The sequence below is a fragment of the Somniosus microcephalus genome, chromosome 6 (genome assembly GCF_052327205.1).
Source record: "Somniosus microcephalus isolate GS21.2 chromosome 6, FLI_Smic_1.0, whole genome shotgun sequence".
In the NCBI taxonomy this organism is placed as follows: domain Eukaryota; kingdom Metazoa; phylum Chordata; class Chondrichthyes; order Squaliformes; family Somniosidae; genus Somniosus; species Somniosus microcephalus.
In genome coordinates this window covers 12,485,544-12,555,208 of record NC_140992.1, presented here as the reverse complement: position 1 = coordinate 12,555,208, position 69,665 = coordinate 12,485,544, and the positions used below count along the sequence as shown (strand labels likewise).

At 46.1% G+C, this 69,665-nt stretch overlaps 1 protein-coding gene across 1 annotated transcript; it reads left to right on the top strand.

Annotated features, from left to right (window-relative positions):
• The first annotated feature begins 29,234 nt into the window (after positions 1 to 29,234).
• LOC147115463 (membrane-spanning 4-domains subfamily A member 8-like) lies at positions 29,235 to 55,515 on the top strand. The gene is made up of 7 exons (XM_085989741.1): positions 29,235 to 29,301; positions 40,735 to 40,944; positions 43,171 to 43,302; positions 44,332 to 44,388; positions 51,863 to 51,988; positions 52,084 to 52,203; positions 53,719 to 55,515. Exons 2-7 carry the CDS (start codon positions 40,750 to 40,752, stop codon positions 53,827 to 53,829), a joined length of 741 nt encoding a protein of 246 aa, XP_085845867.1. The 5' UTR covers positions 29,235 to 29,301; positions 40,735 to 40,749; the 3' UTR covers positions 53,830 to 55,515.
• The last annotated feature ends 14,150 nt before the right edge of the window (positions 55,516 to 69,665 follow it).

Here is a 69,665-nt window from a genome sequence, read left to right as displayed (position 1 = left end):
AACCCTGTAGGACAGCACTCGGAGCACTGTTCAGGTGTAAAACCGACCATGAGGATTGATTTCAATTGAAAGGAAAATTAGGTGGTTTCTATAATAAGCAGCAGTTCTATAATGAGACCATGGCAATAAGATTAGTGGGTCGAAGGACCGTTTTCTGTGTTGTAATTTCTATGTAATTCCATGTAATGAGTAGATGAGCCATATTGAGATTCCAGCTTCAACCCTACTCTGTGCCTAACAAAGCTGAGTGGGACGAGGCAGGTTCTCCTTAGAGCAGAGAAGGCTAAGAGGAGATTTGATAGAGGTGTTTAAAATCATGAAGGGTTTAGATAGGTGTGAGAACCCTGAGAAATCTCTATCTTTCAATTCTCTTAATAACTAACCTGAACTAAATCAATTGATTCTATTATTAATTGTAGTTTAAAGATTTAATTATCTTATTGCTGCTCTTATAATCATACTTGTAAACCCTGTTATAATATGTCCTGGGTAGACCCGGTTAGATTTTAAAATGGAACAGACCAAAGCGCTGGGCCTCAGTTGACCAAATTAAAAAGGCATTACTGGTGGAACAAGAGAGCAGACAGCTAGCCTGGGAATCAAGGTCATGTGTGGCTGCCACTCTGATGGAATGTTACGATATCTGCAGTGAATTACATACATAGGCATTTCATAGCGAAAAGCAAGGCTCCATATCTCTACAATGGAGACATGTTGCTTTTGTAATGTCATAAATACTCCAGATATGCATCCATGGGTAAAAATCAGACGATGTCAGGGTGTCATAAGATGAGGACCTGACAGGAGCAGGTGGGATTATTGGTGCATGGCATTCCTCTAATTGAACAGGGGGCTTCAGGTGTAAGTCAATGATTGGGTTAACTGGTCCCCATAGGCTTTGCTGGGAAGAAGAAGTATAAGAAGGTGTCTCTCGAAACATTTAGGTTGTAGAGGCATTCGGCAAGAAGCTTGGGAACATCCACCAGACGCGCCAAGGTGGGTTTTGGGTTGGGGAGGACCCACAAGTCACACCGGGTGGATGATTGAGCCTATACTCCAGGGCAAATGGGGGTGGACCCGTGGATATCGCGTCTTCTACCCAGGGCAAAAAGGGTGATATAAACCTTGTTTGCACCTTTTTAAACTACTGCTCAGGTGCTGTAATGTATCAAGTCTCACTTACACTTAATAAAATATAATTACTGTCACCAATATGGGTCAAGTCAAACCTTTTGGAACTTAGGAGTGAAAGGGTTAATTGACAAAGACCCAGAAACTCTACACTGGTTTGGAAACTTTTGAAGATGGTGATGGGGTTTTTGCAAGCTATTTGGCTGATCAAAAATACATCTAACAATTGTCAGAAAGCACAGGCACAAACCAATCATCAATGTTGAGTCCTTGCATTAGGAGATGGCGAAAAATGTAATACCGTTGGTAGAATAAACATCAACAATTAAGTTAAGGATGTTATGAAGATATCAATGGACTGGTCAGGTGGGAAAATAGCGGCAAATGGAATCCTATCCGGAGAAGTGTGAGGTAATGCATTTTTTGAGGGCTAACAAGGCAAAGGGATACCCAATAAATGGTAGGATATTGAGAAGTGCAGAAGGACAGAGGGACCTTGGATAACATATCCACAGATCCCTGAAGGTAGCAGGACAGGTAGATAAGGTTGTTAAGAAGGCATTCGGGATACTTTCCTTTATTAGCGAGCCATAGAATAGAAGAGCAGGGAGGTTATCTTAGAACTGTATAAAACACTGGTTAGGCCACAGCTAGAGTACTGTGTACAGTTCTGACCACCACATTACATGAAGGGTGTGATTGCTCTGGAGAGGGTACAGAGGACATTTATGAGTGTTTTTTTTTCTTTGGAACAGCGGGGGCTGAGGGGAGACTTAATTGAGATGCATAAAATTATGAGGGGCCTACATCGAGTGGATAGGAAAGAATATTTAGCAGAGAGATCAGTAACCAGGGGTCATAGATTTAAAGTATTTGGTAGAAGGATTAGAGAGGAGATGAGGAGAACTCATTTCACCCAGAGGGTGGTGGGGGTCTGGACCTCCCTGCCTGAAAGGGTGGTAGAGGCAGAAACACTCATCGCATTTAAAAAGTACTTGGATATGTGCTTGAAGTGCCGTAACCTACAGGGCTACAGAACAAGAGCTGGAAAGTGGGATTAGGCTGGATAGCACTTTATCAGCCGGCACAGACTTGATGGGCTGAATGGCCTCCTTCTGCGCCATAAATTTAAATGATACTATTATTCGATGATTCTATAATAAAAAGAGAACATTTATTCCCTTTTCCTATGTGTTGAATAATAGGCCGAGTACTCTAGATATTCATAAATTATCGGTTCAATTGTTTATCAGCACAAGCTCTGATTTAGTTCATTACAAATGATCGCCTGGAATTTCCTCCATGGCGCAATACAGAAATTAGACCCAAAAACCCACGCATCCAAGCATCCATTCTACCGATGTCAAGCTACGCTCAAATTTCCTGCAAATTTCTTTAGAATAAGCCCAAACATGAAATGGTTGTAAATGGGCATAAATCAGCATAAAGAATCAGGACCCAATGTAAGTGCCGAACTCACACCGTATATTCCCTCTTTAAATATGCAAATTAAAGGTTCAACTGATTCAACCACCGTTCATGTACATTAGGCACACATGATTAAGAAATTGCAATCGGGGAAGATTGTTTTTTATTTTTAATGTGACTTATATAGATGCCATAAAAATGCCTTAAAAGAAACAATGGCCCAGAAATTCGGGTCTCCACAGGAGAGTACGCATGGGGTACTCACCCGTAAGCCCAATGGAGGTGCCGGTTTCGTGCATGCACTGCGCATGCATGGGAAACCGGCACTTCCGTTCCCCTGAAAGAAGGTGAGGCAGCGCGTGCGCATCGGACTTACGTTTTTTTTGCAGGTTTTCCCGAGAGGGTAAGTCTCCAGAAGTTGGACATGTAAAAAGCAGTCACAAGGCTGCTTTTTACAAGGTAAGTGGTGAATTAATTAATATTAAAACATTTTTTCCACAGGTTTATTATTTTTAAATACTTTAAAGAAAGGAAAGTTTATTTTTAGCCCTGTTAGAAAATGTAATTAATTTTTTCAAAGATTTAAATTATTGTTTAAAATAGTTATTTCATGTAATTTATAGTTTATTTAAAAAATGTGATGTTCTTTTTATTTATTTGAAGATTAGTGATGTTTTGGGACTTAAAGTATTTATAGGTTTGACAGGTCTTCCTATCAAACTTATGAATGAAGAATTCCCTGCTACCATTGGCTCTCCATGGCCCACGTGATCCCAGGGGACGCTTCGAACTAACTGCGCCCCTGGGATATGCAAGCACTGCGCGCCGGTAGTTGGAGGAGGCCCAGGATCGCAATTCCATGGGGGTCCACAGCTCAACGGCCGGCGCGCTAGGTAAGTGCAGGTCGGGAGCTTGCACACGCAGGAAGTCTCCGACCCGAATTTCTGGGCCAATAAATTCACTGTCGGTCTCAGTGAGGATAAATTAAAAAATTGCAATAAAACACCAGAAAACTGACTTTGTTTCAAGCTGCGCCTGAAGATCTGGTGGCAATTCCAAGAGAGCCTCTGAGCAAGGGCAATTGAAGGAAACTCATATATAAGTCTCTGTATCTTGGAGCTGGGACCGTTTAACGGGCGGGATTGCATTTGAGTGCAAGATTCAATAAGGCTGTAAAAGATCCAGATTTGGGCGTACTATACTTACACCCATAGAAGCTCGGCACCATCCAGGACAAAGCAGCCTGCTTGATTGGCAACCCATCCACCACCTTAAACATTCACTCCCTCCACCACCGGCGCACCGTGTGCAGTGGTGCCAGCTACAAGATGCACTGCACCAACTCGCCAAGGCTTCTTCGGCAGCACTTCCCAAACCCTCGACCTCTTCCAGCTAGAAGGACAAGGGCAGCAGGTGAATGGGAACACCATCACCTCCAAGTTTCACCTCCAAGTCACACACCATCCTGACTTAGAAGTATATCGCCGATTCTTCATCGTCGCTGGTTAACGAAGGAATTAACACAATTATAAGGAAGGATATTAGCTCTGATGATGTGGAATCTGTATGGGTAGAACTGAGAAATACCAAGTGGCAGAAAACGTTAGTGGGAGTGGTATATAGACCTTCAAACAGTAAGGCGGAGGTTGGGGATGGCATTAAAAGGGAAATTAGAGAAGCGTGCAATAAGGGCACAGCAGTCATCATGGGTGACTTTAATCTACATATAGATTGGGCTAACCAAATTAGCAACAATACTGTGGAGGAGGAATTCCTGGAGTGTTTATGGGATAGTTTCCTGGACCAATATGTCGAGGAACCAACCAGAGATCAGGCCATCTTAGGCTGGGTATTATGTAATGAGAAAGGATTAATTAGCAATCTTGTTGTACGATGCCCCTTGGGTCGGAGCGATCATAATATGATCGAAATCTTCATTAAGATGGAGAATGAAGTAGTCGACTCAGAGACTAGGATCCTAAATTTAAATAAAGGAAACTATGATGGTCTGAGGCGTGAGTTTGGTAGGATTGATTGGGGAATGTCACTCAAAGGGTTGACGGTGGATAGGCAATGGCAAACATTCAAAGACCACATGGATGAACTATAGAATTTGTTCATCCCAGTTTAGCATAAAAATAAAACAAAAAAGGTGACTCAACCGTGGCTAACAAGGGAAATTAGGGTTAGCATAAGATCCAAGGAGAGGACATATAAATTGGCCAGAAAAAGCAGTAAACCTGAGGATTGGGAGCAGTTTAGGATTCAACAAAGGAGGACAAAGGGATTAATTAAGAAAGGGAAAATAGAATATGAGAGTAAGCTTTCAGGGAACATAAAAACTGACTGTAAAAGCTTTTATAGATATGTGAAGAGAAAAAGATTGGTGAAGTCAAGCGTAGGTCCCTTGCAGTCAGAATCAGGGGAATTTATAATGGGGAACAAAGAAATGGCAGACCAATTAAATATATATTTTGGTTCTGTCTTCACAAAGGAGGACACAAATAACCTCCCAGAGATGTCGGGAACATAGGGTCTGATGAAAGGGAGGAACTGAAAGAAATCAGTATTTGTAGGGAAATGGTGTTAGGGAAATTGATGGGATTGAAGGCCGATAAATCCCCAGGGCCTGATAATCTACATCCTAGGGTACTTAAGGAAGTGGCCCTAGAAATAGTAGATACATTGTTGATCATCTTCCAACATTCGATGGAATCTGGAACAGGACCCATGGATTGGAGGGTAGCTAATGTTACGCCACTATTCAAAAAAGGTGGTCGAGAGATAACGAGTAATTACAGACCGGTAAACCTGACATCGGTAGTGGGGAAATTGCTAGAGTCCATTATAAAAGATGTAATAGCAGAGCACTTGGAAAACAGTGACAGGATTGGACAAAGTCAACATGGAGTTACAAAAGGTAAATCGTGCTTGACTAATCCACTGGAATTTTTTGAGGATGTAACTGGTAAAATAGATAAGGGAGAACCAGTGGATGTGGTGCATTTGGACTTTCAGAAGGCTTTCGATAAGGTCGCGCATAAGAGATTAGCGTGTAAAGTTAAGGCACATGGGATTGGGGGCAAGGTATTGACTTGGATAGAGAACTGGTTGGCAGGCAGAAAGCAAAGAGTTGGAATAAATGGGTCTTTTTCCGAGTGGCAGGCAGTGACTAGTGGGGTACCGCAGGGATCGGTTCTTGGACCCCAGCTATTCACAATATATATTAATGATCTAGACAAGGGAACTAGATGTAATATCTCCAAATTTGCAGACGACACAAAGCTGGGTGGGTGTGTGTGCTGTGAGGAGGATGCCAAGAAACTCCAGGATGATTTGGACAGTTTGGGTGATTGGGCAGAAACATGGCAGATGCAATATAACGTGGACAAATGTGAGGTTATCCACTTTGGTGGCAAAAACAGGAAGGCAGATTATTATCTGAATGGCAATAGATTGGGAGAAGGGGAAGTGCAACCAAACCTGGGTGTCCTTGTGCACCAGTCGCTGAAGGTAAGCATGCAGTTGCAGCAGGCGGTTAAGAAGGCAAATGGTATTTTGGCCTTCGTAGCAGGAGGGTTTGAGTACAGGAACAAGGATGTCTTGCTGCAGTTATACAGGACCTTGGTGAGACCACATCTTGAGTATTGTGTGCAGTTTTGGTCGCCTTATCTGAGGAAGGATGTTCTTGCCATGGAAGGAGTTCAGCAAAAATTCACCAGGCTGATACCTGGGATGGCAGGAATGACGTATGAGGAGAGATTGGGTCGATTGGGCTTGTACTCGCTGCAGTTTAGAAGAGAGGGGATCTCATTGAAACTTATAAAATTCTGACAGGACTGGACAGACTAGATGCAGGAAGGATGTTCCCAATGGTCGGGGAGTCCAGAACCAGGGGTCACAGTCTAAGGATAAGGGGTAGGCCATTTAGGACAGAAATGAGGAGGAATTTCTTCACCCAGAGAGTGGTGAACCTGTGGAATTCTCTACCACAGAAGGCGGTAGAGGCCAATACATTAAATATATTCAAGAAGGAGTTGGATATATTTCTTAAGGCTAAAGGGATCAAGGGATATGGAGAGAAAGCAGGGACCGGGTACTGAACTTGGATCATCAACCATAATCGCATTGAATGGCGGAGCAGGCTCGAGGGGCCGAATGGCCTACTCCTGCTCCTTTCTTCTATGTTTCTATGTTTCTATCCTGGAACTCCCTCCCTAACAGCATTGTGGGACAGCAGCGGTTCAAGAAGGCGGCTTACCACCAACTTCTCAAGGGCAATTAGGAACGGGCAATAAATGTTGGCCTTGCTAGCGATGCCCACATCCCCCAAACGAATTTTAAAAATCTCACTTATGTCCGAAATTCTGACCAATAATTGCTTTGCGTATCAATTACGCATATCTCTGGGCACAAATATTGAGAAAATCCATGGCCTCCGGACTGTTTTGCAAATTAACATGTGTATAAGCCACACTTGCAGAAAGACGTGTGTTAGAAGAGCTGGTATTCCTGCTTTATTTTATTTTCCACCAACACTGGAGTTTTCGTGAAGATTCTGTCGACTCTCAATAGTTCAATTTCCATTTGGCACTCAACACTATTGAGTTAGTTCCCTCATTCTCAGCAATTGCTGTTGATTACTGCTGCTGATCGCGCATTTTTGTTTGTGTAATTTTCTATTTCCTCGTCTGGCAGAGCATTAAATTGGTTTTTTTGGGGGGCTTATTGATTATTTAGGAATTCAGCTTGCGCAGTTGCCAGGGAAATGCGGCGATATATAGGCCGAGAAATTCGAGTAGGCTGGAAACCTGCCGGTAGGAGCGCCCAGCCATGACTACCGGCTGCCTGCAGAGAGCACGCAGGCAGCGTGCAGTGCCGGTATTAGGGTGCTGCCTGCTCATTTACATCAGCGGTGCGGGGAATTTGTGGTGTAACACGCTCTTTCCGGCGCTAAGCTCAGCAGGAGGCTGAATGTCGCATCTGTGTCCCGCTTGCATTTAAGGAGAAAGAGGAAGAAACGGGTCAACCTGTAGCCCGTGTATGGTACAGTTGCCGTACATGTTACAACAATTTACCTGCCGCCCGTTTGCCAATCAATGTTACAGCATTGCATTCAGCTTTTGTGGAGAAAGCTCGGCCTAGAAATTCAGTCTGGACACTTTTGGGGCGCTAAAGTGGGGCGCTCGCTAAATTTAGCGCCCGCCGGAAAGTGTAGGCCACATCGCCGAAATTCAGTAGAGTTGGCCCTAAGTTTGGCCGAGCGCTGAAACTGGCGTTGAAATGCTGTGTTCCGGCGCTAAGCCGGCAATGCGGCCTAATAACGCCGAAGCCGGGCGCAGCGCAGGTGCGGTCATGTTTTGATTGACACCAGACACCCTGACGCCGGCCAGCTCTTAAAGGGGGAAGGGTCAACTTTGACTGCTGCCACGCCCTGCATACTGGAGCCCTGCAGCTAGGCCTCAGCACTACTGGTGTGCCAAAATCGCGCCTGGAGCAATGGAGAGGGCCCGTGAGCGAGCGCAGCGCTTCTCAGAGCATGCTCTGAGTGTGCTCATTCATGGTGTGGAGAAGAGAAGAGAGATCCTGTGCCCGGACAGTGGCAGGAAGGCTCCCAGGAGCCAGTACAGGAGAGCCTGGGGCAAAATCGCCCGCAGGGTGTCATCCACTTGTGATGTCCCCAGGAGTGCGGACCAATGCCGCAAGAAGTTCAACGACCTCACTCGGATGGTGAAGGTGAGTACCCTTTCCAGTGTCCCCCTCATCCTTGCATGTGCACCTCACATTATGGGCAAAGGGACCTCAAAGGCCTAATGGGCAGCCCTCCTCCCGCAGCAGTGGCACTTGCATGTTCATCAATAGCACTTTCTGCACTTAACACACTGGCCAAGCTATTCGACCATGGGAGGCAGTGCACCCAGCAACAGGGCACCACACTGGCCAAGCTATTCGACCATGGGAGGCAGTGCACCCAGCAACAGGGCACCGCACTGGCCAAGCTATTCCACCATGGGAGGCAGTGCACACAGCGACAGGGCACCACACTGTACTTAGAGGCCGTCCTTTCTCTTGCAGGCCAAGCTGGCGAGCAATGTAAGGAGCCAGGCTGTCACTGGTGGAGGCCGTCCCGAGTACCAGGCGCTCACTGATCTGGAGGAGAGCGTGGCACGACTCATGCGTGGCCGGGTGACTGGCCCTGTCGCGATCGGCGAGGTGGACCCTGTACTGGTACCCACTGGTAAGGACATGGCCGGTTGCACCTCTCTCGTTGCCCTCGCGCTTCAGATCTACATCCTTTCCCACTGACCGACAAATGCGCATAATGCACCACTCAGGCCTCCCTCGCTGACGGCCTGTCCTCACTCTAAAGCTACTCTTGTGCCTTCCTGCTTTCAGCTGGTGAGGAGGAGGTGGTCCCTGAAGCACAGAGAGCCAGGCCCTTGCAGGAGGAGGACGTCGAGGACCAGGAGGAAGGCGGCACATCGGGGGAACCCTCCTCCGCGCCAGGGGATGGCAATGGAGGGGAGACGTCTGGCCTGCAGGAGAGCCAGGGGGAGGTGTTGGAGGGGAGGGCCGAAGCTGGTCCCAGTAGGGTGGACGCACGCGGGAAGGCTCCGGCAGCACGCCAGCCTTCTCCCCAGATGGGGGAGGTGTTGGAGGGGAGGGCAGAACCTGGCCCAAGTGGGGTCGACGCACGCGGGAAGGGTCGGCCAGCTCGGCGGCCTTCTCCCCGGAGGGAGAGTCCGCCCTCCAGTCCGGACACGGTCCTCGCCCAGGAGGTGCGCGTCCTCGATGAGATGTCGGCGGCGTCTGAGCGGCGCCACCAAGAGTTCATGGGGGTGGTCGAACAGATGCCTCACGCCATTGAGTCCCTGGCTCAGAGTGTGGTGGCTTTCGGGGAATCACAGGCCAGGGGGTTCGAACAACTCACGGCAGCGCACGACAGGGGTGTCCAGCAACTGGCTGCAGTGCACGACAGGGGTGTGCAGCAACTCGCGGCAGTGCAGGACGCGGGTGTGCAGCAACTGGCGGCAGCGCAGGACGCGGGTGTGCAGCAACTGGCGGCAGCGCAGGACGCGGGTGTGCAGCAACTGGCGGCAGCGCAGGACGCGGGTGTGCAGCAACTGGCGGCAGCGCAGGATGTGACTCGCAAGATGAGTGGTGCCGTCCACACACTGGCAGAGCTGATGCGGGCACATACCAGGGCACTTCGGGCACTCACTTCTGCCACACTCGCTGTGGCACGGAGGCATCACCATGGCACCCGCCGCCCTGCTGCAGCACAGCGGTCTGGCCTCCCCCACATTGCTGCGCTTGCTACACTGCCAGCCCGGCCGAGTGCCAGTGTCTCTGGCGAGCAGCGCGCACCTGCCATCAGCCAGCTTGCCCCTAATGGTGCTGCCGACACTGCCACTCCCCCAGCCAAGGTGTGACGAGCTGCTGCTAAGACTGATGCTGCCCAGCCACAGCTGCAGCAGTCAGCAGCCGGCCCCTCCCGGGCCAGGCCTCGTCTAGGCCGACCCCCAAGGGCATCCGCCGACACGCTTTGTGGCCCTCATGAGCCTTCCCCCAGCCTCGCCACACCCGCAGGGCCCAGGTTGAGGCGGAGCAGCAGGTCGGCCAGGGGCCGGAGAAGTCTGTCTAAGGACTCGCCCTCTCGGAACACCCATTAGAGTGTGGTGAGAGCGGTTTCTTTTATATTGGGGGGCTTGTGTTGTGGGGGGCATTATTTTGTTAAGGCCGAGGATCAAGGCATTTTTTGTTTTCATGGGGGTGTCTCTGTTGTGGGGGGGGCGCTTATTTTTGTAAGGCCGCTGTTGAAGGCCTCTTGGATGGGCAAGTTTTGTTAGTCCTCCCCAGGTTTTGGGAGTGACAGATGTTTTTGACTGTTTTTTGGGGGTCTTCTCTGTTTCTCTGTTTCATGTGGGAAGGGCCCTGAGTTTGTGAAATAAAGCTTTTGATTTATTCAGCATGTCCAGGTGTCATGTTTGAAGTGGTTGTTGCATTAACCGGCTGAGGGCTTGCGGAGCGGCTGCCTCAGGTGCGTTCATTGCCAGAGGCCATTCCCTGACAGGGGGCCTAGAAGTGTCGATCAATAAGCCCCCGGCGGACGGCCCTTGGCCCTTGTCGCTCCCTCCTGGGCTGGTCCTCCTCCTCCTCCTCCTCCTCCTCCTCCTGCTCTTCCTCCTGAGGTGGTGGTGCAATGCCAGGTGGCAGTGCCTGAGTCCTGCGGATAGCCAGGTTGTGCAGCATGCAGCACACGACGACGAACTGGGAGACTCTATCCGGCGAATACTGAAGAGATCCTCCGGAACGATCCAGGCAGCGGAACCGTTGCTTGAGGACGCCTATCGTTTGCTCGATGATGTTCCTTGTGGCTTGATGGCTTTCGTTATATGCCTCCTCCACTGGGGTCCTGGGCACGCGGAGCGGGGTCATGAGCCATGTACACAAAGGGTAGCCCTTGTCCCCGATAAGCCATCCCCTTGGTGGAGGCTGTGCCTCGAACATGTCAGCCACAGTAGTCTGGTGCAGGATAAATGCATCGTGGCTGCTTCCTGGGAAGCGGGCATTAACAGCTAGGATGCGCTGCCTGTGGTCACACACCAGCTGAACATTTAGGGAATGGTAGCCCTTCCGGTTGCGGTAATCCTCGGCATTGTGGATAGGTGCCCGCATAGCCACATGCGTGCAGTCAATGGCGCCCTGCACCATGGGGAAGCCCGCGATCCTGCCAAATCCGACTGCACGCTGCTCCTGCCTCTGTCGGGTCATGGGGAAGGAGATGAATTGGTGTCTCCTCGTGTAAAGTGCATCGGTGACCTGCCGGATGCAGCGGTGCGCGGCGAACTGGGAGATGTTCGCTATGTCCGCAGCAGCGGCTTGGAAGGAGCCGCTTGCATAAAAGTTCAGAGCCACCATGACCTTCACTTCCACCGAGAGAGACGTCCTGCACATCAGCCGTGGACGCAGATCTGTGTGAAGCAGCTGGCAGATCTCTGCAACCACCTCCCTTCTGAAGCGCAGCCTCTTCACACAATGCGCCGCAGTCATGGTGAGATAGGACACCTGCTGCCGGTATTGCCTGAGTGGGTAAGGCCTACGTTGCCGACGCCTGATGGCCCCTCTGCGTCTAGGCATGGCTGGCCCTCTCTCACAGCGTCTGCGAGCCCTTTGCACATAATGCTGCAACTGAGGGTTGGCCCCTCATACAGCCCCCATAATAAAGTTGAGAACAGATAAATCACAATGAATCAAATGTCAAAGCACTGGCCAGAAGCCAAAAATACCTCTCCTATGTTGTCCCAAATCTGTAACCTCTGTCCCTTGGTCTCTGTCCAGAAATCCAAAGCAGTAAAGTCATTGCAGCAAAATGGCTGGGCTTTATAGGTCAGTGTAAGTGCCCTTTAATTTGCGCTCCCCGAGGCCCACAGGGCCTCTTTTGCGTTCCACCTCACAGTTCTTAGCAGCGCCACGCCCACATTGGGCGGGCACCACTGAATTTCCGGTTTGGGGCGCACAAACAGCGTTGCGCGACGATATGACGTCATAAGCTGCGCGCGCACCTGAGCGGGCGCAAACACTTTGCGCCGGCGCTAAATGTCAACTGAATTTGGGCGTCGGCGCAGATCGGTCTGCGTTCAGGCGCTAAGTGTCTAGCGCCGGAAATATAGCCCTTTTATGGCGTTAGCGGCTGGCGCAACCCACTGAATTTCTAGGCCCTCTTGTTTACAAGTACTGCAAAGTGGCACAAGAAAAACTTTATCTGTGGAAGTAATCTTTTAAACCAGCTCAGGCTCGCAAAATTTCTACGGATGGAAAAAGGGTTCGGCAACTTGTTTATGCATTTGAGGGGAGTTTGTCGACTGTGCTGGAGAAGTCTGTGGTTTGATCGCACATCGGATTTTAGAGGATTGTTGGAGAAGTGGGGAGGGTGTGGGTGTAAAGCACGTTAAATTCGTTATCATGTTTGTACTGAAGTCTGCACCGCTCATTGCACTGAAGAAGGCATGGAGTATTCAGTGTTATTTAAAGAGAAACTGTTCCCTGCGAACACCATAGCTGCAATGGAACAATGTTTACTTTATTGACATTGAGCCTAGATGGTCCATTTAATGCTTTCAAGGACTCTCCCTATCACTTTACCCACACGTCTTATTCAAAATGAATAGAGACATTTTAAATGCTTGTTTAAATTTTCATGAAGCAGGAAGAAAAAGATATAGCACAGGAATGACTAAACCCAGCAATTTGTACATAGATACATAGAAGATAGGAGCAGCAGTAGGCCATTCGGCCCCTCGAGCCTGCTCCGCCATTCAATGCAATCATGGCTGATCATCCAATTTCATTACCCGGTCCCTGCTTTCTCCCCATACCCCTGGATCCCTTTAGCCTTAAGAAATATATCCAACTCCTTCTTGAATATATTTAATGAATGAATTGGCTTCTACTGCCTTCTGTGGTAGAGAATTCCACAGGTTCACCACTCTCTGGGTGAAGAAATTCCTCATCTCTGTCCTAAATGGCTTAGCCCTTATCCTTAGACTGTGACCCCTGGTTCTGGACTCCCCGACCATCAGGAACATCCTTCCTGCATCTAGTCTGTCCAGCCCTGTCAGAATTTTATAATACTGTCATAATTTCATTGCTATTCTGAGGTCACTATGGTCACTGGCTTATGAGGATCTGACAACTGAGGGCTTTGTACTATTCCATGGTGAGGAGAGCATACTCATATCTGATAATGTAAAGAATTTGAATTCACACTTCAGATTTCAGAGATTGAAGCACTGGTGATGCCTGATCCAAACCTCAAGCTTACTCTTATAGTCACTCAGAAGTAATCGCTTGCAATATTTTACATCTTCCCACTTGTTACACATTCAGTGTTTCAATCTCATGCAGGACAGTTTCAAATAAGCAAACCACCAAAAAATAAATTAAACTTTACCGATAAATCTCAAGGGTTAGCTATCAAGACCTCGGCTTACGATTAATATAATCACTACATTAGCTAAGTGGAGACAATTCTATCTTTACTTTCTGGCTGTCTTACATTTGTCACTTGAAGCGTCCTCAGGAAATTGCCGTTTACCATGGTGAAGAGCTCTCAAGGCTGCAAGGTGCGCTTTGGAGGGGGCGGTAAGAGGAGCAACGAGCTCCAAAATGGATGAGCGGGTGTCAACTCAGCGTTGCAAGCTGATTGAGGCCGCTCTCTGACTCAACACAATAATTTCTGCGAGCACGGGCAACAGCAGCGCTGCCGACCTGCCGAACAGGTCACCGCGGGACGCACCAGCAGGGGACGGATGAGAGGCGACCGTCATTTTAGGCCCAAAATGAACCTTAACGCCCAGTGCAAACACTTAGGGCTAGATTTTCAGTTGCTTGCGCCAGCAGTTAGCGCCTTAAGAGAAGTGATTTTCGGGCGCTATGCATGTAGCGCCCGGGCGCAGCGCAGTTTGCGCCCCGCCCCAAATTAAGTTGCCCGTTAGCGCCGGCGCAATGTTTAGCGGCCGCCCGGATGCGCGCGCAGAAAATGATGTCACATCCTCGTGCAACGCCCTTTGGCCGCCCCGAATCCAAACTTCAGTCGGACCGCCCCATTGTGCGGCTGGCGTCCAGAGCGTTCGTAAAATGGAACGCAACACACCCTGGGGAGCGCAAATTAAAGGGCGCTCCTCCTGCACTATAACAGGCACTCTGCATGTGTTGTGTGGAAGGCTCCAGTTTGTTGTTGTGAACGGTGTATTTATGTTTCCGTCCTCCTCCTCCTCCTCCTCCTCCTCCTCCTCCTCCTCCTCCTCCTCCTCCCGACCTTTCCCCCCCCCAGACTCTGCCTTTGAAAAAAAAACACACATGCACCCTTCCCCTTTAAGAGCTCACTGGCACCAGAGTGTCTGCCGGGCGCTGCGCTCTGCACCGCCGGCTTAGCGCCTAAAGATAGTCGTGGAACGCCTCTTTTAGCGCTCCACCAACCTCTTAGGGCGAAGCCACTGAATTTCCGGCAACGGGGCGCTACTTTGGGGCGGGCGCTAACTGCGGGCGGGCGCTAAGGTTAGCGCCCCAAAACTGTCTATACTGAAAATCTAGGCCTTAAAATTTCTACTCTCAGTCCCGAGGCCTGAATTTGTGCTCGGAGGCGTACCAGAAGAATACACTTCCGAACCGAAAATTAAATCTGAAAGTACCTGGGGGGGAAAATTCAGTTGGTTTGTGCCTCCCGTTAGTGCCTTAAGAGGGCGCTAATGGGGCGCAAAGCAACTAGCGCCCGGGCGCGGCGATGATTGCGCCGCTCATGAAATTAACTAGACATTTTACAGCGGCGCTAAACACTACCGCCACAATCTCCTGCGCCAGCAGATTGTGATGTCAGTCGAGTGCGCAATGCCCCGTTAGCGCCCCGGACCGGATATTGAGTGGCGCCCCCTGTCTTACTGCCGGCCGCTAGCAACGACAGGTTGAGGGGAGCGTTTTGCAGTCGCGAAGGGACTGGGGGAGCGCTATATAAAGGCGACCCCTTCCTGCCTTGTTTTGTCGGCGAAATTATTGCGCCACGCATTCTGAGTGAGAGAGAGAGACTGCAGGAGATATTCAAAGCTGTGTTGAGGAGTTTTGTGTACTGAGCAGCACTTTGCAGGTTCTTTCTGATTTGATCTTCCTTGCATCGATTTAAAAGAGAATATGGGGGCTGCACTCCGAGCTCTTTCCCTGGGCCTCTCCTTTGTTCATTCCAACAGATTTATGTACAGGTCTCTCCAGGCCAAGATTCAAGGCTGCAATGAGCAGGGTGTGGATGGAGAGAAAGATCGACCCTGCCCTTTAAGAACTGGCCGGCGCCAGTGTGTCTGTGTTCCATTGCTGACTGACATCACATGAGCTTCGCCAGCGTTCTGAGGTAGCGCCTCGCTCCTCGGTGTTAGCGCCTTAAGACAGGCGTGCAGGGCCTGATTTAGCGCTCCAATCACCTCCGGGGGCGATAAAAGCCAAGTTTGCAGTTGGAGGCGATAATTAGCGCCAGGCGCTAATCTTTGTGCCCGGCCGATAATTGCGCCCTTGCAAATGGGGCAATACTGAATTTCTCCGCCCTGGTCTCTCCAGAGCTTCGGAGTCTTCGGGTCCGAGGGCTCCAGATGTACGCCTGCATAAAGGTCCATGGATCCCAGGGATGCAGGATTTTCAGAAGCGTCCCTGGGATTACGTGCGCCAGGCCAATAAATTAGTAAGGAGGATTCCTCACTGGCTTTTGGGGGTTACATTTACGAACAGAATCCCTATAAGCCGATGAGAAATCCCCAAATAAAACACAATTCTAATAAAAATAAATATTCCCGTGTTCAAAATTAATTAAAATCCCCTTTGATTAAGCATTTAAAATAAAAATTAAACTAAAGCCTAAAATTTACATGAACTAATTTTAAATGTTTTTGTATGCTTTAATCATTTTTTAAATTTTAATATAACATTTATTTTAACCCTTAACATGGTAAAAGTAGGTGTAAGGGTTCCGTGGGCTTTTGGTGGGCAGTAATTGGGCAAATAGCCCAACTCTCCACCAGCGAAAGTGTTTTATGGGGCACTGGTGGACGGTTCGTCAAAGGGAAACTTGACAGATCGCAAGTTCTGGGTTTTCGTGCACGCGCAGCGCATGCAGAAACCCACAACCTGCGGGGCCATTCTGAGGACTTACGCTGGCTTACGCTGTGCTTACGCCATCGTCGGCCATGTAAAATCCAGGATTGAACCAATCTGCCAATGATGGGGGAACGGATGATTTGCTCTGTTTATCGAAGGACCGCCACTATCTTCTCGGCCGAATTTTCAGCGTAGACGCCAACAGCGCAACTCAGGATCTTTCCTTTGAAATCAAGTCAAAAGCGGTAAAATGCGAGACGTGAGTGGAAACCGACCACTGGCTAAAGCATTGCTTTAGTGAGAGTGTTGCTTAATATTTGTGCTCTGTGTACGCTCTCTGACAGGTGACACCACTTAATAGGGCCAATTGTTTAGTTGATGAAAATGTATGAATTATTTGGATACGTTTGTTTATTGCCCGCTAAAAGTTAAACCCAAAGGTGTAACTGAGGCTTTGACAGCGTTATTACTGCTCAACAAATGTTTAGGGTGCGGAAAACTATTTTAATTTTGTGCTGTGTGAAATTTGTCCATATTGATAAAAGTTAAAATTTTTAAGAAACTTTATTTGTTTTTAAAGTTTGTCCATCTTTATTTCAGGTACATTTTCCCCGTGTGAGAGCCCCAGTCTTTGTTCTGTTCTCTCTAACATTCTCTCCAACATTTTTGTTGGATTTATCTCTTTCCCCTTTTTTGTAGAGGGGTGTAGCATTTGCAATCTTCCAGTCCTCTGGACTACTCCCGTACCTAAGGAAGATTGTGGCCATGACTTCCCATCCAGAAGAGGTGACGTTTCTACTTTGAGCACTGCCAAACTTTGAAGTACCTCCTCTATCTAGTTTTATCCTATCCAATTTCCCTACTACTACCTCCTTCACTGTGACATTGGAAGCATCATTTTCTTTAGTAACAACACATCATTTTTCTTTTCCTTGAAAGGATCATGATAGTGATCATCACATTAATCATTGCGGGTAAAATTGGTTTTTCAGCAACAGCGCAAAATGAGCGATAGTGAATCAGCTGCCTGTTTTATACTGTACCAGATTTTATTTTCCATTCAATACCTGGGAACGGAAGAAGAAAAAAGACCAAGCTCCATCTAGTATGCCTTCTACCATCCTGGTAGTCGCATGATACAATGACAATGGAGTTGTTGACTAATTATAGCAATCAATCTCTATTAATGAGTCTGCAACAGACCCAGACATAAGAACATAAGAACATAAGAAATAGGAGCAGGATTAGGCCACTTGGCCCCTCGAGCCTGCTATGCCATTCAATAAGATCATGGCTGATCTAGGGCTTAATGCCACTTCCCAGCCTGCTCCCCATAACCCTTCACTCCCTTATCTTGCAAAAAATTGTCTATCTCCACTTTAAATGTATTTAATGACCCAACCTCCACAGGTCTCTGGGGCAGAGAATTCCACAGATTTACGACCCTCTGAGAGAAGAAATTCCTCCTCATCTCAGTTCTAAAAGGGCGACCCTTTATTCTGAGACTGTGCCCCCGAGTTCTAGATTTCCCCATGAGGGGAAACATCCTCTCTGCATCTACCCCGTCGAGCCCCCTCAGTATCTTATATGTTTCGATAAGATCACCTCTCATTCTTCTAAATTCCAATGAGTATAGGCCCAGCCTGCTCAAACTTTCCTCATAAGTCAAACCCCTCATCTCTGGAATTAACCTAGTGAATCGTCTCTGAAGTGCCTCCAATACAAGTATATCCTTCCTTAAATAAGGAGACCAAAACTGTATGCAAGGTGTGATCTCACCAATACATTGTACAGTTGTAGCAGGACTTCCCTGCTTTTATACTCCAACCCCATTTGCCTTTTTGATGACTTGCTGTACCTGCATGCTAACTTTTTGTGTTTCATGCACAAGGACCCCCAGGTCCCTCTGAACTGTAGCATTTTATAACCTCTCTCCATTTAAATAATAGTTTGCTTTTTAATTTTTCCTGCCAAAGTGGATAACCTCACACTTTCCCACATTATACTCCATCTGCCAAATTTTTGCCCACTCACCTAGCCTGTCTATATCCCTTTGCCAATTCTTTGAGTCCTCTGCACAACTTGCTTTCCCACCTATCTTTGTATCATCTGCAAACTTGGCTACATTACAGTCGATCCCTTCATCCAAGTCATTAATGTAGATTGTAAATAGTTGAGGTCCCAGCACCGATCCTTGTGGCACACCACTAGTTATTGTTTGCCAACCAGAAAATGACCCATTTATCCCAACTCTCTGCTTTCTGTTAGTTAGCCAATTCTCTATCCATGTTAATACATTACCCCCAACTCCGTGAGCTCTTATCTTATGTAGTAAACTTTTATGTGGCACCTTATCGAATGCCTTCTGGAAATCCAAATACACCACACCCTTGTCCACCCTGCTTGTTACATCCTCAAAGAACTCCAGCAAATTTGTTAAAAATGATTTCCCTTTCCAAAAACCATGCTGACTCTGTTTGACTGCAGTATGTTTTTCTAAATGCCCTGCTACTGCTTCCTTAATGAAGGACTCCAGCATTTTCCCAACGATAGATGTTAGGCTAACTGGTCTATAGTTTCCTGCTTTCTGTCTCCCTGCTTTCTTAAATAAGGGTGTTACATTTGCGGTTTTCCAATCTGCTGGGACCTCTCCAGAATCCAGGGAATTTTGATATATTGCAACCAATGCATCCACTATCTCTGCAGCCACTTCTTTTAAGACCCTGGGATGTAGTCCATCTGGTCCAGGGGACTCGTCGTCTTTTAGTCCCATTATTTTACCGAGTACTATTTCCTTAGTGATAGGGATTGTCTTTTGTTCCCCACTCCCTGTGGCCCCTTGATTATCCATTATTGGGATGTTGTTAGTGTCTTCTACAGTGAAGACAGATACAAAATATTTGTTCAGAGTCTCTGCCATTTCGCCGTTCCCCATTATAATTCCCCAGTCTCATCCTCTGAGGGACCAATGTTTACTTTAACTACCCTCTTCCTTTTTATATACCTGTAGAAGCTCTTACTATCTGTTTTAATGTTTCTTGCCAGCTTACTCTCATAATTCATCTTCTCTCTCTTAATATTTTTTTAGTCATCCTTTGCTGGTTTTTAAAAATTTCCCAATTCTCTGGTCTGCCACCAATCTTGGCAACATTGTATGCCTTTGTTTTCAATTTGATACCATCCTTTACTTCCTTAGTTAACCACGGATGGTGCTCCCTTCTCTTAAAATCTTTCTTTCTCACTGGAATATATTTTTGTTGAGAGTTATGAAATATCTCCTTAAATGTCCACCACTGCATTTCAACTTTCTTACCCTTTAATTTGTTTTTCCAGTCCACTTTAGCCAGTTCTGCCTTCATGCCATTGTAATTGCCTTTGTTTAAGGTCAGGATACTTGTTTGAGATACAACTTTCTCACCCTCCAACTGAATTTGAAATTCAACCATGCTATGATCACTCTTTCCTAGAGGACATGAGGTGAGGAAACCCCCAGTGATGGAGAGCTTTGGGTGGCATGGTGGTAATTTTAAATTTTGCTGATAATTTAAAATGGGCGATATTGCAATGGAAATTAAAATTGGGAGAGGTGGATAACAGTCAGCCATTTTACACTATTGCTAAAAGTTAAAATTAGCACCTATCAATCTAAAGTCACCTGTTCCCCCAAGCAAGCAACACCTGCCATACTTCATGATGTCCCTTTGCTTCCTCTCCTTCTCTCTTGGGTCAATTGTCACTCCCTTTGACTGGCATAAACAGGGCTTCGGGTTTAATAGCCTCAAAATGGGGTCAGCAGCCTTAGCACCCAGTTAACACTGGCTATGCGGACGGTTCAATTTTGAAAGGGGCCTGCCATTGGTTGTACAAAGCGCCCACCTGTTTCAGGCAATAATATGGAAATCAGGGTCCTATGATTATCACTCCAGGGACTTGAGCACATAATCCTGGCTGACAGTTCAGTTCAGTACTGAGGGAGTGCTGCGCTGTCGGTGGTGCTATCTTTCAAATGAGACGACCTCTCATGTGGACGTAAAAGATCCTACAGCAATATTTTAAGGAAGAGTCGAGGAGTTCTCCCCAATATTTTCCCTCAATCAGCATCACTAAGAAACGGATTATCTGGTCAATATCTCATTGCTATTAGTGGGACCTTGCTGTGCCTTTCTACGTTACAACAGTGACCATACTTCAAGAGTATTTCATTGCCTGTAAAGCCCTCTGGGATGTCACGAGGTTGTGAAAAGCTATATATAAATTCAGAAAATGCTGGAAAAACTCAGCAGGCCAGGCAACATCCGTGGAGAGAAAATAGAGTCAACGTTTCGGGTGAAAACCCTTTGTCGAGACTCGAAACGTTGACTCTATTTTCTCTCCACGGATGTTGCCTGGCCTGCTGAATTTTTCCAGCATTGTCTGTTGTTATTTCGGATTTCCAGCATCCGCAGTATTTTGCTATCGTATATATAAATTCACCTTATTTTGTTCTTTCTTTCATTTTAAGCAGGTTTAAGCTTGTTATTTTTGCCCATCTATGAATAGGCATCGACCCATCTAAAGCCACCGAGAATGTGGCTTATCTGTGAATACATATCGACCCATTTATTATCCACGGCGAATGGGGGTCATTTGTAATATCCACAGCAGAAGAGGCTGTAATGGTCCACTGAATCGTCAGTTACCTGAGAAATAATGACAACACGTTTTGTACCAGGCATTCAGAACAACACAAACATTCTCGATTCACTGATTATCCAGTCTGTTAAAAGGAAAATATTTAAATCGTGCGTCAAGTGTGCGGTGAAGTGCCTGTCCTACGGAGGTTAATTGTTAATGACTAACTGGGACCCACTGTGTCACTTGAAACGTGACCGAAGGGGTCGGGGGTTATCTTTAATTTTGGGCGTGATAAATTAAAACGGGCGATATCAGATCAGCTTCCTGTTATACAGCTCTCTCGATTTTCATTTCCATTGAAGGATTGGCTCTGCTCACCTGTGACTAAACAGTTGTGACATTTAGACTTTTTCACGGGGAGAGCGTGCAAAGACTCCACAAAGTCTAATTAAGATACCTGGTTAACAACTAAAATAAATGTTACGCATTTTTTAAAATTTCAGCTCGTCGGATCTGAAATAAATTTAACTTCCTTCTCGGAGGTATCTGTGACTTTCGCATTTCCACACACCTTTACTCGTGCGGCTGCATTCCTGAATGGCATTTTGTTCTCGATGAGTCATCCTCCTTCACAAGACGCCTCAGATTCAGGAAGATTGCTTAACATTTGCTGGACAAGCAACTCTTGCAGAATAACACGGCCCATTAAAAATGAAAACTATCGGTGTAGATCTTGAATTTGTGCAATTGTAAAACCCGAGGGAAATAAATCTCCGGGAGAGATGTAAAACGGGCTAACAACTCCCGATCGCCTGTTTTAAACTGTCGCATAAAGTCAAGATTGACCCCGTTGTCGATAGAACATAAGAACATAAGAAATAGGAGCAGGAGTAGGCCAATCGGCCCCTCGAGCCTGCTCCACCATTCAATAAGATCATGGTTGATCTGATCCTAACCACCAATCTACTATCACAGAACCATCTCCTGAATCTAACAGAATTAGACACATGAAATAGGAGCAGGATCAGGCTACACAGCCCCTGGGCCCGCTCCGCTACCCACAGGGCCATGACCGATCCGAACCTAGACTCATGTCCAAATTCCTGCCCGCTCCCCGTAACCCTTAATTCCCTTTACTTCTAGGAAACTGTCTATTTCTGTTTTAAATTTATGTAATGATGTAGCTTCTACAGCTTTTTGGGGCAGCATATTCCATGGACCTACCACCCTCTGAGTGAAGTAGTTCCTCCTCATCTCAGTTTTGAAAGAGCAGCCCCTTATTCTAAGACTATGCCCCCTAGTTCTAGTTTCACCCATCATCGGGAACATCTTCCCCGCATCCACCCGATCCAACCCCTTCACAATCTTATATGTTTCAATAAGATCGCCTCTCATTCTTCTGAACTCCAATGAGTAGAGTCCCAATCTACTCAACCTCTCCTCATATGTCCATCCCCTCATCCCCGGGATTAACCGAGTGAACCTTCTTTGTACTGACTCGAGAGCAAGTATGTCCTTTCTTAAGTATGGACACCAAAACTGTACGCAGTATTCCAGGTGCGGTCTCACCAATACCTTGTACAACTGAAGCAATACCTCCCTATTTTTATATTCTATCCCCCTAGCAATGAAAGCCAACATTCCACTGGCCTTCTTAATCACTTGCTGCACCTGCATACTAACCTTTTGAGTTTCGTGCACCAGGACCCCCAGATCCCTTTGTACTTCAGTACTTTCCAGTTTCTTGCCATTAAGATAATAACTTTCTCTATGATTTTTCCTGCCAAAGTGCATAACCTCACACTTTCCAGTATTGTATTCCATCTGCCAAATCTCTGCCCACTTACTTAGCCTGTCGATGCCTTGCAGGTTTTTTATGCCCTCCTCACTCACTACTTTCCCTCCCATCTTAGTATCATCTGCAAACTTTGATATGTTACACTCGGTCCCCTCCTCCAAATCGTTAATATAGATTGTAAAGAGTTGGGGACCCAGCACTGACCCCTGCGGAACACCACTAGTTACTGATTGCCAGTCTGAAAATGAAGCATTTATCCCAACTCTCTGCCTTCTGTTAGATAGCCAATCCTCTATCCATGCCAGAATATTACCCCCAATCCCGTGATTTTTTATCTTAAGCAATAATCTTTTGTGTGGCACCTTGTCAAATGCCTTTTGGAAGTCTAAATACACTACGTCCACTGGTTCCCCTTTATCCACCCTATACGTTACTTCCTCAAAGAACTCCAGCAAATTTGTCAAACATGACTTCCCCTTCATAAAACCATGCTGACTTTGTCCTATTAACTTATGATTATCCAAATGTCCTGTTACTGTCTCCTTAATAATGGACTCCAAAATTTTACCTACCACAGATGTTAGGCTAACCGGTCTATAGTTTCCAGCCTTCTGTCTACTGCCCTTTTTAAATAAGGGTGTTACATTAGCAGTTTTCCAGTCTGCCGGGACCTTTGCCGAGTCCAGGGAGTTTTGGAATGGAAACATCTCCTCAATCTCATTTAATATTCAGGTTGAAATCCTAAATTAATACAAAAACGTGAAATCAAATAGCACTGCCTGTAAAGGATGGTGCAAATGGATTCAATATTAACTTTCTTCTTCTTCTCCTTGTTAGGCAGTCCCTCGGAACTGAGGATGACTTGCTTCCACATTAAAAAATGAGTTCTCAGGTGACTGATGAGTCCAATGCGGGACCTACAGTCTCTGTCACAGGTGGGGCAGACGGTGGTTCAAGGGGTGGGTGGGTGGGATGCTTGGGTTGACGTGCGCTCCTTGCGCTGCCTGCGCTTGGCTTCCACTTGCTCCCGGCGAAGAGACTCGAGGTGTTCGGCGCCTTCCCGGATGCTTCTCCTCCACTTTGTGCAGTCTTGGGCCAGGGATTCCCAGGTGTCGGCGGGGATGATACACTTTTTCAAGGAGGCTTTGAGGGTGTCCTTGAAGCATTTCCTCTGCCCACCTGGGGCTCTCTTGCCGTGTCGGAGTTCCGAGTAGAGCGCTTGTTTTGGGAGTCTCGTATCGGGCATGCGGACAATGTGACCCATCCATCAGAGCTGATTGAGCGTGGTCAAAGCTTCGATGCTGCGGATGTTGGCCTGAGCAAGAGCACTGACATTGGTGCGCCTATCCTGCCAATGGATTTGCAGGATCTTGTGGAGGCAGCGTTGATGGTACCACTCCAGTGCTTTGAGGTGCCTGCTGTACATGGTCCATGTCTCTGAGGCATACAGCAGGGCTGGTATCACTGCTGCTCTGTAGACCATGAACTTAGTGCCGGGTTTGAGGTCCTGGTCTTCAAACACTCTTCCTCAGGTGACTGAAGGCTGCACTGCCACACTGAAGGCGGTGTTGGACTTCGTCGTTGACGTCTGCCCTTGTTGACAGTGGGCTCCCGAGGTATGGAAAGTGGTTCATGTTGTCTAAGGTCTTGTCGTGGATTTTGATAATCGGGGAGCAGCACTGTGTGGCGGGGGCAGGTTGGTAGAGGACCTTTGTCTTACGGATGTTTAGTGTAAAGCCCATGCTCTCATACGCTTCGGTGAAGGTGTTGACGATGGTTTGGAGTTCGACCTCCGAGTGAGCGCAGACGCAAATGAAAAGGAAAAAAAATTGCAGCACCATGGGGAAAGAGCAGGGAAGTGGGACTAACTGGGTAGCACTTAGCAAAGAGATGGCACAGGCCTGATCGGTGGAATGGCCTCCTTCTGTGCTGTATGATTCTATGAATTACCTTGGCTCTGACTGGGTTGTGGAAACACCTTTAACATAGGCCGGAATTTTCCGGGCTGGTAGTGGGCGTGACCGGTGGCCGGTCGGGTGGGAAAGTCGTTAATTTAATTTTAATTTTTAGCCCCCCCAGGCGCATCTGTCATCGCGGAGCCAACATGACTGGCAGCGGCGGGCGACCCAATTGAGATGATTATCAGGTAGTTTACAGGCCCTTAAGCGCCTTTTATCACTTACTTTTTTAATTTCCATGCATGGCCACGGGATTCACGCAGCTCAAGAACCATGACTGTCAACCTGAAGCGGGAGTTCCGTGGCCAGTGCCCAAGCTGATTACTTGACAGCATCGGGTGTACAGTAAATGCTCCCACCCATCTTGTTTGTTGTTAGTTGGTATGATTGGACTAGAATGCGGGTGAGTGTGAGGGGTGACTAGTGAGATGGGGATGTGATAATGTAGATAGAGAGAGAGGGATGGGTGGACGTGCAAGGTATGTTGGTGTGAGTAAGGATGTGCAGGAGTAGGGAAGGGAAGACAGAGTGATGGGGATGTGATGAGAGGCACAGCAGGATGAGGTTGAGCGTGGCGTTGTACTAACGTTTCCTGATCTAATGAGATGATTGAAACATTTGCGGCACTGCACCCAGGTCCTCCTGACCACATCACTGCTTGTGACCTCCTCTGCAATCTGCAACCGGCTGTCTTGGTCTCCTGGGAGGGTCTCTTCCACCCTGCATGCTCTGACTCCCTCCATAAGCATATGGAGGGAGTCAATGGACAGCCTGGGTGCAGCCCTCTGCCTATGTGCACTGGCCCAGAAATTCGGGTCTCCATGGGTGAGTACGCGTGGGGTACTCACCCATAAGCCCAATGGAAGTGCCGGTTTCCTGCATGCACTGCGCATGTGCAGGAAACCGGCACTTCCATTCCCCTGAAAGAAGGGGTTCAGAAGTTGAACACGTGCGCAGGAGAGGCTGCGCGTGCGCATTGTATTTACGTTGTTTTTGCAGGTTTTCCCGAGAGGGTAAGTCTCCAGAAGTTAGACATGTAAAAAGCAGTCGCAAGGCCTGCTTTTTACAAGGTAAGTGGTGAATTAGTTAAAATTAAAACAATTTTTCCACAGGTTTATTATTTTTAAATACTTTAAAGCAAGATAAGTTTATTTTTAGCCCCGTTAGAGAATAAAATTATTTTTTTCAAAAATTTAAATTATTGTTTAAAATAGTTATTTCATGTAATTTGTAGTTTATTTAAAAAATGTGAGCCCAGAAATTCAGGTCAGGGGCTTCCCACGTGTGCAAGCCCCCGACCTGCACTTGCCTTGCACGCCAGCCGTTGAGCTGTGGGCCCCCGTGGAATTCCGATCCGGGGCCTGCTCCAGCTGCTGGCGCGCAGTGCTTGCGTATCCCAGGGGCGCAGTTAGTTTGAAACGTCCCCTGGGATCACGTGGGCCATGGGGAGCCAATCGGAGCAGGGAATGCTCCATTCATAAGTCTGACAGGAAGTGCTGTCAAACTTAGAAATACTACGGGCCCCTTCTTCTTACAAAACATCACTAAATCTTCAAATACATTTTTTTTTAAATCACATTTTTTAAATAAACGATAAATTAAATGAAAGAACTATTTTAAACAATAATTTAAATTTTTGAAAAAATAATTTTATTTTCTAACAGGGCTAAGAATAAACTTACCTTGCTTTAAAGTATTTAAAAATAATAAACCTGTGGAAAAAATGTTTTCATTTTAATTAATTCACCACTTACCTTGTAAAAAGCGGGCCTTACGCCTGGTTTTTACATTTCTAAATTCTGCAGACTTACCTTCCCGGGAAAACCTGTAAAATAAACCGAAGTTTGATACGCACGCACATCCTCCCCCGCGCACGCATTTGACCTCTGAACCCCTGCTTTCAGGGGAACAGAAGTGCCGGTTTCATGCGCATGCACAGTGCATGCAGGAAACCAGCACTTCCATTGGGCCTACGGGTGAGTACCCCGTGCGTACTCGCCCGTGGAGACCCGAATTTCTGGGATTTAAAAAAAAAAATTATTTGAAGATTTAGTGATGTTTTGGGGCTTATAGTATTTATAAGTTTGACAGCCCTTCCTGTCAAACTTATGAATGAAGCATTCCCTGCTCCGATTGGCTCTCCATGGCCCACGTGATCCCAGGGGACGCATCAAACTAACTGCGCCCCTGGGATACGCGAGCACTGCGCACCGGCAGTTGGAGGAGGCCCAGGATTGCAATTCCATGGGGGACCACAGCTCAACTGTCGGCGCACAAGGTAAGTGCAGGTCGGGGGCTTACACCCGTGGGAAGCCCTCGACCCAAATTTCTGGGCCATTGTCAGTGTTTGCAGCAGTCCAATGCTGTAGTGCACTGAGAGCACTATGTTAGATTAAACTTCAAATCTAATGTGGCCATGGTCCCTTTAAAGATCCCGGCTGAAAACACGTCATGAATGACATCACCAGACCCGCTCCATCTCATTGGTCCGGGTAACGCGCTGGGCGGGCTTAATAGGCCCCATTAAGATAAGTTCATTTTCCACAGTGGGATGGAGCCAGCAGCGGGGTCGCGACCCGCCACAGACACCGCCCACACCGGCCACGCCAAGATAAAGAAAATTCCGGCCATAGTATTTATCAGGGCGCCCCCCCCCCCCACCCCAAATCCTTCCGAAATGTAAAATGTTTGACCATTTAGTGCAGATTTGTTCTCACCAGACCTCTATTGATCCATGATACCTTCCTCATCAGGGTGATATTGATCTTCAGCTGTAGCGCAAACCGGGTGCTAGTCAATCGACAGCCTGTTTAGAAGTCAATGGTAAAGAAAGACGGGCGTGTTAAACAGTCTGCCGCTTTGCTATGACCCAGGTGCTTTAAAACTTTAACTATCAACATTTATTATCACCAGAGTGATTTGAATCACCCTGCCTCTGTTTCGGCATCACTGGATTACGTCAAACCTGTTGTCTTTTCATTATGTTCTTGGTCTACGATTTACTTTGAAGCTGTATATTTCACGCCCGGTTTTGAAATGTCCTTTTTTAAAGCTTTCTGGCTGAATTACTAGAAGATGCTTTGGGGGCCGAACAAATCATTAAAAGCAGCATCGCTGGTCAGCAAAGCAATTAAAGGGAGGAGCGTCTGTGGAGAGAGAAACAGAGTTAACATTTCAGGTCGATGACTTTTCATCAGAACTGGAAAAAGTTAAAGATGTAACAGATTTTAAGGAGTGGTTGGGGTCCTGGATGGTGGGAAAGTCGGAGGTGAAAGGGCAGGTGTTGCGTCTCCTGCGCTTGCACGGGAAGATGCCGTGGGAATGGGAGGGGGTGTTGCAAATGATTGAGGAGTGGACCAGGGTGTCACAGAGACAGCAGACCCTTTGGACTCTATTCCATTCTCCCAGCTTCTCCAGCTCCGTCTGATCTGCTCTGACGATGCCACCTTCCATGCTAGTGCTTCCAATATGTCTTCCTTTTTCCTCAAATGAGGATTCCCTTCTACCGTGGTTGACATGGCCCTTGACCGTGTCTGTTCCATTTCCTGCACTTCTGCTCTCACCCTCTCCCCTCCCTCCCAGAACCACGACAGGGTTCCCCTTGTCCTTACCTTTCACCCCACCAGCCTCCACATTCAACGGATCATCCTCTGCCATTTCTGCCACCTCCAGCGTGATCCCACCACCAAACACACCTTCCCCACCCCTCCCCTATCAGCATTCCAAAGGGACTGCTCCCTTCGCGACACCCTGGTCCACTCCTCAATCACCCCAACACACCCTCCCCTTCCCACGGCACCTTCCCGTGCAAGCACAGGAGATGCAACACCTCCGCTTTTACCTCCATCTTCCCACTGTCCAGGGCTCCAAACACTCCCTCTAGGTGAAATAGCGATTTACTTGTACTTCTTGCAATTTAGTATAATGTATTCGCTGCTCCCGGTGCAGTCTCTTCTACATTGGGGAGACCAAACACTGATTGGGTGACTGCATTGCAGAACACGTCCATTCGGTCCGCAAGCATGACCCTAAACTTCCGGTCATGTGTCACTTTAATTCACCACTCCACTCACACTCTGACCTCCCTGTCCTCGGCCTCTTACATTGTTCCAACGAAGCTCAATTGTAAGCTCGAGGAACATCACCTCATCTTTCTAATAGGCACGTTACAGCCTTCTGGACTCAACATCAAGTTCAACAATTTCAGACCATAAACTCTGCCCCTATTTTTTCACATGGTAGCTGTTGATTATTCTGCTATACCCATTTACACCTCTTCTAGACCCATATTTTGTTTCTTTACTTGTCCCAAAGACAACCACCTTTTCCTTTGCACAATCATACCTTTTGTCATTTAATCACTCCTGCCTTCCACTCTATCACCGACCTTCCCTTTAGTTCTTTCCTCCTCTCCCCCCCCCTTTTATTGCCCCTGCACTTGCTTCTAATCTGTTACATCTCTAACTTTTTCCAATTGAAGCAGTTTCCTTGTGTGACGAATGAATCATAAATCGAAACACAGCCACAGGCAACTATTGCTGCTGAACAGGATGGAAGATGTGAGATGTCTTAATACCAGCTGTCAATACAGTTACCTGCGTGATTGGTGGAAATGTGGTTAGTCATGAGGCTCAGAGTTGATTGCAACAGACTGGCATCAGTGTGAGCTGGAAACTCTTTGCTCAAGACATAAAACCCGAACCACAGACTCCGAGAAAGATTGCTGGCACTCAGGTAAGTTTAAGATCATTTCTAACTCTTTCTGATCATTGTTGGTACTCTCTTCTCTTGAAGTGGCGCTTGTTCACCAGTGCGTCTGCACCGCACTAGATTTAGTAATGAGTAAGGAACCCAAATTAATTAATAATCTGACAGTCTGGGAGCATCTGGAAAACAGTGACCATAACACGATAGTGTTTGACATTAAGTTCGAGAAGGAGAAAGATCACTCACAAACCAAGGTTTAAAGGCTAACTTAGAAGGAAGGAGCCGTAAGGTGAACATATTAAACGGGACTGGGCTGTTAACAGGTGAACCTATAGCAAAACCCTGGGAGGTATTCAAGGAAGTATTTAGTACAAAATCAACACACTCCTAAAGGGAAATAATTCCACTTGTACAGATAATAAACCGACCTAAGGCGCAGTATAAAACTAAAGGAAGTGTTTTATATAAATGCCAAAAATGTGTCAATCCAGCAGACTGGAAGAAATTTGTGAAGTAACAATAGAACACAAAGAAAATATTAAGAAGGAATACAAAAACTTACAAGTAATATAAAGGCGAATAGTAAAAGTGTTTATAAATATATTAAGAGTAAGAGAGTGGCTCAGAAAGATGTGGGATCATTAAAGGCCGACACAAGTGATACGGTAATAGGCAAGAAAGTAATGGCAGATTTTTTAATCGAGTACTTTGTATCCATTTTCACAGTAGAGGAAGAGAATAAAATACCAGTGATAGAAGGGAAACTAAAAATAAATCAAGGGGAGGAATTTATTGGATTCAATATAAATAACAGTATTCAGTTCTGAGTACTGGTGAGGGTGATGGTTCCTCTGGGGAGTACAGCCAGAGCCAAGTCCGCAGCACCACGGGTGGTTTAGCAGTACAAGGGGAGGAGGAAGGAGAGTGGGAAAGCAATAGTGGTAGGGGATTCGATAGTTAGGGGAGCAGACAGGTGTTTCTGTGGCCGCAGACGTGCCTCTAGGATGGTGTGTTACCTCCCTGGTGCCAGGGTTAAGGATGTCCCTGAGCAGCTGCAGAACATTCTGAGAGGGGAGGGTGAACAGCCAGAGGTCCTGGTCCATATTGGTACCAACGACGTAAGTAGAAAGAGGGATGAGGTCCTGCAGGCAGATTTCAGGGTGCAAGAAAAGAGGTTAAAAAGCAGGACCTCAAAGGTAGCAACCTCTGGATCACTTGCGGTGCCACGGGCAAGTGAGTATAGAAGTAGGAGGATAGCGCAGATGAATGCGTGGCTGGAGAGATGGTGCAGGAGGGAGGGCTCCAGATTCCTGGAGCATTGGGACCGGTTCTGGGGGAGGCGGGACCTGTACAGGCCGGACGGGTTGCACCTCAACAGGGCCGGAACCGATACCCTCGCGGGGAGGTTTGCTAGTGCTGTTAAGGAAGTATTTAAACTAATTTGGCAGGGGATTGGGCACCAGGATGTAACATTAGAAAGTGAAAATAAAGTGCTCAAGGGACTGGGAGAGACAGAGAGCACTAAAGTAAGAAATAGTAATTTATTAGGTGGGATTAAACTAAGAGAGAACACAGGATGGTCTAAGATGGGTTTACAGTGTAAGATGGGTTTACAGTGTATGTATGTGAACGCACGAAGTGTAGTAAACAAGGTAAGTGAGCTGCGGGCACAAATAGCCACATGGGAATATGATGTGGCAATAACAGACCTGGCTCAAAAAAGGGCAGGATTGGGTATTAAATATTCCTGGTTATACAGTGTTCAGGAAAGATGGGGAAAGAAAGATAGGAGGAGGTGTGGCAGTATTGTTCAAGGAGAATATTACAGTGCTGGAGAGGGAGGATGTCCTGGAGGGGTCAAAGACAGAATCTATATGGCTAGAGTTAAGGGCCCAGTAATTCGGGTCCCAACGCGTGAGTACGGACGGAGTACCCACGCGTGGACCTGATGGAAGTGCCGGTTTCTTGCATGCGCGGGAAACCAGCAGTTCCGGACCTCTGAACGAAGGGGTTCAGAGGTCGAATGTGCGCGCGTGGGAGTCTGCGCTTGCGCTTTGCACTTACGTTTTTTTTACAGATTTTTCCGTAAGGGTAAGTCTTCAGATTTTAGAAATGTAAAAACCAGGCGTAAGGACTGCATTTTAAAAGGTAAGTGGTCTAATAATTAAAGTTAGAATTTTTTTTCCACAGGTTTATTATTTTTAAAGAATTTACAGTAAGGTAAGTGTATTTTTAGACCCGATTTCGTGAAAAAAAAAAATTTTACGAAATTTGAATAATTGTTTAAAATAGTTTTCTAAAGTTATTAATAGTTCATTTAATTAGTGGGATTTTTTTTAACTTTTATTCTAAGTTTAAGTACTGTTTTGGGCGCCCAGAGTTTTCATGAGTTTGACAGTTCTTACTATCAAACTCATGAATGAACTTTTGCAACCTCCGATTGTTGCCCAGTGCTCACGTGATCCCAGCCGGCTCATTGAACTAACTACGCCGCTGGATCATGCTAGCACAGCGCACCGGGACCTGGACCAGGCCACAGACCGGGAATCCATGCAGGCCCAGGCCTCAAATGTCGGCGCGCCAGGTAAGTGTAGGTCGGGGGCTTGCACCCGCGGGAAGCCCCCGACCCGAATTTCTGGGCCAAGAAATAATAGAGTTGCCATTACACTACTAGGTGTATTCTATAGACCACCAAATAGTGGGAAAGATATGGAGGAGCAAATTTGCAGAGAAAATACAGAGAGGTGCAAGAACTATAGAGTAGTAATAATGGGGGACTTCAACTATCCTAATATAGACTGGGAGTGTAATAGTTTAAAGGGCAGAGAAGGAGAAGAATTTCTGAAGTGTGTTCAGGAGAACTTTGTTGATCAGTATGTTTCTGGCCTGAAGAGGGTGGAGGCATTGTTGGATCTGAGTCTGGGGAATGAGGTAGGTCAAGTGGAGCAAGTGTCAGTAGGTGAACATTTAGGGAACAGTGATCAATTGGATGTGGGTGTACAGGGCACAATTTCAAAATTTGCAGATGACACAAAACTTGGAAGTATAGTGAACAGTGAGGAGGAGAGTGATAGATTTCAGGAAGACATAGTCAGGGTGGTGAAATGGGCGGACTTGTGGCAGATGAAAATTTAATGCAGGTAAATGTGAAGTGATATATTTTGGTAGAAAGAATGAGGATAGGCAATGGTCCGGATATTCCGATGCCTACGGATGTGTACGTGCTGTGTACACACCCGTAGGGACATCGGAAATGCCAGTTTCAGGCATGCACAGTGCATGATCGGACGCCTGCCCTGGAGAAGGGCCTCTGCAGGCGGAAAGTTCCGCTTTCTGGAGAACCTCTGCCCGCAGAAAACCCTTAGAAATCTTACGCCTGGTAATAGGGAACACCTCTGTTCAGTCTGTAAGGGTGACCCCGAGCTTCCGGTCGCCTGTCATTTTAATTCACCGCTCCATTCCCACTCGGACCTCACCATCCTTGGCCTCTTGCATTGTTCCACAGAAGCTCAACGTAAACTCAAGGAACAGCACCTCATCTTCTGATTAGGCACGTTGCAGCCTTCCGGACTCAATATCGAGTTCAACAATTTCAGATCAAAACCTCGGCCCCTATTACATTTTTACTTATATTTGTTTTTCCACCCCTTTGTTTTGGGTTTTCCCTCCCCCCCCCTTTTCCTTTTTTTTCTCTCTCCCACATGGCAACTGTCTCTCATCCTGCCAGTACACTTCACGCCTAATCTGAGCCGTCTTTTGTCTCCACTGTCCTATTACCATCTCGCCTGGTTTTGAATACCTCTTAATGTCTCTTCACTTCTTTTGTTCTATCGCAGCCCTGCCTTCGATCTATTTCATTTCCTTTCCAGTTTTGAAAAGGGGTTTCGACCCGAAACGTCGACTCTAATTTCTCTCCACAGATGTTGCCTGGCCTGCTGAGTTTTTCCAGCATTTTCTGTTGTTATTTTGGATTTCCAGCATCTGCAGTATTTTGCTATCGTACTAATGATTGAGAGGAGATTTGATAGAAGTGTTCAAATTCATGAGGGGTCTGGACAGAGTAGATAGAGGGAAACTGTTCCCATTGGCAGATGGGTCAAGAACCAGAGGACACAGATTTAAGTTGATTGGCAAAAGAACCAAAGGCGACTTACGAAAAAACCTTTTTAAGCAGCGACTGGTTAAGATCTGGAATGCACTTCCTGAAAGGGTGGTAAAGACAGACTCAATCTTATCTTTCAAAATGGAGTTGGATAAATAGCTGAAGGAAAAAATTTTGTAGGGCTATGGGGAAAGGGCAGGTGAGTGGGACTAACTGACAGTGGGCACGGGCTCGATGGGCCAAATGGCCACCTTCCGTGCTGTAACCCTTCTATCATTCTATGGGCGTGAAATTCAGTTACTGCCCTGCACAGGAAGTGGAACACAATCTCAGGTGCTCCACTTCCTGTTGGGGCAGTAACCGAGGCGATGTCAGGACGCAATCGGCAGCGCTTCACGAACGCTCCGCAGAGCGCTGCCATGTTTCAACTCCCCTCTCCTTCAGTCAAAGGGGAGGGCCATTGCGCACTCTGCAGGGCCTCCGATGGCCCACACTAGGCCACCAAAGCAGCGTGGTGCCACGGCCACAGCTCAGCACCGAGATGCGGTGCCGGGTTGCGCAATGGCAGCAAGGACCACGCCACGGTGCACCATGAAAGGCCAACCTGGAGGTAGGCCCAAAAAACAAAATGGCGGCATGGGCCGCAGCCGCACCTCCGACGGGGCGCTAAGGTGTCATGGTGCATGGCAATGATGTAATCGCTGGCGGCGCAGTGGCCTGGGGCGCTACCAGTGTGGATGCTGCGCTATCGGGTAGTGCCTTTGCAACGCTCTGCCAAATTTCTCGGGAGGCGCTTTTTTCACCCTCCCCAGGCAATGAACCCTTTGCGCCTGTCATTAGTGCCGCCAGAGGCACTAACGGCAGGCACAAAGCAGCCGAATTTCTAGCCCTATGATTCTATGATAACAAAATTGTAATGGAGAAAATAGATAAATCTCCTGGACCTGATGGTTTGCACCCAGGGTATTAAAATAAATAGGTGAGGGGATTGCAGAAGCGTTTGTCATACTCTTTCAGAGCTCCCTTGATTCAAGAACTATGCCATTCAATAATGTCACTATATTATTTAAGGAGGGTGGGAGAGAGAAACCAGGTAACTACTGGTTTGTCAGTTTAGCATCAGTTATGGGGAGGCTACTAGATTCTATCATTAGGGACAAAGTGACTGAGCACTTGAATAAATATGACCTTTGTTAAGGGTAAGTCATGTCCGACTACTGTAGTTGATTTTTTTGCTGAGGTCACTAAAAATGTAGATAAGGAAGTGTTTCTGGATGTTATCTAAACGGACTTTCAGAAGGCATTCGATAAGGTTCCACATAAGAGATTATTAGCAAAAGTGAGAACGCACAGAATTAGAGGCAACCTTTAGATTTGGGTTGGAAAATGGTTGGGAGGGAGAAGACAGATATTGGAGAGAAAGGGTAGGTACTCTAATTGATGGGATGTCACAAGTGGTGTTCCCCAAATCCTCGAATTTTCACCATATTTATTAATGACTTGGATGACGGAATAGAGAGTTGTATATCCAAATTTGCAGATGACAGTAAGTAGTGCATCTGGGAGCAGGCAGTTGCAATGGGACATAGGCTGATTAAGTGAGTGGGCAAAACTATGGCAAATGGAGTTCAATGTGAGCAAGTATAAGGTCATCCACATTGGGTACAAGAAAGATAAATTGGAGTATTTTCTAAATGGCGAGTAACTAGGAACTGTACAGCAGCAAAGAGGTTTGGGAGTCGAAGTACACAAATCTTGAAAAGCCACGAGACAGGTACAAAAACAATCAAAAAGGCTAATGGAATGTTAGTGATCAAGAAGGCCAATGGAATGTTGGCTTTTATTGCTAGGGGGATGGAATATAAAAACAGGGAGGTATTGCTGCAGTTGTACAAGGTATTGGTGAGACCGCACCTGGAATACTGCATACAGTTTTGGTGTCCATACTTAAGAAAAGACATACTTGCTCTCGAGTCAGTACAAAGAAGGTTCACTCGGTTAATCCCGGGGATGAGGGGGTGGTCATATGAGGAGAGGTTGAGTAGATTGGGACTCTACTCATTGGAGTTCAGAAGAATGAGAGGCGATCTTATTGAAACATATAAGATTGTGAAGGGGCTTGATCGGGTGGATGCGGTGAGGATGTTCCCAATGATGGGTGAAACTAGAACTAGGGGGCATAATCTTAGAATAAGGGGCTGCTCTTTCAAAACTGAGATGAGGAGAAACTTCTTCACTCAGAGGGTGGTAGGTTTGTGGAATTTGCTGCCCCAGAAAGCTGTGGAAGCTATATCATTAAATAAATTTAAAACAGAAATAGATAGTTTCCTAGAAGTAAAGGGAATTAAGGGTTACGGGGAGCGGGCAGGAAATTGGACATGAGTCTAGGTTCGGAATGGTCATGGCCCTGTGGGTAGTGGAGTGGGCCCAGGGGCCGTGTAGCCTGGTTCTGCTCCTACTGTGTTCTAATTCTGTTAGATTTCAGGAGATGGTTTTATTCCTGTTCCTGGCTGGGGTGGAGATCGCCTTTTACAGAAGGTAAGTACTGTAGAAAATATAGGGACAGAGTGATCTCCTGGAAGAATTTCGATCGCCTAGATGGGTCGGAGAGGAATTTCCCAGATTTTTTTCTCCCAAATTGGCCATTGGGTCTTTATCTGGTTTTTCGCCTCTCCCGGGAGATCACATGGGTTCGGGTGGATGCAGAGTGATAGAAGATTTGAGGTTAGGATCAGATCAGCCATGATCTTATTGAATGGTGGAGCAGGCTCAAGGGGCCGATTGGCCTACTCCTGCTCCTATTTCTTATGTTCTTATGTTTATCTCAAGCGGGCTGGAATACAAACTGAAGGAAGTTATGCTTCAGTTATATAGAGCCTTGGCCAGAATCCATCTGGAGCACTGCGTTCAGCTCTGGGCACCCCACCTCAGGAAGGATATATTGGCCTCGGAAGGGGTGCTACGCAGATTCACCAGAATGGCACCAGGGTTTGGAGTATTAAATTATGAGGACAGGTTGCATAAACTTGGCTTTTATTCTCTTGCATCTACAAGACTGAGGGATAATCTGATCAAAGCGTTTAAAATTTTAAAATTAGTGCTGAGCCGTTCAGGAGTTAAATGAGGAAGTTTTTTCACAAAAGGGACAGTGAAACTTTGGAACTACTTCCCTTAATAAATGGTGAATGCTGGGTCAATTGGAGCTTTCAAGGCTGAGATAGATAGGTTTTTGTTTGGTAAAGGCACCTCGGCATATAGAACAAAGGTGGGAAATGGAGTTGCGCTCCAGTAGATTTGTCAAACACGATTTCCCTTTCATAAACCCATGTTGACTTTGTCTAATCCCATTGATATTTTCTAAGTGTCCTGTTATCACATCCTTTATAATAGACTCTAGCATTTTCCCTACTACTGATGTTAGGCTAACCAGTCTGTGGTTCCCGGTGTTCTCGCTCCCTCCTTTTTTAAATAGTGGGGTAACATTTGCCACCCTCCAATCTGCAGGAACTGTTCCACAACCTATAGAATTTTGGAAGATGACAACCAATGCATCCACTATTTCCATGGCTACCTCTTTTAGTACTCTGGGATGCAGATTATCAGGCCCTGGGGATTTATCAGCTTTCAGTCCCATTAATTTCTCCAGCACTATTTTTTTACTAATACTAATTTCCATTAATTCCTCCTTCTCACTAAACCCTTGGTTCCCTAACATTTCTGGGAGATTATTTGTGTCCTCTTCCATGAAGACAGAACCAAAGTATTTGTTTAATTCCTCTGCCATTTCCTTGTTCCCCATTATAAATTCTCCCGTTTCTAACTAAGGGACCTACATTTGTCTTCACTAATCTTTTTCTTTTTACATACTTTATATCTTTTTACAATGTCACATGGATTATACTGAACTGTCAGTGGGTGTTACTGAGTAGACAATTCTGCCACTAAACTTTTCAATAGTAACAGAGGACAACGAGTTGCCAAACCAAATCCATCTGCTTCACCCAGAGACACATTTACCTCAGTGGAGGAATACCTTGGGTGATAGCTCCCATCCCGGGTTGAGAGAGGTTGCTGACTCCAATCTTGATGCGACCCATATCTACTGAAATCATTAACAGTTTTGGCAATTCGCCAGAACTAATGGGACAATTTAATTAATTGTTATGAGTATCAATTCATTTGAAGGATTCATCCCACCTGCAGAGCAGCCCAGGATACTCAAATGCTCAGTCAATCATTATTAATCCAAGAAAGATCAGTATGCCTTCTGTTTGATTTTAAGCCATTGGCATGACATTATGGATACAATTTTGGTCTCCTTACCTAAGGAAGGGAGTGCAACGAAGGTTCACGAGATTGATTCCTGGGATGGCGGGACTGTCGAATGAGAAGAGATTGAGTAAACTAGGCCTGTATTCTCTTGAATTCAGAAAAATCAGAGGGGAACTCATTGAAGTATGCAAAATTATTACAGGGCTTGATAGGGTGGATGCTGGGAGAATGTTTCCCTTGGCTGGGGAGTCTAGAACCAGGGGCTGCAGCCTCAGGATAAAGGGTAGGTCATTTAGGACTGAGATGAGAAGAAATTTCTTCACACAGAGGGTGGTGAATCTTTGGAATTCTCTACCCCAGAGGGCAGTGGAGGCTCAGTCATTGGTTATATTCAAAACAGAAGTTGATAGATTTCTGACTAGTAAGGGCATCAAGGGATATGGCGATAGGGCCGGTGAATGGAGTTGAGGCAGAAGATCAGCCATGACCTCATTGAATGGTGGAGCGGGCTTGAAGGGTTGAATGGCCTACTCCTGCTCCTATTTCTTATGTTTTTATGTTCTAACGCCTCTCCACCATCGTCCAGCTGGGTGGGACTGCACTCGCCTGGTTCCATTCTTATCTATCAAATCGTAGCCAGAGAATCACCTAAAATGGCTTCTCTTCCTGCTCCCTCATCGTTACCTCTGGTGTTCCCCAAGGATCTATCCTTGGCCCCTCCTATTTCTCATCTACATGTTGCCCCTTGGCGACATCATCCGAAAACACAGCGTCAGTTTCCACATGTACGCTGACGACACCCAGCTCTACTTCACCATCACTTCTCACGACCCCTCCACGGTCTCTAAATTGTCAGACTGCTTGTCCGACATCCAGTACTGGATGAGCTGAAATTTTCACCAATTAAATATTGGGACGACTGAAACCATTGTTTTCGGTCCCTGCCAGAAACTCCGTTCCCTAGCCACTGACTCCAGCCCTCTCCCTAACATCTGTCTGAGGCTGAACCACACTGTTCACTACCTTGGTGTCATATTTGACCCCGAAATGAGCTTCCGACCACATATCCGCAGCATAACAAAGACCGCCTATTTCCACCTGCGTAACATCGCCCGTCTCCACCCTTGCCTCAGCTCATCCGCTGCTCAAACCCTCATTCTTGCCTTTGTTACCTCTAGACATGACTATTCCAACGCACTCCTGGCTGGCCTCCCACATTCCACCCTACGTAATCTTGAGGTCATCCAAAACTCGGCTGCCCATGTCCTAACTCGCACCAAGTCTCGTTCACCCATCACCCCTGTGCTCGCTGACCTACATTGGCTCCCCATTAAGCAACGCCTCGATTTCAAAATTCTCATCCTTGTTTTAAATCCCTCCATGACCTCGGCCCTCCCTCTCTGTAATGTGCTGCAGCCCCACAACCCCCCGAGATATCTGCACTCCACTAATACTGCCATCTTCAGCGTCCCTAATTATAATCACTCAACCATTGGTGGCCATGCCTTCTGTTGCCTGGGCCCTAAGCTCTGGAATTCCCTGCCTAAACCTCTCTCCCTTGCTACCTCTCTTTCCTCCTTTAAGACGCTCCTTAAAACCTACCTCTTTGGCCAAGCTTTGAAAAGGCACTATATAAATACAAGTTGTTGATGTTGCTGTAACCCCACTGAGCTCGGTCGTTATTGCTCCCATCCATTCTTTGAGCGGTGACACTGAATTTTGCGTGCAGCGAGATGCATTAGCACCTGGCACTAAATCTCAAACATTACCGAAGTTAGCGCCATTCCTGGGCGATTATGGCCCAGAAATTCGATCTCCACGGGTGAGTACGCATGGGGTACTCACCCGTAAGCCCACTGGAAGTGCCGGTTCCGTACATGCACTGCGCATGCGCGGGAAACCGGCACTTCCGTACCCCGAAAGAAGGGGTTGAGAGGTGGAATGCGTGCGCCGGAGAGGCAGCACGTGCACATCGAACTTACATCCAGCAGTTACACTTTTTAAAAAGCAGGTGCAAGGCCTGCTTTTAACAAGGTAAGTGGTGAATTAATTAAAATTAAAACATTTTTTCCACAGGTTTATTATTTTTAAATACTATAAAGAAAGGTAAGTTTATTTTAGCCCCGTTAGAAAATAAAATTAACTTTTTCAAAAATTTAAATTATTGTTTAAAATAGTTATTTCATGTAATTTATAGTTATTTTAAAAATGTGGTTTTTTAAAAAATTTATTTGAAGATTTAGTGATGTTTTGGGGCTTATAGTATTTATAGGTTTGACAGCTCTTCCTGTCAAACTTATGAATGAAGCATTCCCTGCTACCATTGGCTCTCCATGGCCCACGTGATCCCAGGGGATGCATCGAACTAACTGTGCCCCTGGGATACGCAAGCACTGCGCGCCGGCAGTTGGAGGAGACCCAGGATCGGAATCCCAAGTGGGCCCACAGCTCAACAGCCGGCGCAGTAGGTAAGTGCAGGTCGGGGACTTGCACCCGCGGGAAGCCCCGACCTGAATTTCTGGGCCAATGTGTTTCGCCCCCTATGTGTTTTGTCCAAAAGTCCCGATGTTCTGAGACTAAATCTTCTCAATGAATTGTTTTGAATTTTAGATCGTAACATGGGAATGCATTGGGCGCAACATAACCATCTAACCTGCCCTTCCAATGTCCCACCCTTATTGTGATTCCAACACAAATTACTCCGAATGCCCCTTTCTAACAGGAATTCATCCAGCCCTTTCTCAAATCCAACCATGGTTTTCTGTTCCACCTCCCCACTGGTAATCTCTTCCATAGTTCCATCTTGCTCATACTGGAAAAATGTTGCTTAAATTTATGCTCCTTAGACACCCACACCGCATAACTGTGTCCCCCACTCCTGAAATCCTAAGAGCAAAGAAGAGATTTCCTGGTCCGCAACAAATAAAAGCATTTCTGTTTCTCTGTATTTGCATTTCATTCAGAATTGTGCACAAGTTATTTCACAGGATGTCACTACTCTAGTTATCGACTGTGAATTGAGATATATAACAGAAGATTGGTTTACAAATCAGAAAAGACTTATTTTACTCTGTTTTGTCTTTCAGACAATCACAACGAAAATGACTTACTTGCCAAAGAATGGTGAATTTTTTTTTGCACAAAACCACCTCCCAGCACCACAGCCGCTGCCCAGCACGCCTGGATTGATGCAGAACTTCGGAAATGGTCAACTGCACCAAAACACAACTACAATCGTCACTCAAAATAATTCTGGTGTACAGGCGATGCTTAAAGGAAAACTCAAGGCCCTGGGTGTAAGCGTATTGTCCGATGTGGGAAATATTGTTTATATTTTAGTTAAATACAGTTCAGAAAAAAACTTGCTAACCCAAGCAGTCAAATAACGATTCCAACACAATGTGGTAATGTAGGAATATAAAATAGTGTTGGCGTGACTTGGATGGCTTTGTTATTTGATGTAAGACAGAGTGTTACCCAGCTGAACAGAGCAGAAAGATCCCAGGTTCGGTATCTGTGCCCTATGATGAATTAGCTGTCCTCAGCTGGAATGGCAAGAGGGAGCCTCCAACAGGGTTCAGCATTCTCGGCTAGGAAAGAAAATCAGGTGGCTCTTTAGTGACCCCTGCTGTGAAATATGCCAATATACATGTAGACTCAGGATAGGATTGGGCTTGGCTGTGATATCACCATAGGTCAATAGCTTGGCTGCAGTTACTGTCTTGGTCTACACATGAAGTGCAGTCACGTGGGTCACATCAAAGGTCAACTGGGATGTTGGAAGAAGTGAAAATCAGAAAACAAAATTCTGACAAGTAAATTTTCAAATTTTACATCGCTAATATAATTTAGAATGGAACTTGCAGTTAATGAAAGGGTTCGCCGCTGGCCCCGAAGAAAGCTGCAACAGAAAAGTTTGCCGTTCACAACACATCAGTCAGATCAGAGTAGAATAGTGGGGGATCCCTAGTGAGAGCTGCAGTGACGTCAACAAGCCGTTTAAGCAGCCAATCACAATGCAGAATTCTCACAGACAGGGAACCAGGGAGTGAAGAAGTTGCTTTCATTCAGACTTTAAAAACATGTTGCAGAGAGCAAAACAAAGATTGGGGCTCTCACATGGAGAAACAGTAAAACTGAAATAAATATGAAAAAACTTTTAACAAATGTAATCTTTTAAAGTCTCTTAAAAAGTGTAATTCTCATCCTTACGGTGTAATTTGAAACTCTACCGAATTAAAATAGTTTTCAGGGTCAGAATGTTTGTTTAGCAGTCAATACCCTGTTAAAACCCCAGTTACACCTAATACAACACAGCCTAACTTTTAATGAGGTATTTAACAGCAATATTACCATGGAAACATTTTCATCCGTTTCACTCATTACCCTAATTGCCGGCTATGGCAGGGGCACAGCGCAGCCTGTGTCGGAGCAATCAATAACTGACCGCTACTTCAGGGTTTCCACGTTGGATGCGCATGAACTACATCCTGAAGTTGCAGTCAGTTTCAAAGGGGTACAGGAAACTCTTTTTTAACCAGCACCGACAGGACCGGCGTGGCGCCGGTTTATCAAAAAGTCCAGATTACAGAGAGGTATAGTAAAAGGTACGAGAGCCCCGTACACGGCCACAGATCCAGGCATCCCTGTTGCATGGCAACAGGTGCAGGAACCCCGGCCACAGATCCAGGCATCCCTGTTGCATAGCAACAGCTGCAGGAACCCCGGTTACACAGCCACAGATCCAGGAATGGCCACTAATATGAAGTAAAACTTACCTGAACCTACTCCTGAATTTTGCTGGTTAACAGAGATTTCTGGTTATTTAGGTGCCGGTAAATCGAGAGTTTCCTGTAATTGCACTGTTATTACCCACCGCAAATCCGGGCCAAAATCTATTTACATCTTGAGTTGTTTCTTTTTCATTCAAAAAGATGTGTTTCACCTCCACACCACAAGCGATTACCAAACATTTATTCCTAGTTTTGCCGCAGCATTAACATTACATTCACACAATTAATTGTAAAGGAGAGAAGCGGACTGACGTAATAAAACTCACTACGCACTTGGTTGGAGCATAAAGCAAGGCTTTAATCAACTTGCTTCAGAACATGGAAGTCTAGTTGTACTTCACTAGCTCCTTGTCTTTACAAAATGTCCCTGGAAAGCTGGGGCCCACGCCCGAGTATTTAAACTCCTTAGACGGCGCCACCAGCTGGCCATCCAGTGCTATTTCATAGGTAGTTTCTCGATGATGAGATTTATGACATGGTCTATGAATTATTCTGGGGGGTTTTTTGGTTTCTGCAATAAATCCTAAAAATAAATATTTCAAATTCCGGATTTCAAAGTTGCTTGTGTGTGGGATAAAGTGCACGGCCGTAGAAGTCAATCGAAGTGAAAATCGGACTCTTGCTATAGAACCGGCGGGTGATCCGCAGTACCAGTTTCATGCCAAGGTGGCAAGTTGAAATGCCGCACCTTCCTTTCTATAATTTGACACAATTTTCTGGTTCTTGCAGATAACTGAGATCGTGACGGGCATCATCTGCATAATCATTGGAACGGTACAAGTCGGCCGTAGCGCAGATGATTATAATTCCATCGTTGGCTTTTCCCTAATAGTAGGGACACCCTGGTGGACTGGAGTTGTAGTAAGTACCATTGATCAAACTGAGAACATTAAATTGCAGGGCGTTCTATGTCTTGCTACCGTTCAGTAGGAACATCTGGCAGCAAGTGACTGTTGGCAACTTTCCACAAAGAATAGTATGAACAGTCATTTTCCAAAACAAGCTTCAGACTCCTTTTGTATATGTTAATGAGAGGACATAGCCCCTGTTTTAGGAACCCTCTGCCAAATTGGACTTCCTTGAGCGGCCTGCTCCTCTCAGGTCTTCCTGTCATCGTTGCGACCGAGCAAAGGGCTGCCACCAAAAAGGTAATTACATTTTTTGCATTGTGAAGCAGAGCCAGGAGGAGGAGCAGTGCTCCTCTCATCTCCAGCAGCAAGCCTGAGGGCCGTTGCTGCCCACCAACTACCACTACCCCCCTCCCATGGTCCTTCTCCACCACCGCCCCCCACCCCCCTCTTCCCATTCCCCTAGACTTACCTCAATGCCACTGCCAGCGAGGCAGGAGGCCTGAAATCAATCCCTTGGAGGCGGGACAGGCGCCAGTAGAATGTAGATGAGGCTCGAGGCCCGTTGGTTACAGACCTGAAAATGGGCAATAACCAATTTCTACCGCACTAAGTTTTGTCCCCTGCCTGTGGTCAGTTGCCTGATCTCAGCTGGGACCATAATGGGCAGTTTATGACTGGCCTCAGTACCCAGCTCCAGAGACAGGAAGATTTTCCTCCCTTCCTCCTTTTGTTCGTTATTCACCAACTCCAACCGGAAAAACATTCAAGTACCAACAGGGTCAGTATCACCTGTGATGTCCCCCATCCCACACCCCTGTGGCCCAATCGACTAACTCCATTCACTCGCTTTCAAGGTTCAAACAGGAAGAATGGCTATCTGAGTGAGGAACCAGAGGAAGGCAGAGAGAGTATGGAGACAGGGTCTAACACACGTCTGTAGCTTGAGGGGAGGAGAATTTAGAAAAGACAAAAGCCCTTATTTCAACCGCTATTCAATTTTTTTAAGTTTTCTCTCTAATGTGAAATGTGTTTTTTTAAGTTTATTATTGCAGGGTCACTGGCTGTAGCTGTTGAGAAGTCACCAACTGATTGTATGGTAAGTACTTGCTCAAAGGATGGTTTTGACATTGTTGGTTTAAAATTAGTATCGTCACTCAAGATGACAAACCAGCACAAATGTGTTACTGGTTATTCAGTCACAGGAAATCCTTGTTATTTTAATTTGCACAAAATGAACACTATAAAATAGAGTGAAGGGATAAGACGGTGCAGTGGGTGAAAATCCTACCCTTCCACAACATGATCTACCACAACAAATCCTACCCTTCCACAAATCCAGCCAATCAAAGTGGATGAAAGTTACCTTTCTCTCATGGCACTTGAGTGGTGGACAAGGGGAGAAGATGTACTTCCACCTCTGGAGCCTGGGGACAAATGCGGCCAGATAGAGGAAGGACAATTCTCTCCAATGTGTGAGTAGGTAGTGCATCTAAACTGTGCTGTGCTTAACATGGAAGTGTGCAATGGGATTCTCTAGATGAAGCTGTACTCTGCATTTCATAAAATCATAGAATTGTTACAGCACAGAAGCAGTCCATTCGGCCCGTCGAGCCCGTGCCGGCTCTTGCAAGAGCACTTTAGCTAGTCACACTCCCTCGCCCTTTCCCCATAGCCCTGCAAATGTTTTTCCTTCAGGTACTTATTAATTCCTATTGAAAACCACGATTGAGTCTGCCTCCATCACCCTTTCAGGCAGTGCATTCCAGATCCCTCATGTCGCCTTTGGTTCTTTTGCCAGACACCGTAAATCTGTGTCCTCTGGTTCTCGACACTTCTGCTAATGGGCACAGTTTCTCTCTATCTACTCTGTCCCGACCCCTCATGATTTTAAACACCTCTAACAAATCTCCTCTCAACCTTCTCTGCTCTAAGGAGAACAACCCCAGCTTTTTTTTATTCGTTCATGGGATCTGGGCATCGCAGGCAAGGCCAGAATTTAATGCCCATCCCTTAATTGCCCTTGAGAAGATGGTGGTGAGCTGCCTTCTTGAACCGCTGCAGTCCGTGTGGTGAAGGTACTCCCACAGTGCTGTTAGGAAGGGAGTTCCAGGATTTTGATCCAGCGACGATGAAGGAACGGCCGATTATATTTCCAACTCAGGAGGGTGTGTGACTTGGAGGGAACTTGGAGGTGATGGTGTTCCCATGTGCCTGATACCCATGTCCTTCTAGGTGGTAGAGGTGGTGGATTTGGGAGGTGCTGCCGAAGGAGCCTTGGCAAGTTGCTGCAGTGCATCTTGTAGATGGCACACACTGCAACCATGGTGCGCCAGTGGTGGAGGGAGTGAATGTTTAAGGTGGTGGATGAGGTGCCAATCAAGTGGGCTGCATTGTCCTGGACGGTGTAGAGCTTCTTGAGTGTTGCTGGAGCTGCACTCATCCAGGCAAGTGGAGAGTATTCCATCACTCTTCTTCCTTGTGCCTTGTAGATGGTGGAAAGGCTTTGGGGAGTCAGGAGGTGAGAGACTTGTCGTAGAATACCTAGCCTCTGTCTATCCATGTAACTGAATTCCCTCATCCCTGGAATCATTCTTATAAATGTTTTATGCACCTTCTCAAAGGCCTTCACATCCTTCCTAAAGTGTGGTGCCCAGAATTGGACACAATACTCCAGTTGAGGCCGAACGAATGTTTTATACAGGCTCATCATAACTTCCTTGCTTTTGTAATAGATGCCTCTGTTTATGAAGCCCAGGATCCTATGTGCTTTTTAACCACTTTCTCAACCTGCCCTGCCACCTTCAACAATTTATGCCTCCAGGGCTCTGTGTTCATGCACTCCCTTTAGGATTGTACCCTTTAGTTGATATTGCCTCTCCTTGTTCGTCCTACCAAAATGTATCACTTTGTATTTTTCTGCATTAAATTTCATTTGCCACGTGTCCGCCCATTTCACCATCCTTCTGTCTTCTTCAAATCTATCACTATCCTCATCACTGTTCACTATACTTCCAAGTTTTTTGACACCTGCAAATTTTGAAATTGTGCCCTGTACACCCAAGTCCACATCATTACTCTATATCAAGAAAAGTAGTGGTCCCAGTACCAAATCTTGGGGAACACCACTGTCCGGTTCAAAAAACTACCATTCACCAGTACTCTCTGTTTCCTGTCACTTAGCCAATTTCGTATCCATGCTGCCACTGTCCCTTTTATTCCATAGGCTTCAACTTCGCTGGCAAGCCTATGATGTGGCACTTTATCAAACGCCTTCTGGAAGTCCATGTACATCAGGTTGATTACCCTCATCAACCCTTGCTGTTACCTCATCAAAAAACTCGATCAAATTAGTTAAACACGATTTGCCGTTAACAAATCCGTGCTGGCTTTCCTCAATTAATCCACAATTGTCCAAGTGACTGTTAACTTTGTCCCTGCTTATCTTTTCTAAAAGCTTCCCCACTATCAAGGTTAGACTGACTGGCCTGTAGTTGCTGGGTTTATCGTTACACCCCTTTTTGAACAAGGGTGTAACATTTGCAATTCTCTAGTACTCTGGCACCACCCCCGTATCAAAGGAGGAATGGAAGAATATGGCCAGTACCTCCGCAATTTCCTCTTTAACATCCCTCAGCATCCAATGATGCATCCGATCCAGTCCTGGCGACTTATCAACTTAAGGACAGACAGCCTTTCTAATACCTCCTCTTTATCAATTTTAATCTCATCCAGTATCTCCACTACCTCTTCTTTCACTATAGCAAAATACTGCGGATGCTAGAAATCTGAAATAACAACAGAAAATGCTGGAAAATCTCAGCAGGCCAGGCAGCATCGGTGGAGAGAGAAACAGAGTTAACGTTTCAGGTCGAAGACCTTTCGTCAGGACTGGAAAAAAGCAGGAAATGGAACAGATTTTAAAGCAAGTTTAGGGGCTAGGAAATGGGGGAGGGGATGAAAGAAGAAAAGGGAAGGTCTGTGATAGGATAGAAGGCAGGAGAAGTAAAGAGGCATTAAGAGATATTCAAGGCAAGAGGAGGTGGTAATGGGACAGGTTAAGGAACAAAGGATGGCTCTAGATGAGGTGTGAATTGTGCTGGCAGAATAAAGGACAGCTGCCATGTGGGAGGGAAGAAAAAAGGCACAAACAAAAAGTGTGGATAAAAAATATACATATGATAGGGGCCGAGGTTATGATCTGAAATTGTTGAACTCTATTACGATAGCCAAATACTGCAGATGCTGGAAATCCAAAATAACAACAGAAAATGCTGGAAAAACTCAGCAGGCCAGGCAACATCCGTGGAGAGAAATTAGATTCAACGTTTCGGGTGAACCCTTTATCAAGACTAAAGAGGCACAGGAAATGAAATAGATTAAGAAGCCAGGCTGGGAGAGAACAAAAGAGAAGAAGAGACATTAAGCAGTATTTGAATACCTGACATCTGTAGTAGGGAAAATGCAAGAAGGAAAGTGCAGGGCACTTAGAAAATCATAATATGATTGGGCAGAGTCACACGGATTTAGGAAAGGGAAACCGTGTTTGGAAATCTGTTAAGAGTTAAGAGTTTTTGAGGATGTAACTAGAAGGATAGATAAGGGGGAACCAGTGGATGTAGCGTATTGGGATTTTCAAAAAGCATTCGATAAGGTGCCACAAAAGAGGTTATTACACAAAATTAGGGCTTATGGTTTGGTGGTTGTATATTCGCATGGATTGAGGATTGTTTAACAGACAGAAAACAAAGAGTAGGAATAAATGGATCATTTTCAAGAAGGCAGTGTGTAACTAGTGGAGTGCTACAAGGATCAATGCTTGGGCCTCAGCTATGCACAATCTATATCAATGATTTAGATGAGGGGACTGAGTGCAATGTATCCAAGTTCACTGATGATACAAAGTTAGGTGGAAAAGTAAGCTGTGAGGAGAATGGAAAGCAGCTGCAAAGGATTATCGACAGGTTAAGTGAGTGAGCAAGAAAATGGCAAATTGAATATAATGTGGAGTTATCCACTTTTGTAGGAAAAATAGAAAATTTGAATATATTTATATGGTGAGAGACTGGGAAATGTTGGTGTTTAGAGGGACCTGGGTGTCTATGCACACAAATCACAAGAAGTTAACATGCAGGTACTGCAAGAAATTAGGACACCAAATGGTAAGTTGGCCTTTATTACATAGGTATTGGAGTACAAGAGTAAAGAAGTCTAACTACAATTATATAGGGCTTTGGTGACACCACACCTGGAGTACTGTTTACAGTTTTGGTCTCCTTACCTAAGGAAGGATATACTTGCCTTAGAGGGAGTGCAATTAAGATTTACTAGGCTAATTTCTGGGATGAGGGGATTGTCCTATGTGGAAAGATTGACTAGACGAGGCCTATATTGCCTAGAGTTTAGAAGAATGAGAAGTGATCTCATTGAAACATATAAAATTCTTAAAGGGCTTGACAGGGTATATGCTGGGAGGATGTTTCCCCTGGCTGGGGAGTCTAGAACTAGGAGACATTGGCCCAGAAGTTCGTGTCTCCATGGGTGAGTACGCATGGGGTACTCACCCGTAGGCCGAATGGAAGTGCCGGTTTCCTGCATGCACTGCGCATGCGCGGGAAACCGGCACTTCCGATCCTCTGAACGAAGGGGTTTAGTGGTCGAACACACGCGCAGGGGAGGATGCGCGTGCGCTTTGAAATTAGTTTTTTTTTACGGGTTTTCCCGGGAGGGTAAGCCTGCAGGATTTACACATTTAAAAAGCAGGCGTAAGGCCTGCTTTTTGCAAGGTAAGTGGTCAATTAATTAAAATTAAAACATTTTTTCCACAGGTTTATTATTTTTAAATACTTTAAAGCAAGGTAAGTTTATTTTTAGCCCCGTTAGAGAATAAAATTATTTTTTTCAAAAATTTAAATTATTGTTTAAAATAGTTATTTAATGTAATTTATAGTTTATTTAAAAAGTGTGATTTTTAAAAAAAATTATTTGAAGGTTTACTGCTATTTTGGGGTAGAAGATCAGCCATGATCTTATTGAATGGCGGAGCAGGCTCGAAGGGCCGAATGGCCTACACCTACTACTAGTCCTTATGTTCCCCTAGGCTGTGGAATCATTTCACACTCATTATCTGTGCTACACTTTTCAATAATTGTCATGTTTCTGTTATCTCAGCCTCCTTGATTTTAACATTCCACACCATTCTGGACAGAACCCTTTTCTTTCCCATTATATGCTAACTATCCAATCATGCATTATGTTAAGCCATTTAGCCTGCCACGGTGCAGTACCCTACAATAATGTATTACAAAAATAAATCTGTTTTTAACCTTTGAATGAACACAAGTAGATAACTGCAGCACCTAACGTGGGATTGAGGTATAAAGAACAGATTGGATCTCCACTCTAGTGATCTCCATCAAAGTGGTAGAGCACACAGTGCAATTGGACTCGGCAAGGGGAGATTTTCAACTTGCCACCCAAGTGAATGGAAATGGGCATTGGGCGGTTTCTACATCAGGCAGCCAATCCGCAACGTCAGTTTTACGCCCGCGTGGTAAAATGAAAATGTACCCCAGCATCTCTTATCTGGGCAGGGGTAAAGAATAAGTTTCTATTCTCATTCCTGATTACGGTGCAGTTATCCGTCCTGGAAAGTATGCATGCTCGTAAGCAGTGGAAGAGTTCCGAATAGCCTCCCAGTACCTACCACCCAGACTCGCATAAGATCAGTCACCCCTTGGGCAAGGCACTTGATACCTGCCTATCTAATCACAGGCCACTACCTCCAAGAAAACAATTTCGAGGTCTGTTCATAATTCAAGTCTATATTATGAATAGAATCGGAAAAGTAAACCTGGAATTACTACATCGTAGCAGTCTAAGCCACACAGTGCTGGGGAACCAGCTTAAAACAAGTTAACTGTTGGGACAAATCTCCAGAATCTGAAGCTGAAACTAACATTGCTGGCTTTATAGTGACATCAGAAAGTGGCGATTGCACTTTCCTTGCACAATGTGTCGGCGCAAAGATATTTATTGGAATAATCAGAGTTGCAGTTCTCAACCAAACCATTCAAAAACAACCAATCAGTGCTATGCAAACTCGTAAAATACATGACAGCATACAAACTTGTGGGTATAGGAGGAAATCATTATATCCAATAAATCCGGTCCTTTTTGATATAGCAACACCAATTTCTCGCCTCTTTATCTTATTCATTTCTTGAACCAAAAATTCACTTTATTATCTCTTGATTTTTTTTTTATTTGCCACCTTGAGTATTTGCCTTCATCAGCTTTGTCATTTTATTTCATGATCTTCAAAGCTTCAATTAGGTCACCTGAAAGGCTCCTCTTCAAAAAAAAAATAGGGTAGATTGCATATAGTCTGGAGAAGGATTGGGCTTGATTGGCCAAATGGCCTTTTCCTCCTTCCAAGTTTTATCACACGCTTGTGTTCTGTAATGTCCTTATTTCCAGATCAGAAGTTGTCTGGCATCCAAAATCACCAGTGTCATTTTTCCCTTTCCAGCTGTAATAACATATGATATAAACATGGCAGCTGGAACATCTTAATGTTTCCGTATAGCGTCAATGCCTGATATTGGATTCATCATAATTTCTGGCCTCTGAAGAATACACAGAGGTAGATCACAAGGGGAAAGCAAGCTTTCATACGCTTGACCATGATTGTAGAAATCTATGTTCACATGACAAGTGTTATTCGAAATACAATTAGATATCATTTCTGAAGAGCCAATGAACTGGATGAATGAATTTGGATGCTCCCAGTTGCCTTTTCTCATCCTAACCTTTCTTAAATCTAAAGGTGCCGTAAGATGTAAGTATTTGATTGCCTCCAGTAGCAGATTGCTTAATACAGTTGTGTACAATTACTCCGTGATGCACGTTAACAAAGCAATTGCAGATTTATTATAAAATAAGTAAGATAATATTGCATTATAGAGTGAGTAAAGTAAAACTGTGTCCAGTGGCAGAAGGGTCGATAACCAGAGGGCACAGATTTAACGTGATTGGCAAAAGAACCACAGGCAAAATGAGGAAAACATTTTTACACAACGAGCGGTTACAATTTGGAATACACTGCCTGATAGGTGGAAACAGATTCAAGGGTAGCTTTCAAAAGGGAATTGGATAAATACTTGAAGGAGAAAAATTGCAGGGAAAGAGCGGGGGCGTGGGAGTAACTGGATTGTTCTTCAAAAGCGCTGGCAGAGACTCGATGGGCCGAATGGCCTCCTTCTGTGCTGTACTATTCTATGATTCTATGATTAAAATTGTGCAGAAAACAATTTTCTGGGAACATGTTAACCAGTACAGTACCAAAGTAAAATAGGCCCGACTGTTACCCGTGTTGCTGAGGAAGCAGGATTATTGTTTGTGAAATGCACTAGACCAGAAGTGTAGATGTTCGGATGAATGAATACTGTGGAATTGTGTTTGACTGCCATTGGTGACGGGAGTAGGCTGGAGCAGGAGTCGGCCTGATGGGCCAATTGGCCTTTTCCTCTTTTCATGTTTTTTCATGTGTTCTGTAATGTTTTTGTTTACAGATCAAAGGTTGTTTATCAATGAACATCATCGGTGCAATTTTATGCATTCCCGCTATAATAATGTATCCTATAAACCTTGCAATAGCACCATATTGCTACTATTCATATTACTGCTATCGGTATCAGGTGAGGGCCAAATTATGTTGATACTGAGCGATAAATAAGCAATATTTTTAAATGCTTGCTGCCAACTTAATTTATTTGTGTTTCACACTTTACAGAGTGGCACAGTTGTATGTTTGGCCATACTTCTCGTGCTGGCACTGCTTAACGTGGCAATATCCATTGCAATTTCAAGCTTTAACTGTAAAGCTATGAACTGCTGCAACACAACACCAGTGGTAAGTGAAATAATAAATTGATCTACGACTCTATCGCCGCTGTGTATGTACACATGTATATTAGCGTTCTTTCCCATTTTTGAAAAGCACACCTGGGTTGATTTTAACTGCTGGGCGACAGGATGTCGACACTTGTTTTGTACCACACCCGACTGAAGTCAATATAACGCAAAATCAGGCCGGGCATAAAACAAGCGGCCAATGTGAAGCTGCCCGCTTCCCGCCCAGCAGGAACTGTGTTAGAATGGAACTCCTACAATTTTTATTGTCCATCCCCAGCCCAGCATTTCCACAAGGTAACAGCTAAGCCAAGGAAGGACTCTGGGCTGCAGCAAGGTTATACCAGCCTAGGCTACAAATATAGAATGCTACCCCACAGAAACGGGTGACTTGGCCGATCAAATCTGAACCGGGTTCTTATTCTCCTCACGTTTTTGTTTTCTTCACTTAGTCTAATCCCACTCGCTTCTAATACTTTTTAATAATACTTTATTCTAAGCCAATGAAGTAATTTTTAACTATAGTCAAAATTGTCAAGTCATACATGCGGCAGCCAGGAGTACAAGCGGCAGCCAAGTTGCACACAGCAAGTTCCCACAAACAGCAATGTGATAATGACCAGATAATCTGTTTTTTCGTGAATTTGGTAGAGAGATAAATGTTGATATCTCTGACAGAATGCCAGCACAAGCATTAGTGGCCAAATGGCGAAACTGGCAGGGGAACTGGGTTCAACTGGGAGGCGACGAATCCGCGATGGGCTGACTGACCTCCTTGCGCTAAAACTTTTTAAAACTCTATGGCCTAGAAATTGAGTTGACGCCGCGCCAGGGCTTTAGCGCCGGCGCTAATTCCCTTGCGCGCGCCAAAAATTCAGTAGCGCCGCGCCCAGACGGCTGCCGGCGCTACTGGCGGGCGTGAGCGCCTCCCAATGGGCGCTAAGTGCCGAATTGCGGCGCTAATCCGGCGCTGCGGCACCCGATGCGGTGCGGCAGGCTGGGGAAGTGCAGGCCTCCTCCTTCAGTTAAGGAGGAGCTGCCTGCACCCGCCCGCTGTCCGTTCAAATATTGAAAAAATGAGCCCGGCACCTCGGACAAGTGCCGGGCTTGCAGGCCAGACGCATCTGTTCCGCGGGGGGGGGGTGGAGGAGTCCGGGGAGGGAGGTGCGGGCAGGCAGCCGACGGGAAAGCGGCCGGCCGCAGCGCGACCTTAATGCGCCGGCGCAAACTCGGGGAAGACTCTGTTGCCAGAGTCTTAGTTGCGGCTGCCACGGGCGAGGCGGCCGCAACTGAATTTCGGCGCTGGGGCCCGTCGTCATGGCAACCGGGACGCTGCGCACACCGATGACGTCATCGGTGCCGGCGCAGCGCTACCGGTCTACCGCGGCGTAAGGGCCCCAGGCAATTTCGGCGCCGGCGCCAAATGCAGCGCTAGGCCCTCTAGCGCCGCAAAATCGGCGCTAAGGGCACTCAATTTCTAGGCCTATATATTCATGCAGTTTGTTTTTTTTTTCAGCCGATCATTGTGTGCAACAACCCATCTGCACAACCGAATCCCTCCCTTCAGTTCAATGGAAACCCTCCTCCCCACAACATGACAGCGATGCCAAATGTGTATGCTGGATAAGAAAGAATTTCTGTCATAATTTTATTTAGCATGAGTTAATTGCGTTCCTCTTTCAGAACTTGGCCCAATATTATTAGTATGCATGTAAAGATTAATGTGCTCTGACTTTTTCTGTTCATTTTGTTCTGGGGCTGCAGGTGATGCTGCCAAGGCCACATCTATTGCCCAAACTCTAGTTGCCTTGAGAAGGCAGCAGAGGTCTTTCTATTCTCGGCTGCTTCGGAGGGCATTAAGATTCAACCACCTACAGATGACTGGAGTCCCATGTAGGCCATGGCAAGTAGGGGTGCAGGCTCTCAACCCTGTAAGAAACTAGTGAACTAGCATTGTTCCAACCATCCAGAAGTTTAATAGCGATTTATTTGTGGTGAGAGTCCACTCCTTGCTAAATATATTCAATTCAGTTTTGCAACTTGCCATGTTGGAAAGCTGAACTCCGGGCCATAGCCAATGCATTACCAGTACCCTGCCTGGTTGTCTCATGTCTCTATCAGTCGAACAAACCTGCATGTGCGGAGCACTAACTCTTAACAGCAGAGTGATAGCATGTTGGCTGCCCATTTTTAAAGGTGTTCACATAACAGTTCTGCATATTAGAAACATCGTTAATCTGTTTAAATTTAATTGACCATATTACAAAGTAATACTGGCGTTGTGGATTGGCTGCCCATTACAGAAACTGCCCAATTTTCATTTCCATTACCAGGGCGGTCTGTTGAAAATTGTGGACCAAGCAATTTCACTCAAAAGTGTTAAGAAATTGCATTAACAGGAAACCCAGCCGAATATTTTAACACAGAGGAATTACAAGCTATTGTGTTAACAAATAGCACGCAGAAATGGTACCCAAAACGGGTTAAAAAAAAAACACACAGTGAAAGTTCACCCACATGTATTGGGAAATAACACAAATGTGATTTCACTCACCTATGGTAACAGATGAATTTCCTATGTCACAACCCAGAGCACACAATGTCAGCCCAACACATCAACCAATAGCAGTGTGTCACCCAAACACACTATAAAATAAAAATCCAACAGCACCCACGTAACAAATAGGGGCCAAAAACTATCAGATAGCATGCAGATGAATGTCACATGAATGTGTGAACACTAGTTCCCAAGAGGAATGTTACACAAACACTCTAACAAATAGTAAACTCAAAAAATGTCACCAGGACACATTACCAAACAGTACACAATAAAACCATCTGAACAAGTTAATAAATACAGTCTGAGCTTGTTACAAACATTACACAAAATCATCTGAACATGTTAATAAATAGAGCGCAGATAAATTTCACACGCACATTAACAAATAGCACAGGGAGACTTGTATCAAATACATTAAATCAACACAATACAAACATTGGTGCTGGAATAGTTTTAGCCGCAGGTTATTTTACTCTGCAGTTTTTCAATGGATTTAGCAATTAGATTGTTTGTGTTGAGATTCACTAGCTTCATAATACATGTCACCTTGCCACATTATCATGATTCAGCCCTTAAAAGACAAAATATTCAGAAATGGAAAATGAGAAAGGAAAGGTTTAGAAATTAATGCTATTCTTCAATCAACTTGAAATGTAAAATGGAGACCAATGGAGAGACTCCTCTTCAAATGATTACTTCTATGTATTAGATAGCCTGGGTTTTCTGATGTAACTATACTGCTGTGCTGTATAATAAATTTACACAAAGTTACAATGCTCATTTGTTGTACCTTGAAAGTACTGAATACGAACATATGAACAATGATGGACAGGTAAAGAGCCTCTCGTCTATCCAGTCTGTCCCGCACAATTGTGATACCTTGTTTATCACAATATTTACACTCTTCACCCCACCTGAAACCATGTGATCTCCTGGGAAAGGCAAAAAAAACAGGTAAAAAAAAACAGGCCAATTTGGGGAAAAAATCTTGGAAATTCCTCTCCGACCCATCTAGGCAATCAAAACTAGTCCAGGAGATCACTATGGCCTGGAATTCCCTGCAGTACCTACCTTCTGTAAGAGGTGATCTCCGCCCCAGCCAGAAACAAATCCAGCTCTCGCTTGAAGGAATTTGGTGAATCAGCATCCTCCGTACAAGACGGCAGCCTATTCCAGAGGTCCACTATTCTCTGGGAAAAGAACCACCTGCTGGCATCTAACTTAACAACTTCAATTTGCGACTCCTAGTTCTCCCTAACCTATTTAATTGAAACAAACTGTCAACTTGAACACAATCTATTCCTTTCATTATCTTATAAACCTCAATCAGATCACCTCTAAGTCTACGCTTCTGTAAAATGTAGAGTCCCAACTCTTTTAGCCTATCTTGATAACTAAGATGCTTTAGACTGGGAATTAGTCTAGTGGCTCATCCTCTGCACCCTCTCAAAGCCTCAATATCACCCACCATGTGAGGAGACCAGAACTGGACCCAGTATTCCAAGTGTGGCCTGACTAAGGTCTTGTACAAGGCCAAAATAGTATTACAATAGCAAAATACTGTGGATGCTGGAAATCTGAAATAACAACAGAAAATGCTGGAAACACTCAGCAGGTCAGGCAGCATCGAGGAGAGAGAAACAGAGTCAACGTTTTGAGTCGGGGACACCTTCGTCAGAACTGGAAAAGGTTAGAGAAGAGTGATTTTTAAACAGGGGCAGGGAGGAGGGGAGGAAAGAACAAAGGGAAGGTCTGAGATAGGATGGAAGGCAGGAGAGATTGACAAAATAGTATGCCTCGTCTTATACCTAAATATCCTATGGCTACACCCCAACACCCTATTTGCTATAGCTAGCACTTCACGGCATTGTTCGTGTACCTTTAAGGATGTATGCAATAGAACGCCCAAATCTCTTTCTATCTCCACCTTCTTTAAAGCTTTTCCCTGAAAGGTGTATAAATTTTGAGCATATTTCCCTGCCCACATGCACAACACTGCATTTATGTAAGTTATATATCAGTTTCCAGTCTCGCAATGCATTAGGATATGCCTGAAGCAGACGAGCATCATCTATAACCCTAATAGTCGCAAATTTGCAGATCGTGCCCCCAACACCTACATCCAGAACATTAATAAAAATATTAAGAGCAGCGGTCTCAACACTGATCCCTGCAGGACACCACTGATGACCGGTCTCCAAACTGACCTAAATCCATCTATAACTGCTTTTTGCCTATGCTGACAACACCCAGCTCTACCTCACTACTTCTTCTCTCGACCCCTCCACGGTGTCTAAATTGTCAGACTGCTTGTTCGACATACAGTTCTGGATGAGCAAAAACTTTCGCCGAACAAGTGCCAGGCAATAACTATCTCCAACAGGTGAGAGTCTAACCACTGCCCCTTGACATTCAACGGCACTACCATCGCCAAATCCACCACCGTCAACATCCTGGGGGTCACCATTAACCAGAAACTTAACTGGACCAGCCACATAAATAGAGTGGCAACAAGAGCAGGTCAGAGGCTGGGTATTCTGTGGAGAGTGTCTCACCTCCTGAGTCAGGAGTGTGATGGAATACTCTCCACTTGCCTGGATGAGTGCAGCTCCAACAACACTCAAGAAGCTCGACACCATCCAGGACAAAGCAGCCCGCTTGATTGGCACCCCATCCAGCACCTTAAACATTCACTCCCTCCACCACTGGTGCACCGTGGCTGCAGTGTGTACCATCCAGAAGATGCATTATAGCAATTCGCCAAGACTTCTTTGGCAACACCTCCCAAACCCGCGACCTCTACCACCTAGAAGGACAAGGGCAGCAGAACTCCCTCCCTAACAGCACTGTGGGAGTACCTTCACCACACGGACTGCAGTGGTTCAAGAAGGTGGCTCACCACCACCTTCTCAATGGCAATTAGGGATGGGCAATAAATGCTGTCCTTGCCAGCGACGCCCACATCCCATGGATGAATTTTTAAAAAGTTAGCTCAGTGGGTGAGCCTATGCTCCCTATGATCTGAAATCTAATTGAATGCATTAAGCAAGCCCCAGGACAAGACAATTCTCTCTATATATTCAACACTCACAACTGAAGAACACAGTGGATGCCATTAGCTTTCACATTACTTTAGGTGATGGGTAATATCAGCCACACCAAACACTTAACAGGCTAAATTATTAAACAGGTTTATTTGGAAATAGAAATATTCACAGAAGCGAGCAATACAGGCCAGAAAGGTTTCTAATCAGCTCACAAGGGCGCTAATTTAAAAACAAATTAGGCAAAATATTTTGGCGACTACTTCAGGAACTTGACATGAATTGTTTCTCAGCATCATTTGTAACCTGTTTTCTCAGCAAAAGTAGACCACGATAAGGTACATTTAGTGCATGCTTACAAAGCAGGTTTCATGGCTGTGCATCAGGAGAGATAGAGTGCTCCTGTATACAGGAGATCCAAGAACACTTTCCAGCAAGGAGGAAGAGGATGGGGTAGATGGTGAATGTGGAAATAGGAGATAACTGAGGGGCTGGGATGACAAATCAAATAGACAAATAAATCTGGGGAATGGTAACATAGTGGTAATGTCACTGGGTTAGTAATCCAGAGGCCTGGGCTAATGATCCAGAAACATGAGCTCAAATCCCACCACTAGTAGCTGGGGAATTTAAATTGATTTAATTAAATAAATCTGAAATTAAAAGCTATCAGTAATGGTAACCATGAAACTGGATTGGATTGTCATAAAAACCCATCTAGGTTCACTAATGTCCTTCAGGGAAAGAAATCTGCCATCCTTACCTGATCTGGCCGATATGTGACTCCAAACCCACAGCAATGTGGTTGACTCTTAACTTCCCTCTGAAATGGCCTAGCAAGCCACTCAGCTGTAACAAACCGCTACAAAACACATTGGCCCAGATTTTCTGATTGGAGGCTTCCGGCGTGCAGATGCCTCCAATCTGGCAAAAATCTACAAACTTACCTGCTGGCTCCATAGGCCCTGAAACTTCCGATCCTGGGCCTCTCCTGGTCAGCACGTGCAGAAGCCCAGGTATCCCAGAGGCGCAGGCAGTTCGCAAGCGTCCTTGGGATCTCGTGGGCCATGGGGAACCAATCACAGAAGGGAATCCCACTTTTGACAGGTCTCTACGCACAGATCTGTCAAAAGTATGAATGGGGATCACACTAAAACATTAAATAATTTTTTTTAATCACATATTTAAGATTAGTTAAAATTACATTGAATTTAATATTTTAAACAAAAATGTAATTTTTTTGAAAAAAGTAATTAAAGTTTTTAACGGGGCTAAAAATAAACTTAATTTTTTAAGTCTTTTTAAATTATAAATGAGTGAAAAAAAATATTTTTTTACTTTTTTAAACTCTTACGCTGGTAAAAGCAGGGCTTACGCTTTTACCAGGCATAAGAGTTTTAAGGGATTTCAACGGGCGGAGGTTGTGCAGAAAGCGGAACTGTCCCCCCGCAGAGGCCCTTCTCACGGACAGGCGGCTGATGTGGAAGTGCCGGTTTTCAGCGCACGCCTAAACCCGGCACTTGCGAGGTCCCTACGGGTGTGCACTCAGCTCGTACACACCCGTGGGGGTTGGAAAATACAGGCCATTAATAAGCACCACACGGACTGCAGCGGCTCAAGAAGACGGCTCACCACCACCTTCTCATGGGCAATTAGGGGGATGGGCAAAAATACTGGCCTTGCCAGCGATGCCCAGATCACATGAACGAATATTAAAATATATATATTTTCTGCACCCTCTCTAAAGCCTTCACATCTTTCCTAAAGTGCGGTGCCCAGAATTGAACACAATAATCCAGTTGAGGCCGGACCAGTGTTTTATAATGCTAAATTAAGACAAGATTTCTTTGTTTCAATACTTGAAATTTGTGCTACATAATGAAAATATGGATTTAAACATTTTTTCCCCACCACGCATCAATGGGCATAATCGTTCGGACACCCCTGCGCTACAACATTTCTCAAATATTAGCCGGCCAACTCTCATAGAATAGTACAGCACAGAAAGAGGCCACTCGGCCCATCCAGTCTGTGCTGGCTCTTTCGAAGAGCAATCCAGTCAGTCCCACTCCCCCGCTCTTTCCCTACATCCCGGCAGAGTTTTCCCCTTCAAGTATTTATCCAATTCTCTTTTGAAGGCAACCATTGCATCTGGATCCACCATCCTATCAGGCAGTGCATTCCAATCCTAACCACCCGTTGTGTAAAAATGTTTTCCTCATGTCACCTCTGGTTCCTTTGTCAATCACCGTAAATCTGTGCCCTCTGGTTATCAACCCTTCAGCCATTTGAAACAGTTTCTCTTTATTTACTCTATCTAAACCCTTCATGGTTTTAAACACCTCTATCAAATCTCCTCTTAGCCTGCTCTGCTCTAAGGAGAACCTGCCTCGTCCCACTCAGCTTTGTTGGGCACAGAGTAGGGGTTGAAGCTGGAATCTCTATATGGCTCACCTACTCCTTACATGGAATTACAACACAAAAACGGTCCTTCGACCCAGTTATCTCATTCCATGTATCTGGAAAACCCTTTAAAAAGTGGCTGACCATCACTGTTTTTAATGGTAGGGCCAAGGTCAATCATGCAGAACACAGCAAATGTTGCATAGAGCAAGAGTGAAGACAAGTTTATTCATGAATCAGTGGTCATGTGACATTAAATTTGGTTTTGTAAACCTGTAGATGGCAGTAAAGACTGAGCGAGCTGAGGAGATTCATGGGTCTGAGGTCCTGGGAGTGAATGGGGTAGATTTCCACATTACTGGGTGTAAAACTGACTCAGCTGCTCATTATAGAAACCACCTAATGTTCCTTTCAATTGAAATCAGTCGGAAGGGTCGGTTTTACACCTGGACAGCAAGTTGAAAATTTATCCCAATGAGTTTGAGCAGGAGAATCTGTGATGAGTCTTGCCTTGTTGCCAACTATTTGTTCGTCAATTAACGGGTCATAAGGTTGATGCTCTAGTTAAGATTTACCTTGCTAAATATGTTAATAGGATATTACCGTTCAAATCTACCAGCTTCAAATTTGACTCTTCACTGGGTTGACAAGTTCTTGCCATTCAATCCCAGGAATCTCAGTTCAGTTTGAAGAACATTCTCCTCATTTTGGAGTGATGAAACTGTCAATATCAATTGCTGCTTCGACCATCGGATGGAAATAAGTATGGGAATGGGGTAGACCAAGTAAAAATTAAGTAAGTAAAAACAGGTGGAAATTAATGAATTACTATTGGTTTCATTCTTTGGAGGCGATTTTCCCAGCCCTGGGGAGGCGGGTTTGGAGGCGGGACTGCCGGGAAAATGGCAGAATCTGGGGGCGGGCACCCATCCCGCCCCCAACCCACCTCCGTGCCATCTTTCCAGGAGGCGGGTACCCAACCCGCGCCGGGTCCCGTCTCCTCGAGGTGGGAAGGGGATTAGTGCCAATTACTGCCTGTTAACAGGTAGTTAACAGGCAGATTTTTGGCTCATCCTCATTTTGAGCTCTGAAGTGTGGGTTTCCCGATGGCTCTGAACCTCGCCAGGGTCAGTGAGGCGGGCCGTCGGTCTGCGGGGGTCGGAGGGGCCAAGATATCCGGTGTGCAGGTGATTGATGGGCGCATGTATGCAGATGCAAGTGTGTGAGCTGTGTGTAAAGTGTTTTAATAAGTTTTACTTACCTTTACTTCTTCCTCTAGGCTTCCTCCCTTCAGGTCTCGGGAGTCCCTCAGCTCACCAGCACAGAAAGCAGAATGGCCGCTGAACTGTCAAAAGCTGCAGCCTCTGCTTTCTGCTCAGGAAGGCTTTCTAATTGAGTTTTGAGTAAAGTGATTGAATGCTAACCTCCGAATAAAGCTACCCCCTACTATAGCAATATAACATTTTCTATTCCCATATGAGCCTCAGGATACCCGGCAGCTGAAGGGAGGTGAGGATAGTTTCAGGGATGAGCTAAGTGCCCTTACAGCACTGATTGTGGGCCACCAACAGCAGGAGTGCTTCCTCCCAGCCCACCAAGCTTACCTGCTTCCCTGCCATCAGATCCCCCACTCCACCATCGGACACCCCTCATCCACGACCCCCTCACTGATCAGGGAGCCAACCCCCACCCCCCCCAACCTAGGAACCGAGCCTCCCTGGAATTCGATGCCCTCCTGGGATCGAGGATCGGACCCCACCCCAGGATCGGAACCCACCTCTGGGATCGGGGAACGGACTCGTCCAAGATCCGGAGACTCCCTCACCACCCCCCACACCAGGCTAAAAAAAAAATGCACGCTGTAAACTCCACAGCATGCGGGGAAACCCAGACTTCTCCATCCCCCCCACCCACCATTTATGCAAGGCGCCCTAGAAAATATCGGGGCCATTGTCTCCAATTTCCAGGCACTGATTGTCTGATGAGCCACATGCTAAATAAGAGGCATCCATCAATGGTGAGGGGTCTTGGGGGGGCAGGGGAGGGGATTTTCACCAACTGATTATACATTGTTTTTTATTTGTTTACAATATGTGAGCATCGCTGGCAAGGCCAACATTTATTGCCCATCCCTAATTGCCCTTAAGAAGGTGGTGGTGAGCCGCCTTCTTGAACCGCTGCAGTCCGTGTGGTGAAGGTACTCCCACAATGCTGTTAGGCAGGGAGTTCCAGGATTTTGAACCAGCAAAGATGAAGGAATGGCGATATATTTCCAAGTCAGGATAGTGTGTGACTTGGAGGGGAGCTTGGAGTTGATGGTGTTCCCATGCACCTGCTGCCTTTGTCCATCTAGGTGGTAGATGCCGTGGGTTTGGGAGGTGCTGTCAAAGCAACCTTGGCGAGTTGCTGCAGTGCATCTTGTAGATGGTACACACTGCCGCCACGGTGCGCCGGTGGCGGAGGGAGTGAAAGTTTAAGGCGGTGGATGGCATGCCAATCAAGTGGGTTACTTTTTCCTCGTTGGTGTCGAGCTTCTTGAGTGTTGTTGGAGCTGCACTCATCCAGGCAAGTGGAGAGTATTCCATCACACTCCTTACTTGTGCCTTGTAGATGGTGGAAAGGCTTTGGGGAGTCAGCAGGTGAGTTAATTGCTTCAGAATACCCAGCCTCTGACCTGCTCTTGTAGCCACAGTATTTATGTGGCTGGCCCAGTTAAGTTCCTGGTCAATGGTGATCCCCAGGATGTTGATGGTGGGGGATTAAATACCCCATTAAATGTTGAGCCTTGTTGGACTAGGAGTTTACTAGCACATTGACAGCTGTTCTGGCCCTGAAAAACATGTTTTTCTATTTCTGCAATGTCAAATTTCTACATTATGATAAAAAAATTACTAGATTCTTAAAAAGAAAATTTTTAAAGTTTGTTCCTGATATTTCAGCTTCTACCTTAACCGCACATGTATGTCCCAATCTTTATTTCGCTCTCTATAACATTCTTAAAAAGTTCAGATAATCAGTTCCACTCCAGCTGCTCTATTCCTATAGCCCTGCAATTTTTTTTCCTTTTCAAGTATTTATCCAATTCCCTTTTGCAAGTTACAATTGAATCTGCTTCCACCGCCCTTTCAGGCAGCGCATTCCAGATCACAACAACTCGCTGCGTTAAAAAAAACTTATCTTACTCCTGGTTCTTTTAGCAATTATCTTAAATCTGTGCCCTCTGGTTACCGACCGACCCACCAGTGGAAGTAGTTTCTCTTTATTTACTCGATCAAAACCCTTCATGATTTTGAACACCTCCATCAAATCTCCTCTTAACTTTCTCTGCTCTAATCCCAACTTCTCCAGTCTCTCCACATAACTGAAGTCCCTCAGCCCTGGAACCATTCTAGTAAATCTCCTCTGTGCCCTCTACAAGGCCTTGACATCCTTCCTAAAGTGCGGTGCCCAGAGTTGGACACGATAGTCCAGCTGAGGCCTAACTCGTGATCTATAAAGGCTTAGCAGAACTTCCTTGTTTTTCTACCATATGCCTCTCTTCATAAAGCCCAGGATCCCGAATGCATTTTTTTTTAACCAGCTTTATCAAATCAGCCCCTCAGCACAAACCATGGAACCAGCCTAGATTGGGTGACCCCAGCAGGTGAATGGACAGACTCCCTGAGCCACAGACGGGACGAGTGTTCAAAGTTGCCTGCAGTATTGTACGTGTGATAATTACTGCCTTTGGTTGTATGTGTTACCCACTGTGTAAGCTTTAGATATATTTTCTTGAAGAATAGACAAATGTAAGAAGTCACACAACACCAGGTTATAGTCCAACAGTTTTATTTGAAATCACAAGCTTTCGGAGTGCTGCTCCTTCGTCAGGTGAAGTGGAAAGATGCATAAAGACACAGCTTATATAGTCAGAGAATAATGCCAAATGATTACAAGTAATCTTTCTAACTGCCATTTATCACACCTCGGCAGAGAGGTAATCACAGCAATCAAAGGTGTGAATGGTGTCCAAACAGGTTAGTCAGGAAAACATTACATCAAAGAACAATGAGGAGGGGTCACAAGGGGTGAAATGTTGCAGATGCTGGGGTCTGTATGAAAAACAAAAAACAGGCAAAAAAACATTTTTTTTGCTGGAAATCACAGCAGGTCCGGCCGCATCTGTGTAGAGAGAACAAGCCAATGACGACTCGAGTCTGGGTGACCCTACGTCAGGTGGGGTTACATGTAGCGTGACATGAACCCAAGATCCCGGTTGAGGCCGTCCTCATGCGTGCGGAACTTGGCTATCAGTTTCTGCTCAACGATTTTGAGTTGTCGTGTGTCTCGAAGGCTGCCTTGGAGAATGCTTACCCAAAGATCGGGCATCCTTTCCTGCAACGTATGAGGTAGACAATGTTGGCCGAGTCACATGAGTATGTACCATGTACCTGGTGGGTGGTGTCCTCACGTGTGATGATGGTATCTGTGTTGATGATCTGGCATGTCTTGCAGAGGTTGTCGTGGTAGGGTTGTGTGGTGTCGTGGTCGCTGTTCTCCTGAAAGCTGGGTAATTTGCTGCGAACGATGGTCTGTTTGAGGTTAGGCGGCTGTTTGAAGGTGAGTAGTGGAGGCATGGGGATGGCCTTAGCGAGGTGTTCATCATCATCGATGAAATGTTGAAGGCTGCGAAGAACATGGTGTAGTTTCTCTGCTCCGGGGAAGTACTGGATGATGAAGGGTACTCTGTTGGTTGTGTCCCGTGTTTGTCTTCTGAGGAGGTCTATGCGATTTTTCGCTGTGGCCCGTCGGAACTGTCGATCGATGAGTCGAGCGTCATATCCCATTCTTACGAGGGCATCTTTCAGCATCTGTAGGTGTCCATCGCGTTCCTCCTCGTCTGAGCAGATCCTGTGTATTCGCAGAGCTTGTCCATAGGGGAAGGCTTCTTTAACATGGTTAGGGTGGAAGCTGGAGAAGTGGAGCATCCTGAGGTTGTCCGTGGGCTTGCGGTAGAGTGAAGTGCTGAGGTGTCCGTCCTTGATGGAGATTTGTGTGTCCAAGAGTGAAACCGATTCTGAGGAGTAGTCCATGGTGAGTTTGATGGTGGGATGGAACTTGTTGATGTTATCGTGTAGTCTTTTCAGTGATTCTTCGCCGTGGGTCCATAGGAAGAAAATGTCGTCGATGTATCTGGTTCCGTTTTATTCTGTATGATGATGGCTCCTCCTTTGTCTGCTGGTTTGATGACGGGTAAGCATTCTGCAAGGCAGCCTTCAAGACACACGACAACGCAAATTCATCGAGCAGAAACTGATAGTCAAGTTCTGCACTCATGAGGACGGCCTCAACCGGGATCTTGGGTTCATGTCACGCTACATGTAACCCCACCTGATGTAGGGTCACCCAGACTCAAGTCATCGTTGGCTTGTTCTCTCTACACAGATGCGGCCGGACCTGCTGTGATTTCCAGCAAAAAAAATGTTTTTTTGTCTTTTTTGTTTTTCATACAGACCCCAGCATCTGCAACATTTCACCCCTTGTGACCCCTCCTCATTGTTCTTTGATGTAATGTTTTCCTGACTAACCTGTTTGGACACCATTCACACCTTTGATTGCTGTGATTATCTCTCTGCCGAGGTGTGATAAATGGCAGTTAGAAAGATTACCTGTAATCATCTGGCATTATTCTCTGACTATATAAACTGTGTCTTTATGCATCTCTCCACTTCACCTGATGAAGGAGCAGTGCTCTGAAAGCTTGTGATTTCAAATAAAACTGTTGGACTATAACCTGGTGTTGTGTGACTTCTTACATTTGTCCACCCCAGTCCAACACCGGCATCTCCACACCATGGCTACTATTGACACCACAAACTGCCGGCTCAAAGTGGAGAGGATCTCCAAGAAGATCGCGCATATCGACATAGACATCAAGTTTCTACAGAGATGCAAGAAAGCAGACAAGATCCCGAAAGGACTACAGATCATGAACCCACTCAAGTCGGCCTACAACACAGACTATGCTGAGAGACTCTGCCGTCGTACCTCTCGCACACTCCTCAACCATCTCATACACCAGCTCTACAGCAGATGCCGCAACCTCGAATCCGAGATAGCGTCCATGTTCTCAGCCTGTGCTCAGGACACAGCAGACCAGCTATGAGACACCGCCAAACAGACGAGGCAACGGAACTACACTGCCTACATGCACACCACTCGGAGCAGGGAGGAGCAGCGAGGAGGAGCCCGGTACAAAAACCGGCGACCAGCGAGGCCCGAGACCACTCAGATCAGGGAGGAGCAGCGAGGAGGAGCCCGGTACAAAAACCGGCGACCAGCGAGGCCCGAGACCACTCGGAGCAGGGAGGAGCAGCGAGGAGGAGCCCGGTACAAATACCAGCGACCAGCGAGGCCCGAGACCACTCGGAGCAGGGAGGAGCAGCGAGGAGGAGCCCGGTACAAAAACCGGTGACCAGCGAGGCCCGAGACCACTCGGAGCAGGGAGGAGCAGCGAGGAGGAGCCCGGTACAAAAACCGGCGACCAGCGAGGCCCGAGACCACTCGGAGCAGGGAGGAGCAGCGAGGAGGAGCCCGGTACAAAGACCGGCGACCAGCGAGGCCCGAGACCACTCAGAGCAGGGAGGAGCAGCGAGGAGGAGCCCGGTACAAAAACCGGCGACCAGCGAGGCCCGAGACCACTCGGAGCAGGGAGGAGCAGCGAGGAGGAGCCCGGTACAAAAACCGGCAACCAGCGAGGCCCGAGACCACTCGGAGCAGGGAGGAGCAGCGAGGAGGAGCCCGGTACAAAAACCGGCGACCAGCGAGGCATACCAACTCAGCAGCGGGGAGAGAGGTAAAAAGTAATCGGAGTGTGACGTCACCAGGGGGCAGGTAAGTGATTGGTTGGTGAGTATTTCTCTTTTTTAAACTTTAACTCTGTAGTTTATAGTTACTAGGGTCTTTTCTGGTATAGCAGGGACTGTTGGTAGATTATACAAGTGCCTTAGTGATATCTTTAATTGGTGATAGTAAATTAATTTAAATTAATTAAAGGGAAGGTCATGCCAGGAGAGCCCAGCCCCGTGATATGCTCCTCTTGCTCTATGTGGGAATTCAGGGACACTGCCGGTGCCCCTGATGACCACGTGTGCTGGAGATGCATCCATCTGCAGCTACTAGCAGACCGCATTGAGGCGCTGGAGCTGCGGGTGGATGGGTTGTTGAGCATTCACGATGCTGAGAGGGTCGTGGATAACACGTTTAGTGAGTTGGTCACACCGCAGGGTAGGGCTGCACAGGAAGAAAGGAAATGGGTGACCACCAGGCGGAACAATAGAAGCAGGCAGGTAGTGCAGGAGACCCCTGTGACCATTCCCCTCTCAAACAGGTATACCGCTTTGGATACTGTTGAGGGGGATGACTCACCAGGGGAAGGCAGCAGCAGCCAACTTCCTGGCACTGGGGGTGCTCCTGCTGCCCAGGAAGGGAGGAAAAAGAGTGGGAGAGCAATAGTGGTAGGGGATTCTATAGTAAGGGGAACAGATAGGCGTTTCTGTGGCCGTAGACGTGAATCCAGGATGGTTTGTTGCCTCCCTGGTGCCAGGGTCAAGGATGTCACTGAGCGGCTGCAGGGCACTCTGGAGGGGGAGGGTGAACAGCCAGAGGTCGTGGTCCACATTGGTACCAACGACATAGGTAAAAAGAGGGATGAGGTCCTGCAGCAAGAATTTAGGGAGCTAGGTGAAAGATTAAAGAGCAGGACCTCAAAGGTTGTAATCTCTGGATTACTCCCGGTGCCACGTGCTAGTGAGTATAGGAATAGGAAGATAGAACAGATGAATGCGTGGCTAAAGGGATGGTGCAGGGGGGAGGGCTTTAGTTTCCTGGATCACTGGGTCTGCTTCTGGGAAAGGTGGGACTTGTACAAGTCGGATGGTTTACACCTGAACCAGAGGGGGACCAATATCCTTGCGGGGAGGTTTGCTAGCACTGTTGGGGGGGGTTTAAACTAACTTGGCAGGGGGATGGGATACAGAGTGGAGCTATAGTAGGGGGTGATTTACAGCCAAATACGGAGGAAAAAACAAGTCAGCTGGGAAGGCAGAGCAAATATATGAAGGCAAAAGGGAATATGGCAGGGCTGGAAGGCATTTATTTTAATGCAAGGAGTCTTGCAAATAAGGTGGATGAACTGAAGTTGTTGTTGAACACATGGGAGTACGATATTGTTGCTATCACGGAGACATGGTTGAGGGAGGGTCAGGACTGGCAGCTCAATATTCCGGGGTATAGAATCTTCAGGCGAGACAGAGGGGGGTGTAAAAGGGGAGGGGGTGTTGCAATATTAATTAAGGAGTCAATTACTGCTGTAAGGAGGGACGATATATTAGCGGGTTCCTCTAATGAGGCCATATGGGTAGAACTTAAAAACAAAAAGGGGGCAAGCACCTTGCTGGGAGTGTACTATAGGCCCCCAAACAGTCAGGGGGAGATAGAGGAACAGATATGTAGGCAAATCTCAGAGAAGTGCAAAAATAATAGGGTAATAATAGTGGGGGATTTCAACTTCCCCAATATTAATTGGGATAGTCAGAGTGTGAAAGGCTTAAAGGGTGCAGAATTCTTAAAGTGCATCCAAGAGAGCTTTTTGAGCCAACATGTAGAAAGTCCTACAAGAGAGGGGGCGGTACTGGACCTAATTCTAGGGAATGTAGCCGGGCAAGTGGTGGAAGTGTCAGTAGGAGAGCATTTTGGCAACAGTGACCATAATTCGGTGAGATTTAAGGTGGTCATGGAAAAAGACAAAGACGGCCTGGAAATAAGGGTTCTAAATTGGGGGAAGGCCGATTTTAATATGATAAGGCAGGATCTGGCCAAAGTGGACTGGGAGCAGCTACTTATAGGAAAATCCACATCAAAACAGTGGGAGACTTTCAGAAGGGAAATAGAGAGAGTACAACGCCAACATGTTCCTGTAAAGGTCAAGGGTGGGACCAACAAGCAAAGGGAACCTTGGATGACAAGGGATATACAAAAATGCATTAGGAAAAAAAGGGGGGCTTTTGGCAATTACAAAAGACTAAAGACGGAGGAAGCCCTAGAGGAGTATAAAAAGTGCAGGGGCATACTTAAAAGAGAAATTAGGAGGGCAAGGAGGAGCCATGAAATAACACTGGCGAGCAAAATAAAGGAAAATCCTAAGATGTTTTATAAGTATATTAAGGGCAAGAGGATAACCAGGGAAAGGGTTGGGCCCATTAGGGACCAAAGTGGCAATCTGTGTGTAGAGCCAGATGATGTAGGCGGGGTTTTAAATGAATTTTTTGCATCTGTGTTCACTATGGAGAAAGACGATGTAGACATAGAAATCGGGCAAGGGGACTGTCACATACTTGAACATATTAGCATCGAGAGGGAGGAGGTACTAGCGGTTTTAGCAGGCCAAAAAGTGGATGAATCCCCAGGCCCAGATGA

What these genes read in the sequence shown, in the direction of transcription:
- LOC147115463 (XM_085989741.1), top strand. Translation starts at nt 40,750, where the DNA reads ATGACTTACTTGCCAAAGAATGGTGAATTTTTTTTTGCACAAAACCAC. An exon ending in AGTCACCAACTGATTGTATG is followed by an intron (nt 44,389 to 51,862) that starts GTAAGTACTTGC and finishes TTTTGTTTACAG; the next exon opens with ATCAAAGGTTGTTTATCAAT. An exon ending in ATTACTGCTATCGGTATCAG is followed by an intron (nt 51,989 to 52,083) that starts GTGAGGGCCAAA and finishes CACACTTTACAG; the next exon opens with AGTGGCACAGTTGTATGTTT.